Genomic DNA, 72,089 nt, shown 5'->3' on the forward strand with positions numbered 1-72,089 from the left:
TCAGACATACATACAGGCAAGGCATCCATACATACCCATAAACAAAAATAATCTTTTTTAAGTTGAGGATCGAACCCAGGGCCTTGTGCTTGCTACAAGCGCTCTTCCACTGAGCTAAATCCCCAACCCCCAAAAAATGATTTTTAAGGCCTATGGAACTGAACAGAAATTTCTCAAAATAAATACAAGTGGCCAGTAAGCATCATCATTAGACATCAGGGAAATGCTATTAAAAATAAACTATTTTGAGCTGGGCAGTGGTAGCACATGACTTTAATCCCAGTATTTGGGAGGCAGAGGAAGGAGGATCTCTATGAATTCGAGGACATCCTGTCTACAAAGTGAGTTCCAGGATAGCCAAGGCTACATACACAGAGAAACCCTGTCTCAACAAAACAACAAAACAAAACAAAACAAAAACTAATTTGAAATTTCACCTCACCTCAATCAGAGCCAGTATCAAGAAAATAAATGCAAATTCACAGCTGGTGGGGATGTAAATTTGTGCAGCCACTATGGAAATCAACATGGAAGGTCCTAAAATACTAGAAATTGATCTGTCACATTATCCAGCTGTACCACTCCTGGACACGTATCCAAAGGACTTTTGTTTTGTTTTGTTTTGGTTTGTTTTTCGAGACAGGGTTTCTCTGTGTAGTTTTGGTGCCTGTCCTGGACTAGCTCTGTAGACCAAGCTGGCCTCAAATTCACAGAGATCCACCTGGCTCTGCCTTCCGAGTGCATGCAACACCACTGCCCGACCCAAAGGACTTCATATCCACTAGAGCAGTAGTTTGCACCTAGGAGTCACAACACCTTTGGGGGTAAATGACCCTTTCACAGGGGTTACCTAAGAGTATTCTACATATCAGATATTTATAATATGATTCATGCAATGTAAAATTAGTTATGAAGTAGCAAAATTACAGTTATGAAGTAACAACAAAAATAATTTTATGGTTGGGTGCCACCACAACGTAAGGAACTATATTAAAGATTGCAGCATTAGAAAGGCTGAGAACCACTGTACTAGAAACATTTGCACATCTCTGGTCGTTGTGCTCTATTCACAATAGTCAGGAAATGTAAGCCTAGATATAACTAATCTGAGTGGGTAATGAAAATACGCTACATCTACTTATTTACTTTTACTGAGTCATAAAGTAAAATAAAACTATGAAATTTGCAGGCAAATGGACATAAACAAAAGAAATTATACTGAGATATCCCAGGCTCCAAAGAACAAATGCCCTCAAGTTCTCTCTCATATGTGGACCCGCCTGAGCATCAAATTTTTAGATTTGTGTGTTTAGCTTTGAATGTCTGCACAAGTCAGGAAGACAGGAAGGGGCCATGAAAGGGCAGAGTAGGGAGCTTTAACTGGGGGCTGGAATACATATTCAGATGATGTTAAAGTAGAGGGAGGTATAATGGTGGTTAATGGCTTAAGTGAGAATGGGGGTAGCATGAGAGGGTTAGCTGAAGACGAAAGGAGGAGGCTTGTGGAGACCCATCACTTTGCAAACTGACTTAGAGATTTCTAATTTTATATATATATATATATATGTGTGTGTGTGTACATATATAATTAAATATATTGACATAATATATATATGTATATATATACATATATATATATATATAATTTTAAAAAGGAACCTCAAGTGGCACCTTGCATGTGTAAACAATGCTATTCCCAAAAGACATGATTATTACATGAAAATCTCAGTGCCAGACATGCAATGCTTCCCTACAAGTTATTTGTCGGGGGCCCGAGGCACCCCAAACAACACAGGCTATCGCCACTGCTCTCACCCATCACAGCTGGATGATAAGACCCTACTGATGAATAAATACACAACACACTTTGTTTCCAAGGTAGAATAATCAAGCTGGAACTGACCTGAAAATTTCTTCCTTAGTGGCTAGCTTCTACAATGCTGGAGTGCTTGCCCCTGGGGGAAGGCAAGGGCTGTTTAAAGAAATGGACTGACCCAGCAATGGACCCTGAATGCTACAATACCACCCTGCCAGGCAAGGTGTGCCTACTTTGCAATAATGGCATGACTGTTAAGGTGTTGCCATTTTCAGATCAGATTTCAGGCTTGCTACTATAAGCCTTGCTAGAAGCTCATGGCTATGAAAATTTAAGTCCTAGGGGTAAAACTACTACTGTTGTTTTGCTAAATGACACACTAGCAACTGCCTTCCAAATATTTGTGTTTACACCCAAAGTAGCATTGCACAGAAGATTTTTTTTTTTTTTTTTTTGGTTTTTTGAGACAGGGTTTCTCCATGTAGTTTTGGTGCCTGTCCTGGAACTCACTCTGTAGACCAGGCTGGTCTCGAACTCAGAGATCTGCCTGCCTCTGCCTCCCGAGTGCTGGGATTAAAGGCATGTGCTAACACCGCCTGGCCAGAAGCTTCTTTTTATGGTGGAAAAAAAATAATGCAAATTTGTAAGTGCTCAAAGTGCTAAGACATGTCTATCAACTTCCCACCTCATCCCCCTCACCCCAAGGCTCAGGGAACATTGCAAAAAAAGGGGGCCAGGAGAATACAGGAGTTGGAGGATGTGAAGCACTGTCTTCTGAATGTGACTGGGAATTGCACTCATGAACTCACAACTGCTACTGCATAAGATGATTAAGCCAGTCAGCATTCCAGCATGGTGCAGGTCTCATGAGGTCTGCTCCTAGCTGAAGAGCTGTTGGCAGTTGATGGCCACTAGGGAATGGGAATGTATCTTCTAGGGTGTCGGCACTAGTAAGTCACCCTTGCTCTAGTGGATTGTTCCATACCCATAAACACGCAGGCAGCACTTACCACTCAGTGGGTTAATGCGGAAAAAAAGAGGACATGAAGAAGAGGAAGTGGATTATCTGTGTGTGCTTAAGATATACTGTATACTTGTATGAAATCCCCAAAGCATAATTTTAAAAAAATTCTTAAAAATAAAATCAGAGAGGCACATGGTGGAAGAGGCCTGTAACCCTAACACTGAGGAGGAAGATGCAGAAGGTCACAAGATTGAAGCCAGCTTGTGCTATAGAAGGAAAACCTATCTAAAGAAAGACAAAAGTTGGAGCATAATTCTTTTTAGTATGGGAAATTTAGATTTCCAAGATCAGGTAATCAAAAGGTACTGTGGCTCCTATTATTTCTGGGGTTTGTCCTGGAGAGGCCAGCTGCCATGTTAAAAGGATTCTTAACGCCTGTGGAAAGGGACATGGGACAGGAACTAAAACCTCCCGCTAACAGTCATGTGAGTGCACTCAGAAGTCAGTCATAAGCAAATCTTTGGATGACAGACAGCTGCCAAAAATGTGGTAAAACATGCCTACCTAGAACCCAAGCTAAGCTGTTTCCAAATTTCTAATCCAGGCTACCATGACCCACCAGCAAAGGTCATGACAAGGGGAGGCAAGGAAATGAAGGAAGGCCAGACAGAAACAGGTACAAGAAAGTTAGCAGCCCAAGCAACTCCCAGCCTCATAGTCATGACTAGGTGAGGTATGGGGAGAGGGAAGCAGTCTCTGCAGGTGAGAGACAGACACCAAGGAGGAAGATGCTGCAGGCAGGCAACTGTCCACACACACTCAGATTCTAAGGGAAAGCTTTGCTAGTCCTTGTGAGCCTTGCCCAGGTAAGGTTTACCGCGCTTGTGGGGATGGGGCACTGCCATCCTCATCATTGGAGTCCCTATGTAAGCAATCCATATTCACTCAGGACTTTACTCACTCAGGCCTTCCTCCACTCCCTACACTGGACAACAGTGACGAGGGTGTTTTTAGGCAGTTTCAGGAGTATCTTTTAAGATACAGGGTAAGAGCCTTTAGAGATGTTATGGTAACTCATCATGCCCTAAAAAAAGCAGGTGTGCTTGAAAAAGGTGATTAGCTGTAAATGTCTGAAATAATAGATGGTACCTCATTCACTAAGTGCTTAAAACTAGAGTTAAATAAGAGAATTCCATAAGTATACATGGCACCTCACAAGTAATCTACTAGAGTTCCCTTCATCAATTGTACAAAAAGCAAGAAAGATCCAAAATTGTTAACAGCAACTTTATTATTTCACTGATGAAAAAGTTGTAATTGTGATGCATTTCACATAAATTTACAATAGTGGAGGTTATACATAAATTACATTAAGTCACAAAATTTCTATTTTATAGAATCAAATTACTTTGATGTGTCCAGTTGACGACATAGTTTTTAATGGATAGCTGAGTCCAAATATGCAAAATATAGCTTCTGCTTTTGACCATGGTGCTTTAAAATTCTTCAACATGCATTAATATATTCTAGTTGTAGGGATATATTACACATAGGCTTTATCTTGCATTCAGGGGAAAGCCCAAGCTGAATTTCACACACAGTACTCCTGTCCTTTAAAGTAATCTCAAATAGGACCAGAGAACAAATAAACAAGTATGTTTGGGTTAGTTAATTAATTAACTCCCATTAATAAAGAAAATACACAATCAACAATGCAACAAAATAAAATAAGGAAAGAGAGCTCCATTAGTAGCCAGGTTAAGTGGGTTTTGTTTTTCAATTTTCACAGATCACAATAAGTTTAAAGAGCAGATCAGTCATGCTACTTGGGGTGATCAGACAGACTTAAACAATTATGAAGTGAGTTAAGGTCCTCAAGGTGTCTGGAGGTGCTGGGTAAACACATCACAGGTAAGGAATGGGAAACCTACCTCAGCATTTCTGAAAGGCACAATCTATGGAAGGGAGACCTAGTAAAGCCCTTTCTGGTGGGTAGAAAGGAGTTGCTGAGCTGTCTTCTTTTAAAGGATGAGACCTTCATAGATTGGCCCCTCAGACTCTGGTGATTCCCGCCTTGAGCGCAAATGCTCCAACGTGTTATGAAAATGCTTGTTAATTTGCTCTGTTTCTTCACTGGACTCAAGATTTGGGAGATCTTCTCGAATCTTTTGAATAAGTTGGTTCAAGACCTGAATTGTTACCTACAAAAAGAATAATTATGTAGTCAGCATGTATCACAAAAGACAACTTAGGAGTACTCTTGTGAGAAACTTGTATTACTTTCATCAAATACCTGAATAATTATGAAAAGATATGAGGATATGATTCCAAGTTTAAGCAACAACTATTAGTTATTCATTCAGGACAGAATAAGAATTTAAAAAATTCAAAATACAGAGTAACATCAACTGGCAAAAGAACAGAAATCAAAATTGTATTTAACCTAAAAATCTTAATGAATGCTATAATGTTACAATAGACAATGCCTTTAGGACTGACGTTGAACTGCTATATGATGACAAATCAAGCCTACTTGGTATTTTTTTTACTTGCACAGCCTGTGCAGACAGAAAAAGGTTCTGGAGAATGGAAGAAGGCCACAGGTAGACTAAGCAAAGCCAACTTCCCATGACTTAAACGAAGTGTCAAATCTGCAGAAAGAGCGCTATGTCACTCACCGCATCATTTTCTTTCTCATAGAAGTAGATGTACCTGTTCAGAACCTCTATGAAGAGCTGAACTTGCAGCGAGGGGTCCATGCACTGATTTGCTATTTTTAGAGCCTTCTTCAGGCACTCCATGACCCTTTTGCCTCCATGAAGCTAAAATAAAGGGCAGGAAAATATGGAATGGATGAATAAGGAGAACTGTCCCATTTTCTCACCATCAAAGAAACACAATGCTGTAAGACTCTTGTATGCTGTAATTGGACACAACAAAATGAAATCCTAAAACAAAGCAGACAACTGTATACTTAAAAACAAAACTGGTGCCAGGTATGATGGCACATACCTAACTTTAACCCCAGCATTCAGGAGGCAAAGGCAGGTAGATGGGTCTCTGAGTTCAAGACCTGCCTGTCTACAGAGTGAGCTCCAGAACAGCCAAAGCTATATACGAAGATCCCCATCTCAAAACAAACAAACAAACAAAGAAATGGTAACTAATGGTAAATAAGTTGTTATAACCATACCTTAAAGTAGACTCTACCACAGGTGAGATGCTGACATTACTACCCATTCATTTCCTCTATACAACAATTGTCAATGCCAGATTTCCAAGCACCCAATGTTTCACTTCCAAAGCACAAGGCCAAGCGACCAATCCCTGTTACCAGTTCTGTCTTGTAATGGCCAAGAGAAACCTTACCTCCTCCCCGTTTTTGTCTGTGTTTCGGCCAGACCAAAAGAGATGTGCACATGTGCTCACAGCTCGGCCTTGATCAGGTTTCTTCAGAAGTTTCGATGCAGCAAGTGCACACTGAGTTCTCAAGGGCTCATGATTCTCTTCACTGAAGCACTTCATCCTCTCAAAAGTACCAATGATCAAGGTGATAGCAGCCAGCTGTGCTTTAGAATCGCTGATTTCATCCTCATATAGAGAAAATGCCTGACCACATGGAACAAAGAATATTCAGGGAACATTTTCCAAAGTTCTTCAGAACAAACCCACTCTGTGAGAATGTGCCTACGGACATTCACACCAGGGCATGCTTTACCTTCCGGTGAAGAGGCATAAGCTGCAGCCAAGATGGAAGACAGCTAACAAGTTACAATTAAGAAGCCTATCCCAACTTTGTTGAGCTCGGACTTGCCAACTGAACTAACCACAAGAACTTCTGTCCATGAAACATTTTCTACAGGGACAATGTAACTCCCATAAGAAAAGACTTTCACATGGTCAGATAATGTTAATTACATATTAAAAGGTAAGAGTGCCAGGCATGGTGGAGCATGCCTTTAATCCCAGCAGTCAGGAGGCAGAGGCAGGTGGGTTTCTCTGAGTTCCAAATCAGCCTGGTCTACAGAGTGAGACCCTATGCAACAACAACAACAACAAAACAAAAAAAAAAAAAAAAAAAAAAAAAAAAAAAAAAAAAAAAAGAAAGAAAGAAAGAAAGAAAGAAAGAAAGAAAGAAAGAAAGAAAACCAGGAACATCAAGTACATTACCTCAAAAATAAAAGGCAATGACTGAACCCAACCAACTGGACCAAACAAGCCATGAAGGAAGCCAGCTCACCTGGGACATGAATTCATATGCCACTGTTTCATGATTTTCAAAGCCAATTTCCCCAGCAGCTAGGGCTCCTTGAAGAAAAAGTCTGAGTGGTAATTCAGCCAGCTCTGCTTTGATCAAAGCACTAATGGTCTGGTGAGCAAATGAAAAAATCTTCTGGCATTTCTTTTCCCACTTGTCATCCTAAAACAGGAAAAACAATCACATCAAGTTCAAGATTAAGTTGTTCATTATACTGAAAAATTCTAATGGAGCCTCTGAGCAAAAGCACTGAAGTTAAGTCCAGTTTTATGTCCTTTTTCTTCTCTCTCATTTATGGAACACACAAGTAAACCAAGCAGGAAGTCTCCTTAAAAACTAAACCCATCTAAAGCTGCTGCTTCTCTAATTTATAGAGATCTAACATTTATTTTCTGATCAGAAAAGAAACACATCCCTAAGTTGAGGAACATACGCAAAAGAAGCTGGAAAATAAAATCCTCCCTGGTAACAGTTGCTAATGTCTTCCTGTCCATTTTTCTGTGTAAATATAACGGAGATATCTGTGTAGTTTTATGTTGTTTGCTTTAAAGCAGATCACTGAAAAAGTTAAAATTCGGTTCATACTACAAACAATTTGTATATGACTTCTTGTCAAAACAAGTTTCCTCATAATACTAAGTTATTTAATAATATTTTAACAAATTATTCTATCAACTCATTTATAGTTCTAATTGGTTATACTGATCCCCTTTAAAAGCATCTTTAAAAACATAATGAATGGTCATTATACACAAAGCTTTCAGACCCTAATTATGTGCCCACTGCTATAAAGAAAGGTACAAACACTTGCCACACAAGCCAGACAGCCTGAGCTCAACCATGGAATTCCTGTAAGGTATACACTCATCCTTCACCCCTTGACATGCATACCATGCATGAGGGTTCCCCAACCCATCATACACACACTAATAAAAAAATGTAACTAAGTTTAAAAAAATTCCCTGATTATTTCCTTAGTGTAAAATCTTATATGAGGAATTACTGTATTTTAACACTATAGTTACACATTGCCAATTTACTAAAAAATATTTTATCACTATTTCATTCTCAATGTAACATTGCCATTGCTGAAAATTATTTTTCTTTTCCCTTTGCTACTCTAATTTCTAAAAAGTTCTAAATAGCAGTGTTACACCATCCAAACTTCTGTAAAACCATTAAGTTCCTTTACTTTTAAAAGATGACAGACTTGTTACAAGGATCAAATGTATAATCGAAGAACATAGTCCTTGTTATAATATAAATACTAGCTACTATTTCGGGAGTGTGTCTCAAATCCTTGTTTCCCTCTTTTCTTTTTTGCTGGTCTCCCAATTTTTTTCATCTGATAACACTCAGTAGAATTTGTCAGCCACTGGTCTACTATTAACAGTTTTGATTAGACATGTGAAGTCGTAAGTATGTATCTTTTGATAATGGGTTTATTTTACTCAGCATACTGTCTTCCGGGACCACCTATGTTGTCACAAATGGCAGGGTTTCTTTTATTTTAGGGCTAAATAATGTTCCAGTATATTTATTCACACATATGTATGTATGTATGTACACATACATTGTATTTTCATTATTCATCATTGATGTGTTTTGGCCATTTATGGCCACTGTAAATAATGCTACAATGAACATGGGAGTGTAGATTTCTCTTCAACAAAAACTAATTTCATCTCCTTTGAATATTTATCCAATAATGATACTTTGGACTTGTATGAAAGTTCCATTAGAGGGGATGAGTTGCTGGGAAGCAAACTGAGACCTGGAACATGCTAAGTATGCCCTCTACCACTGAGCTTTACACTTCAGCCCTACTGTTAATTTTTGGAGAAGTCCCATACTGTTTTCTACAGTGGCCGTACTACCTTATATTCTCACCAACTGTGTTCCCTTTTCACCATACCATGAGTTTTTTTGCTTGTTTGTTTGTTTGTTTGTCTATGATGCCAAAGACTAATCCTAAGGCCTTGTACATGGAGAGCAGATAATCTACCAATGGGGCTACACTGCCAGCCATTCTCCTTTTCTCTCTGATGATAGCCCACTACAGATGAGTCATATATCACTGTACTTTTCATTTGCACTTCCTTCATGATTAATAATATTCAGCATTTCAGTGACCCATCGGCCATCTGTATGTTCTCCTTGAAAAAAAATTGTACTCAGATTGTTTGTCCATTTTTGTTTATTTGTTGTTTTGGAGACAGGGTTCCATTCTACAGCCCAGGCTGGCATCCTTCCCATTTTTAAATCAAGTTATTTATTTTCTTACTGTTGAACTAGTTCCTCATTCTTTTTTAATGGGGTGCTTTAAAGATTTATTTTGATTTTATGTGTGTGAGTGCTTTGCTTATATGAATGTTAAGTATACTATGTGTATGCTTGGTGCTCAGAGCGGTCAAAAGAGGGAGCTAGATATCTCAAAACTGGAGTTAAAGATAGCTGTAATCCCCCACGTGGGGGCTAGGCGTCAAATCCAGTTCCTCTGCAAGAGCAACAAACACTCTTAACCACTGAGCTGTCTCTCCAGCTCAGGGTTCCTTATTTTGGATCTAGCCCCCATCAAATGTATGGCTTACAAATTTTTGTTACCACTCTGTATACTATCTCATTACACTGTTTTTTCTTTGCTGTGCAAACTTTTTAGTTCTATATAACCCATTTGTTTATTTTTGCTTTTGTTGCCTATGCTTTTAGTACTCTCACCTGAAAAAACAAAGAAATCAATGACAAGACCAAGGTTTGGTTTCTTAATCCATTTTGAGTTCTTTTTTTTTTTTTTTTTTTTTTGGTCATTATGTAAGATAAAGATCTAATTCTATTCCATTAAGAGTAGACATCCAATTTTCCTATCCCATTTATTAAAGACAGTCCTTTTTGTTGGAGCCCACTGGGTTTCCTGGTGGCTTGTACCCAGCAGAACTGCATAAGAGGTTGATTGGACCACTGCCCTGGGTACCAGGTGTTTGTAAGGGTCTAACTAGCAAGGGGAAGGTCTTTTGCTCCACCCTTTGGCATTGTTATAAATAGACCTTCGGACTAAAGCTCTGGGCCCATTTGGATAAGGATCCAGGCCCACCTGAGTCTATCCTGTTTTCTCTATATATATATTTCTAACTAAGTCTCTTATCCCTCAATCCTCAAGAAAGAGTTCCTGGGTAAATAAGAATGTGGGCTGGTCTCCCACAGATGGTGCCTCGAACAGGAATCAGGTACTTGGGGAAAAGATTGTAGGGGGCGTTGTGAGTGTAGGCATGCCAATAAGGAACTGAAAAATGAAGGCAACGGTATTTTATTCTCGGGTGTATAGGCTAGGGAGTGAAGGAAATCCTGCAACGCTGCAGCGTTAGGATCTCTCTCTCTCTCTCTCTCTCTCTCTCTCCTATTTATAAAAAGTAAGGAAGGTAGAATGTAGTAATACAGTAATACAGTGCAGGAAGAAATTTAGAGTTAGGTAGGAAACAGAAATATAATTGCAGGAATATAGAAAGAAAAAGCTTAGGGTAAAGTAGGATAAGATAGGCCTAACTATGGGGCTAGGAACATGAGATCCTGGAGAAAAATCTATCTTCTCTGAGCTTCTTGGGTAGAAAAAAGATTCCAGCCTGGAGAGATGGCTCAGAGGTTAAGAGCACTGACTGCTCTTCCAGAGGTCCTGAGTTCAATTCCCAGCACCCACATGGTGGCTCACAACCATCTGTAATGAGATTTGGTGCCCTCTTCTATATACATAATAAATCAATCTTTAAAAAAAAAAAAGAAAAGAAAAAAGATTCCTATGGAAGCTTTTGGCCTGGGGACAGTTAAAATGCTAAAAAAAAAACAAAGGCAGAGCAAAAAGATTTCCCCTGCAGCGCGTGCAGAAGGAAACAAAAGTCCTCTCTCCGTCAGTGGTGCAACACTTTACCCCCAGAATTAGTTTCCTCTGGGCCATGAAGTGTAGAGAATGGGGTTTTGGGAAAGCTTAGTAATCTTTCTTTTGGGAAAAACTTACTCTAAAAGGCCTTTCAGAGAGTTTCACCTGGATGGAAAAAAATCCCGAGGCAACGGCCTGATGAGGCAGGGGAGCCAAGCGTCAGAGACACTATCTGGGGAAGGAGCCAGACAGGACAGGACAGGGAGCTAGCTATCTAGGAGAGAAGTTTTCTATCAGAAAAAAGTATCTTTTTGAGGAAAAGCTTTGTTTAGATGACTCCCTGTGAGATGAGGGAGTGTAGCCCTAAGGGGTAGTTGCCTCTGGCGATAAACTCTGCTGAACTCGTGGACAAATGGAGGCAAAACCACACAGGAACTGGGTCAGATAAAAGATCCAATTAGAGAGATATATACCTGTTAAACGGTAGCCCTATAGAGTTTGCTAAGAGATTCTTCCTAATTCACATTAGTTAAGAGTAAGAAGTAATATACCTCTTTTAGATGTTTGTTAAGTTAGACATTTGAAAAGTAAGTCAGAGAAATATAGGTTTAGAATATATAGGCCTGCGGTGGTGGCGCATGCCTTTAATCCCAGCACTCGAAAGGCAGAGCCAGGTGGATCTCTGTGAGTTTGAGGCTAGCCTGGTCTACAAAGTGAGTTCCAGGAAAGGCGCAAAGCTACAGAGAGACCCTGTCTCGAAAAACCAAAACACACACACACACACACACACACACACACACACACACACACACACACAGAGGCCTTAGGGTAAAGGATATGGTGAAAAAAAGTAATTTAGACTAGGTTTTCCCAACCTGGGACTTGGAGAACAATGTCCATGGCGGATTGCAGACTTGGCAGAGATCCAGAAACCACCAATAATAGCAAGCAGCAGCTCCAGAAACTGCTAGCTTCAGAAAAGAGCAGCAGAAAGGTCTGTCCACTGCTGAGACCCGTGGGGCTGTCATTGCTTCTCAAGCAGCAGACACCAAGAGCAAGCGAAAGCAGAGCCAGTAACTAGCTACGAGGGTCCCAGGCTTTCAGCAGTGAAGCTAAGCACGAGAGAGGCAAACGACAAGCAGTAATTTAGAAAACTGCAGAGATGCCGCGCTGCAGGAAAGGTGAACAGCAAGATTCTGCAACCTTTGAGAGGCTACATCATGGGAAAGGCGAATGGTGGAGAGGGCCCAGCAGTTTACATCACCTTGGGAAAGTGAACAGCGGAGATGGCTGAGACCAGACTGCTTCCAGGACTGGAGAATGGCGTCAGTGCGGGACAAACAGCTCAGACACACCGGAACTGCCGAGTGCTCCAGGCTCAACAGCCAGCCTTGAGACTCTGCGGGAACTGCTGAGACTGACTGCAGCCTGAGCTCCCAGTAGCGAGGCAGCCGTACAACATAACAGCCTATGGAGGAGGATTCCTGGCTTGCTGAGCACTTGGACTGTCAGTGGTGCAGGTAATGGGTTTTCCTCCCAAAGCCAGGGTTGCTGTGGGAAGGCCACAGTTTCAGCTCATGGCAGCTGAAGAAGGAACCGTGAGCTCGTGTGGCTATGAGGTGAAGCTCTCTAGCCTGGTCTGGGACTGGTTAAGGAAGGCTACAGGGTGCAAAGAACAGCGGTAGCTGAAAGCAAAAATTTCAAAGAGATTTGCTTGAACTGAAAAGTCTTGGTTATGGAACTTTTCATATTTGGAACTGTTTGCTTCAGAGTCATTACGATTCTGACAGCTACACACAGACTTAAGGGCAGCTGACAAGCCAGGCCCTGTCTCGAGGCTCAAAGGAACTCTTAGGAATGGTATCAGAACTCTTTTTGAACTTAAGAAATAAAACAGCGGGTGGTGGTGGCGGCGTCGGCGTCAGCGCACGCCTTTTAATCCCAGCACTCGGGAGGCAGAGCCAGTGGATCTCTGTGAGGCCAGCCTGGGCTACAGAGCAAGATCTAGGACAGCCTGCAAAGCTACACAGAGAAACCTTGTCTTGAAAAACAAAAAAAATTAAAATTATTTTTTTTAAAAAATAATGATTTCATTATAAGACAGTTTGAACTTACTTATGCATATAGAATCTATCAATAGTGATGACTTATGAACTGCTTATGGAACTGTTTATGTAAAAATGGAACTGTTTAAATAGAGAAGTTTGGTTGTTTTTTAAAGAAAAGGGGGAGTATTAATATTCCTCAGTATATCTCATTTAAAAAATATTTTCGTGTTACTTGAGTGAATTAATGTTATGTTTGTATACATTGTAGGTTGAGAGTAGGCTTATAGGTTGAGAGTAGGGTTGTAAAAATAATTATGTTAACCTATTGATATTGATACACCAAAGTTTGGATAAGAAAGTACTGTTTAAGATGTATACATCAGAAGTTTATTCTATGTTAGCAAGAAATATTAAGAGTTTAAGATGTAAGATTGAGAAAATCTTAACTATGCATAGCAATATTTATATCAGAATTATGTTAACCTGTTTGTCTTTAAGATTGATGCAATTGTATCAGGAGTTTTTTCTATAAAACATAAAGAAGAGGGACCTGTTGGAGCCCACTAGTTTCTTAGTGGCTGTATCCAGCAGACCTGTATAAAAGGTTGATTGGGCCCCCGGCCTGGTACCAGGTGACTGTAACTAGCAAGGGGGAGGTCTTTTGCTTCACCCCTGGCCATTGTTATAAAAAGACCATTGGAATAAAGTTCTGGACCCATTTGAATAAGGATCCAGGCCCACCTGAGTCTATCTTGTTTTCTCTCTCTATATATATTTCTAACTAAGTTTCTTATCCCTCAATCCTTAAAAGTTCCTGGGGTAAATAATAGTGGGAGCTGGTCTCCCACACTTTTCCCCTTACATTTCTGGCATGGTGATCAGGATTAATAGAAGCTGATCCACTAGCTGGACCATGGTGGCGCACGCCTTTAATTCTAGGACTCCAGAGGCAAAGGTAGGCAGATCTCTGAGTTCGAGGCCAGCCTGGTCTACAGAGAGAAACCTTGTTTTGAAAAAGCCAAAAACAAACAAACAAACAAAAAAACAATAAGCTGATCACACACACTTGGTTTTCTGGATCACTCCTCAGTTCCACTGTTCTATTTGGATGTATTTCTATTTGTATTATATCATTTTGATCATTATTGCTTCATAATACGACCACTTTTATTGTTAATAATGATAAATACCTAGTTATAAGTGCAGAAAAATAGAATAGAAACTATCCTAACAAAAACCTAGTATGCAAGCTGGTAAGGGGAAAAAACTTGTTTTAGAAATTATTAGAAAATTAATTTTACTGAGTTTTAATCCTTAACATAAACTTGGATGTTCCAACTTTCATGTATAGGAGACTGAGGTATTTTCTTTAAAATTATACCATTGAAGACAAGCCACGACTCTGCTTTAGAAAAAAATGAACTCACAGGGAAGCTGCACACAATTCGTACTATTATTCAGTTGCAGGCTCTTTGAAAAGTGATTATGCAACACTAGACCTCTCACTGGACAAAGGGAACCTGGGCTAGAACCTAAGAAGTTGTTTCAGCGCCAGTCTGGACTGCCTGAGTCACATAACTGCTGTTATGTGATTCCTCACCAGTGTCTGGTTCACCAGTGTCAGTTAGGACAGCAAAGGTGAGTGATGAATAAAGCGTATTACTCACAAATTCCTAAAATGAGATGATGTCATTATCACTTACTTCTGTGTATGCTTGCGCTTTCTACAACTTAGAAAATACAGGAAGGAAAAAGCACAAATGTAGTGATATATATATTTCAAAGAAAACCCACCACTTGAGAATTCTCTTTGTATCGAAAAGCCAGTTGGTAAGCTGCAAACACCAAAGGTGGCAGTGTGAAGCGAATCCGTTGATTTCCACCAGCTCCAAAATGTTTTCGTGCTGTATTCAAAATCTGACAAAGAAAAAAATTTATTACAAAATTACATGGGAGCTCTAAACCTTGCTGTTACTGTTTTGTGCCAGACCAGCCTTTATAGAGATACACACTTCCTGCATTAACCACTCTAAAATACTAACCCATTTTATATATGGGTAAGCTGGAAGCTTACACAGGTTGTATAACTAGCTTAGGTAACTAGTCAATGCAGACATACGTTGTTCTCATACACATGTGTACCAACTACACTGTGTTAAGAGGAACGCAGGCTGATGAAGCATATCAGACTTACATGTAAAATAGATCATAGTACTCTCTACTCTGTTGCAGCTGTGCAGCAATCTGTTGAAACATTCCATTCTGGAGTGAAGTTCCTATGATTTAGGAAGTAAATAATTTTACAAGTCCCAGATAACTGCAACTTACAAGACTAACAAAAAGGCCCTCCCAAAGGTTGTGGAAGTGTAAACCATGCTGGTGGAGGAGACTGGTGAGCTTCTCCAACCTGCAAGCCACCTGCAAGCCACGCAGAGCTCCAGGACTGCAGCTTTAGTAAGCTGTCATCAGCACTGGAGTGGGATTTTCAGTTATGCCTTTGAGACAGCCTATTCCTGTGAGAACCCCAACCTCCCACTGCCCATACGCCTGTATGTAATCCCAATAAACTCACTGGTTGGCCAAACTGGACAATGGTAGAATCATTATTTGGGTTTCTCATTTGTTCCCTAGAGGAGTGAACAGATGTCTCCCAGGGGGATGTATCATACAACTGCCCTCCTCTTAGCACACTTGAAAAATGAGGTAGCATACTCCTGTAACTGTTGAAAAGATTAAATGACACATCATTTCAACTGTGTCATCACTACCTTGCACAAGGTATGTGCCAAAAAAATATTGGCCACCATGGGAATAAAGCAGCTGTGGGGTGTGTGGGGATGTGTATGTGTTTGTGTGTGAATTACCAGTAGAAGAATAATCACTCCCAAAAGCCAAGGCCCTAAACTGGCTCAAAGCTCTAGGAAGCCAGCTATTTGGGGACTGCAGAAGCAAAGCAGCTGCCTCAGACACCCTGTGGTTGCAGGAAGAGATAACAGAACCTAGAGCCTAAAAAAACACAGGTTATCTAAGGAAAACAGCTAACTTCCCCATTCTGCCTTCCCTATCTTGAGCTTCAAAAACCCCAGCCCCAGCTTAAGGCATGTAATCTGCACTCTCTTGAACTCTGATCACTAAGTGACTGGGTCCTATGCCCCATTTATGGCCAGAATTAGAGAAACCACCTTTCTGGCATTAAATAAAGCCTGTTCTACCTGTTGGAGGTTGTCTAAATTCTGATCTTTTAGTTTTTCCTATAAACTTAATTCTTATTTATCTTTACAGGTAGATCAAACTTTCCAATACCAATATACTTTAAAAACGCCTGGTACAGGCAGGTCCAGTCCCCTCCTTCCAGGCAGGTTTAAATGAATCCCCAGGGGAGTCTTGGCCCTGGAGGAGATGGGAATGGAGGGAGGGGATGGGGGAGGGTGGGGGCGGGAGGGGGGAGGACAGGGGAACCCATGGCTGATATGTAAAATTAAAACACAAATATAATAATAAAAAAATGCAGATAAAAAAAAAAAAACGCAACTTGTGAAACAGATGGCTCAGAAAAAATTGAAAGCCAAAGGACAGGGCAGATGGTTCAGTCAGTAAAATGCTTCCTGCGTAAGCTTGACCTGAGTTCAGATCCCAACATCTAAGGTTAAAGGCCAGGTGTGCCCATGAAACTACAATCCCAGCACTGGGAAGGCAGAAGTAGCTCCATGGAGTTCATTAGCTGGTCAACATAACCAAATAGGTGAGCTCTAAGTTCAGTGAGGAACCTAGCCTAGAAAAATAAAGTGGAGAGCACCTGAGGAAGACACCTGATGCTGACCTCTGACCCCAGATGCACCTACACGCACAAACATAAACACATAAATACACACACTGAAGACAACCAAAGAATTCATGAGATAAACATCTAAATATGTAAAACACAATATGTAATATACTTGGGTCTTTCTTTGATATGGAAAGACACAAGCATTAACATTCACAAATCCTAACTATCACATGTGACAGCAATAGAAAAAGCAATCCCCCCCCCTCTCTCCACCCCCACACACAGAGGAAAGGGGAACCACTTAAAATACTTCAGCATTCACATACTATACTAATCACAGTGCTCAGAGTGTAACACGGTGCTTAGAACATCTGTCCCTAAGCCAAATTAAAAACTACTATGCTACTAACAGAAATCACCCTCTTACTTCACATCAATCATCCACTATCAGATGCCAACATACCTACTTAGGTCACATTTAATCTTCATTTCATAAAGTTTAACTGAGGACTATGACAAAAAAAGTTTCTTCTAATTATAAAGAAATAATATTAAGGGGAAAGCATACTTTTTAAAATCGTAATTTTAAAAGCTGTCATACATTTTCATCTGACAAATACATCTATCAGACTTTGTCTCATGAAGTATATTACCAAGAGCAACTAAACATTCTAGAAGCAACACGCAGTTGAAAAGGAAACAGAACACAGAATAATTATGGGATATCCAACTAAACGAAGGCAAACTTTTCTGCAATTCTCAGGATTTCAAAAGAAGCCAGAATGGCTTGTTCCTCAAGAGCTCCAACAGTTTAGTTACTCATTTACATAGAAATAAAATCCCAGCTGGGCATGGTGGTACATAACTAAAATCCCAGCACTTAGGAGGCTAAGGCAGAAGGATCATGATTTAGAGGCCAAGTTGGCTACATTAAGATACAAATAGAACTAAATAAGTAATTTTTTTCTAATTCCATGGAAGCCATGAATTTTAACTTAGTAGCAAGTTTTTCAACTGTGGAGACCCAAAAAGGTTTCCTAAGAAGAACTTAGTCAGAGTCAGAGAATCTGGGCTTGCTTTACCCAGCAGGGCTGCATAAGGGGATGATTTGACCACAGGCGTGGTTACCAGGTGTTTGGAAGGGTCTACCCTTGGCTGTGCGGTGTGCTTTGCTCTAGCAAGGCAGAGGTCTTTTGCCCCACCCCTTGGCATTGTTATAAAAAAGCCCTTTTGAATAAACAGAAAAGGCTGCTGGGTATTGACCCAGGTCCTCCCAAAGCTATCCCGTGTTTCTGTCTTTCTCCTCTTCACTATCTTTCTATCTAATATTTTCTTATTCCTCTCTCCTCCTCTAAGAACCCTGGAAAAGGTGGGAGCTGGCCTCCCACATTCAACACCTTAAACTAAGACCAAAAAGGGCATTAAAGCATTTTAAACACTTCTCCATTCATTATGAAAGGTTATAGTAAGAGATGACCATACCAAGTACTGCTGATCGGGATCATCAGAACGTAGAAGATGAATGAATCGGCCAACAAGGCTCTGTTCATCAGCAAAATCTTCTGGATCAGGGTCTTCCACAGGTTGATCTGGTTGATCCTGAATCAACGTTGACACCAAATTCATTATGGAATCTACCTGCAACATGGGAAAGAAAATATTAGTGTGAAACCATGAACAAAAAAGGTAACAGTTTCTAAGTGTATACACTGAAATAATACAGTAAAATAATTCAGTTGTTTGTAAGAAGTTGTTCTGAATAGTCTCAGCCAGCTGTGAACCCTTGAAGCTACAATAACAACCAGTCTGTTGGCAAGGTTAGCCCATTGGTACAACATTGGAATAAATGTTATGGGAACAACCAAGGGCTTGCTACTTGGACTTAAAGTTTGTTCCACAGAGAGGAATTCATGCCTGGTACTGTAAACCTGGCAAAGGATTAGGAAGTAAGAAGCCTAGGGAAGAACCTATTACTACTATTTTGCTAAATAGATGTAGTATCAAACTGCCTTCTAAACACTTATCTTTATTATAGCTCTTACTCTCTCATTAAAGACATTTCTTTTGCAGTGGTTAACAGTTAATACAAACTCAACGGGTAGAAAATAAATGACTATGGATTATTAAGCCCTAAACAGGACATCTCTATCACACCTCCTCCCCTACAAGGCTCAGGGAGCACTGAAGAAAGGACAAAAGACTGTAAGAAGCAGAGGCCAAGGAAAGACTGCTACAAAATAGCATCTTCTCACAGCAGCTGTGACTGCCCACTCAAGATCAAGCTAGTCAGCATTCATCCTGGATAGGAAGGAGGCTCCCAAGGATCCATCCCTAGTTGAGGAGCTATTGGCAAATGCTGGCTGCTGAAGGAGGGAAAGTCACTTTCTTGGGGTATGGTCACTGGGAGGTTGCTCATACTCTAGCAGATGACCCTCCACCTGTGCACATGCAGGCAGCAGTAATTGAACTCAGTGAGTTTAAAAAAAAAAGAGAGAACATAAAATTGGGAGGAGGTAAAGGGGTTGTTCCAGAAGCATTGAAAAGAAACAGGTCAATGTATACATTTATGGATGAAAGTCTGAAAAGAGATATGCCAAATGCTAATCAACTGTAGTTATTTTAGTGAAATCAGAGGTGTTTAATAATTCTATTATTAATTCTATGTACATTTCTAGTTTTTTAACTTCTATAACAAATAAGCTATTTATGGTTTTTATTAAAACATTACCTCCCCCATTTAGTGTCTAGCACTCACTGTCTAAACCCTAAAAACCATATCCTCTATTTCCCTAAAATATTGTGTCTGTATTCTTACCTGGTCCTGAGAGACGATTTCTGTATTATAATCCAGAACATTACTAAGCACATAACAGCTCATGCTCTTTCTGGACTCGTAGTCAAAGTATTCAAAGAGTGGGTGGAAATGTTTTAGCTTTAAGACTGTTAAGATATTGTTATAAGTATCAACAGGTATCTTCAGAAGTCTCGTAAGCTCCTTTGAAACTGCACTACTGGTAGCAATACTATGAAGAGAAAACAGCAACCCTTCCATGAATAATATTGACCTTGTATACAGACACATAGCACTTGTTTCACATATTTTTTAAAAAATCTTCATTTAGTCAGGCGGTGATGGCTCACACCTTTAATCCCAGCACTCCAGAGGCAGAGGCAGGCAGATCTCTGTGAGTTTGAGGCCAGCCTGGTCTACAGAGCAAGTTCTAGGACAGCTAAGGCTACAAAGTAAAACCCTGTCTCAAAAAAACTACAACCAACCAACGAAACAAACAGACAAACAAAAATTTCATTTATACATTAAAAGAAATAGGTCGGGGCTGGGGATTTAGCTCAGTGGTGGAGTGCTTGCCTAGCAAGCACAAAGCCCTGGGTTCGATCCCCAGCTCCAAAAAAAAAAAAAAAAAGAAAGAAGTTAAGTGAATTGAGAAAATGAGCAATACATTCAATCTCTTCTATTTCAAAATTACCTCCTCTCAAGATAAATACAGCCAGGACTGGTGGCCCACTCCTGTAATTCTAGCACTCAGGAGGATAATGGAAGTTCTAAGGTAGCCTGAACTACACAGCAAGATTGCATCTTAAAACAAAAAAATAAAAACAAAACAAATCAAAAAGAGGATAAGGATGCCTATTTAAAGATACTACACTTCTTTATTCACTGTAGTTCTATTAATAATAGTTTCCAATTCACAAACAGGAGTTCATAAAAGGACAATTAAGGCAACTGTCTACAATTTGGTGTTTCTCAGAAAATTGTTTTAAGGGTGGCAGTGGCACAAACCTTTAATCCCAGGACTCGGGAGGCAGAGGCAGGCGGATCTCTGTGAGTTTGAGGCCAGCCTGGTCTACAGAGTGAGTTCCAGGACAGACACCAAAACTACACAGAGAAATTCTGTCTAAAAAAAAAAAAAAAAAAACAAAGAAGAAAGAAAACTGTTTTAAGTGATACTGTGGTCCCTCAGATAGCCAAGTATTTTGTATTTATGAGTAAAGCAAGTAGGAAAAAAAACCCATGCAAAAACCATTCAAAAGAAAGATTTGTATGTGGTGACTCCAGGAGAATTAGTTGAATTTAAGGTAGCATCTTATAAAGAAGCATTCTCTGGAGGCTGAAACATATTTTAACATTTACAAGACCTTTAGACAGTGGGATTTCCAGTTACTTTATTAACTTTTTTGTTTTGTTTTGTTTTGAGACAGGGTTTCTTTGTGTAGCTTTGCGCCTTTCCTGGAACTCGCTTTGTAGCCCAGGCTGGCCTCGAACTCACAGAGATCCGCCTGCCTCTGCCTCCCGAGTGCTGGGATTACAGGCATGCGCCACCACCGCCCGGCCCTACTTTATTAACTTTTACTTTAAAGCTCATTTTCTAGGGGTAGTGGGAATAAAGACACATCATTTAATTTTCTCTCATACTTATTGATAAAGATCTGTACTGTTTTTCAGTTCGCAAGAATATGGGAATGACTAAAAACCAAAACATAATAAACAGGAGTAAAAGGGAAAGAAAATTTCCTTATGTAGCTATTTTCCCAATGGGTAGGAAATAGAAAAGAAAAAACTGTACATTAGCACCCCAAAATACAAATACCTTACAGAAAGGAAGGAAGCCTAACTAAGGAGCTCAGGAGACAGCTGTTGGGGAAAAGGGAACAGCATCAAACTTGCCCAAAGTGGTCCCTGTAGGGTGCCACAGCTAGGGCAGTAAGAATGAGGATGCATCCAGCAGGAAACATTATTCTTTCCCAAACAGTCAAAACCAAAGCTCAAATAAGAAAACTATTTCAATTTGTTACACTTCAAATATATACTTATGTTTCTAATTTTTCAGCCTAAATTTACATATGCCCTTGTTTTTCAGTTTTTCACAACTTACTCAACTGCAGAAAACCTTTTTCTTTGGGGGTGGGGGGTGGGGGGGAATACTGTTTGATACTGTTTCCCTGCTAGTTTAAAAACTGGCTCATTCCTGAGGCTGAACAGAGCTTGACAGGTAAGACCACTGGCTGTTCTTAAAGAAGACCCAGGTTCAGTTCCCAACATCCACATGGTGGCTCATAACTGTCTGTAACTTCAGTTTCAGAGGGATCCAACCCTCCTTCTGGCCTCTACAGGCACCAGGTACACACATAGAACACATACATTTATACACATAGAATAAAACAGTAAAGACAAAACAAAACAAAAACTAGTTCATTCATATATAGGAAGGATCTGAATGGGAGACACTGAACTTCAAAGTTCAGTGACTGCCTACAAACCATATGGGCCACTACTTCACTACAGTATAAAACCTAGTAAGTAGCTAACAAAACTCCCTATCCTGTTTAGCACCACACAGGACAATCTCAGCACATACTTCAAACAAGACAAATGCTAACATTTCAAAGAAGAACTGAGAAAGAAAAACAAATTCAAGACAAAAATAGTGCCAAGAATTTTTTCAAAGTTGTAACGCTGGGGTAGACAAGAGGGCTTAGCAGGTACATGCACTTGGCCACCAAGGCTACCAACCCAAGTTCTACCTACAGAACTGGCCTGAAAGAAGAAACAACCGCACGGGTTTGCCTCTGACCTCCACAAGTGGCATTTTCCACCCTTCCCCCAAAAGAAATGTAGTTTAATTTCGACTTACTGTTCAAGGTTAAGCTTATTGAATATCTCCACAGTTGTTTCTAGAACTTTATCAACATAGTCCACACGATCAGGGTAACATTTCATAGCAAGATTAATGAGAGAGACTTGCAAAGATACAACATCTTCTGATGGCATGTCTTGTCTGGACTGCAATGTTTAGAAAATCATATAATTTACAATTACAAAAAGATATACCAAGAGAGTCTCAAAGTTGAGAACTTAGAGAAAATGCTATACAAACCTGTATTACTGTGGCCACCTGTTGTGAAAATATGTCAAAAAGTTTAATCTCAGCTGGAATTCCAGGTCCATCTTCACGATGAGCAAATAAAGCTAATCTAAAAAACAACAACAAAACCCACCTTAATTTTGAGCAGTGGGATCATTTTTTCTTTATTGCTTTTCTGTATTTTCTGGGTCTATTACTCTTAAAACATATATAAGAATGGTTTTTAAAACAAGAGCTACAATATATGAATCATTTTTTTCTATCCCTTCTTTACTAAAGTTTTGTTAATGATGCCTTATTCCACTGGCAGTCTTCTTATGTTTACGCGTTTATCCACTTTATGTAGTACAGCCTAGCCTAGAATTCATGGTACTCCTGCCTCTAATTCCTAAGTGCTAGGGTTACAGGCATGTGCTACCACACCCTGATTAAATAAATGATTTAAGGGCTGTAGAGACAGCTCAGTGGTAAGAGTGCTTACTTACTATTCTTGTAGAGAACTCAAGTTCAGTTCCCAGCACCTACACAGAACCACTAGAAATAATGAAATTGATGTTCATAGCCTACATCATAAGATATTCAAAATTATATCTATTCCATTATCTGTCAAAGTCAGAACTGCATCTACATTTTGTTATGCAGAAAAAAAACAGACTGGGATTGCTAAATGATATTACTCCTACAAAGGAAAATATTGCTAACCAGCTTTAAGAGTGGGCACAATAAGCATGCAATGTATGCTATTCAGGACAATCTGGAGACCTCTGCTATATTACTTCTTAGACCTTAATTAGATGGCTTAAAAGCAACAAAAAATGAAAATGCTTGCTGAAATGTTTGGTGTTATTTTTAGTGTTATAATATATGCCCACAAGCAGGATAAATTATGTATTATTGCTAGGCAGTGGTGGTGCATGCCATTAATCCCAGCACTTGGGAGGCAGAGCCAGGCAGATCTCTGTGAGGCCAGCCAGGTCTACAGAGTGAGTTCCAGGACAGCCAAGACTGTTACACAGAGAAACTTTGTCTTGGGATTAAAAAAAAGTTATTATTTATGTGGCAGGGCTAACAAGCAGTCATTAATTACAGACAGTATCAAAAGCCAAGTTATACATACATACACATTTTAAAAAAGATTTTACTTTTAAAATCTGGGTATAGATGTGTTTCTGTGTGGGGGAAACATGTACTTGTAAATGCAAGTGTCTATGGAATCCAAAAGTGAGTGTCAGGTATCCTAGAACTGGAGTCACAGGCAATTGTGAGCCACCCAATGTGGGTGCTGGGAACTGAACTCAGGTCATCTTCAAGAGTAATATGCACTCTTAACTGCTCATCTATCTTCAATTTTTATATCTTTTTATGAACAAGACCACCAATTGCTAAAATACTCAAAGGCGGTTTACTAAAATGTGATTCTTAAAAATTCTTCCTTATAAAAATGTGATAGCAGAATGATTATTTGAGCATTCTTAATCATTCATATGTTGTTGCTACTTTAAAAAACAAAATCAAATAAGTTACTACTGAAAGATAATTTTAAAATTATGTTCTTCAATGGACATTGGATTCATAAGATTCAAGGGAAGGTCTGTACAATAATGTCTACATATCAGTTAAACAGATTAAAGATACTCATTGTAAACCAGGTATGGTGGCTCTTGTCTAATCCTAGCACTTGAATTAAGACAAGAGAATCAGAAATTCAAGGTCATCCTCAAGTACACAGTAAGTATGAGGCAGCCTGGGCTACATCAAAAAACTTTAAAAAACAGCACCTCCATACACCTTCAAACAAAAAGTTATATCTGCACGCCTAAGTCAGGCAAACACTAAAAGCTAAATTACTTATAGCCAAATCACATTAAAGTAACAAAAAGCACAAGAAAAAATAATTCATGAAAATGCTGTAAATTACATATTTCCATTTCAGAGCATTTACCTTCCAGTGCTCAAGAGTCTTACCTGTCAATTAAAGCAATGATTATGTTCTTCACATTTACATTTTGGTGTAACTCAGCACAAGCTCTAAGAAAAGGATTCAAAGTCTGGAGATGGAACTCATCAGGAAAAACCTAAAAAAAATTAAATAATGCTTTATCAATACAGGGAAAAAAATACTTCACAAAATATTCTGATCTTGTGAATGGTATATAGTCATTATTTATAGAAAAAATAATCCAATCTTAGATAAAATGAAATCCAGAAATATTCCATTACCAACATACAACTAAAATTAAATCTAAATGAGACCTGGAAAACTCAAGATTATTTTCCTACATTTTTGAGAAACAAAACAAATTGTTAGTACAAAGACCAAGTTTGAAAATGGAAATTTCTGAAGGAAATTTTTTTATTCAGGAGAAGTTTCTTTTAAGTTTTCTGAGACATGGACTGGGAACACTGTCAAGCTGGCCTTGAACTCAGGGCTCCATCCCTGTAAGCAGCTAACATTACAGGCGTGGGCCTCCACTTGGGCCTACAATTCCCTGCCCCCCCCCATGAAAATGAATAACCCTTTTAAGAAATAAATGTTCTCACTTACCTGAATAATACACTCCATGAGATATTCTTGAGCCAAAGCATCTCTACAATTCACAACTTGCTCTAAAATGCCTGTTAAAACAATCTGAAAATCACACAAAAACCCCACGTAAGTTAAAAAAACATTTTGAAAATCCCAAACTACTCTTCAAGTAACACACTGAACTTGCAGATTGTATTTTACATTGCTCTCATCCATACTTTAATGCTCAACTTTAAAAACTAGCTTATTTTGCCGGGCGGTGGTGGCGCACGCCTTTAATCCCAACTCTCGGGAGGCAGAACCAGGCGGATCTCTGTGAGTTCAAGGCCAGCCTAGTCTACAAAGCAAGTTCCAGAAAAGGCGCAAAACTACACAGAGAAACCCTGTCTCAAAAAACAAAAACAAACAAACAAACAAACAAAACCTAGCTTATTTTTAAATATAAAAAATTGGTTATATAAAAGTTTTTTTTTTTTTTAAATAATTTGTGCTTTTTGTGTATGTCCTAACAAGTCTTCATGCAATCCCAGATGATGAAGATTTCCCTTGTGCTCTCTTCAAGGACTTTTAGATTGTATAAACGTCTCTGATCAACTTTTCTAGAGTATCTATAGTGTGAGCAAATGTCTCAAGACTTAAGTTTCTTTGTTTACACATATTAAGTGGATATTCAATTGTTCCGGAATCATTTATCTTTTGGGTTTTTTTGTTTTTGTTTTTGTTTTGAGACAAGGTTTCTCTGTGTAGTTTTGGTGCCTGTCCAGGAACTCGATCTGTAGACCAGGCTAGCCTCGAACTCAGAGATCCTCCTGGCTCTGCCTCCTGAGTGCTGGGATTAAAGGTGTGCACCTCCACTGCCCAGCCCAGAGTCATTTATTAAGAAAGTTGTCCTGGCAGTCATAGCAGCCTATGCCTTTAATCCCAACACTGGGGAGGCAGATCTCTTTTGAGTTTAAAGCCATCCTGGTCTATGCAGTAAGCTCCAGGACAGCCAGGGCTACAGAGAGACCAACCCTGCCTCAAAAAAACAGTACGTAAATAATAAATATAAATAAATAAATAGATAGATGATAGATAGATAGATAGATAGATAGGAGGCTGCTGTTGAATCTTCATAAAAGTTAACTGGAGTGCAGGACTAAAGATGTAGCTCAGTTGGCAGAGTGAATTTCTAGCATGCATAAATCCCTGGATTTGATATTACAGCACCACAGGGACTAGATGTGATGGTAATTCCAACACTCAAGTACACTTAGGAGGGGCAGAAGTTCAAGGCCATCCTTGACCACAGGAGGACAGTCTGGACTACTTAAGATTGTCAGGGGACAGGGAGAGGAAAAAAGAAAAGAGGTCAATATATGATATCTATAAGGGACTATCTAATCCGGGACTGGCAAATCTAACTCTCTGCCTATATTCTGGGGGTTTTGTTTCTATTTTTGGTGCTATGGCTCCAAATCCAGAACCTTAAGCATGTTAAACAACAGCCACACCACTGAGCTATACTCTAAAATTTCAATTGGACCAAGCCCTGCCCTCTCATTTTCTTAAATGTTTTGGCTGCTCTTGGCCTATAGCCATCCAGTTTACTAGTTATAACTTTCACAGCTCAAAAGTACTTACTATCTAACCTTTTACAGGAAAAGCTTCTGGGAGCTGTTAAAATCACTGACTGCTCTTCCAGAGAACCTGGGTTTGATCCCCAGCACCCACACGGTGGCTCACAACCACCTCTAACTCCAGTTCTGGAGGTTTTGACATCCTCTTTTGGCTTCCTTGGGCACAGGCACACATGAAGCACACAGACACACATGCAGGTCAAAACCCACACACAAAACTTTTTTAACGACGTCTTTATAAAAGTTTGCTGATCCCCACTTTATTGCCCTTCAGTGACTGTGTCTGTCCCTTCTCTCACTTCCCTTCTATGCATCTTTTCACTGGAATGTGTCAATACCACAAACTACCTCCACACTTCAGTCAAAATGCATTTAGGTCCTTTGTCCTATGCTTTCAAAACTGCTGTAGGTCTTAGAGGTTCTCTGCTCTTTCTCACATATTTTAAAATTAGTTTGTTGACTTTTAAAACAAATAAAAAGAGAGGTAAGTATAACTGAGCTTGTATTAAATCTATAGTTGGATTTAAGAAAAACTGCTACCTTGACAATACTGAATCTCCAACCCATACATGTAGTACTTTTAAGTAGGTCTTTCTAAGTAAAACAGTTAAAAATATTCAATTTAACATTTAACAAAAATATTCTTAAGATAAGATTTCAGTTTATGTTGCTGCACACTGTAAGAAAAGGTGACAAGAAGAAAGGTAAGGACCTGTTTGTAACGTTCCACATTTACACCTTCCAACTGACTGAGGCGCACCAAATTTGTCCCCACTAAAATCCTCAGTTCCTGTCGCTCTCGTTCTCTTTTTTCTCTGTCTCGACTATGTCCTTGATGCTGCATTCGCACCCAGAGTTTGTTCATCTCTGCAAAGTTGAGCAGTACAAAATCCATGGAATCACTGATATCACCAGTCGTTTCTTCACTGCCAAGAAAAAGTGAGAAAAATCGTTATACATGACAGACTCGATTTACTACTCTTCCCTTCATCTCCTCATTCCTGCAAATACTCCTGCTTCAAAAGCCAATTTCAACTTCACTTCACTGGCTTAGTATTAAATTTCAAGAACAGATTCTAGCATAAAAAATAAATACTAGGAAGGGAACACAATACATTTTAAGAGCCCAAATTACTTTCCATGACTCCCTATTCTGAGCTTGTTGAACTTGATCTTACAGCAACTCACTCACTAAAGTACAAAAAGATGTACTCAGTTTGGCAGTGCACACTCTAAAAGTGGAATAGTACAGAGGTTAGCATGGCCCCTGCAAAGACAAGCAAATCTGTGGAGCATCCCTTATTTTTAGGGAGCATTACAGGGCTTAACTTGGTGCTGGTAGCTTATGTTACTCTTTAGCTACTGCATTTCTTAGAAAGAACTCAAACATGAGTGGTGACGTAAATACCACTGAAGAGGGGTTAGTCTGGAGGGCACTGCACTTCTGAACATGACTGCTTCTCAGCTCCCACCATAAAGAATTCAACTACAGCTAGTGGCGGTGGTGGTGGCGCACACCTTTAATCCTAGCACTTAGAAGGCAGAGGCAGGTGGATCTCCTTGAGTTAGAAGCCACCCTGGTCCACAAAGTTCCAGGACACCCAAGGTTACACAGCAAAACTATTGGGAAAAAAAACAACAAAAGAATTCAACTACAGCTGAATATTTTCATATCCAGACAGAAACCCATGTCCAATAAGAGCAAACTGGTTAAAAATATAATAAAAATAAATAAAACAAAAAAAGACCCCAAAATTTGACACTTAGGTATACTAACTGCTATTTAATTGTTGAATATTTTGGCTTCAAATGAAATACAAGCTTTATGAAGAAAGACACCATAGCCTTATTTTTCTACATTTTCCAAGATAGGGAACTTTGTTTTTAAATAGTTACTGACTGCCTAATGTTTAAAATTCAATGTATTTATTTATTTTTGGTTTTTTGAGACAGGGTTTCTCTGTGTAGCTTTGCGCCTTTCCTGGAACTCACTCTGTAGCCCAGGCTGGCCTTGAACTCACAGAGATTCGCCAGCCTCTGCCTCCTGAGTGCTGGGATTAAAGGTGTGCGCCACCACCGCCTGGCCAGAGTCAATTTATAATAACGCAAAAATAGCAGCGTCCTCTCTGTATACCAATAAATCTTTTCTGTAGTTTTACTTTGCTGTCACACATTGCTTTTATTATTATTATTATTATAAGTAAATGATCCTTGGCATGGCGACACACACCTGTAACATGGGCATTTGGGAGGCAAAGGCAAGAAGACTACAAGCTCCAGCAAGCATGTGTTATATGGTGAGAGTCTGTTTCCAAATAAAGAATGGAAAGGTGTAAGGTGGTCCAGAGGGTAGAGGCACTTGTTATGCAAGCCTAGTGGTTTGAATTGGGTTCCCAGAACCCATGTTAAAGGTAGAAGAACCAACCCCATAAAGTTATTCTCTGACCTCCATACGCACACCATGGCACACATTCCCACACATACACATCATTACACACAAAATAATGTATTGTTAAAGGGCCGGAGGCAGATACTAAAAACTACTGATTTGTCTTAGAAATTTAAAAAAACAGATATAGTGTAAATAAAAGGAACTTATTGGTTCTTCAATCCAGGGACCCATCACATAAAAAGTTCACTACACCTAGCTGACTATCTGCCATTGCTGTGAAAAAAAAAGTGTCATGGATTTTAATGCTAGAATAGAGACCACAAAAGAAACAGAAGTCTCCATAAATTATTATTATTTTTAAATAATTAACACCTTTAAAAGTCATACTTACAAAGATTATATAATGTAATGGGTAAACGTTATAAACTATGTTAGATGCCTGTAATCCCACCACTTTAAAAGGCCAGCCTGGGCTACACAGTGAGAACCAGCTACTCAAGGATACAAAGCAAAATCCTGTCTCAAGACAAAACAAGTATTAAATTTTAAAAAGCAGATTCTAGCCACATGGTGGTGGCTCATGCCTTTAATCCCAGCACTCAGGAGGCAGAGCCAGGTGGATCCCTGTGAGTTCAAGGCCAACTGAAGAGTAAGATCCAGGACAGGCACCAAAACTACACAGAGAAACCCTGTCTTGAAAAAACAAAAAAACAAAAAGCAGATTCTAACCCAAAGATTTTTTTCCAAATATATATTTGAATATGAATACATTTTGCCTCATACCATACATACTGAATTAGTTCTATATCTCAATGAAAATCTAGATACAAAATGCTACATTCTTACTTCTGTATACTTCTCTACAATTTTTGGATACTTTATTATGGGGGAAAGAAAAAACAACAACACTACAACTAAACCAAGATTACTTACTCTGTTGGCTCTCCTTCATCAGGTAAAATGTTCCTAGTACACTGAAGAAGATAATTTCGAAGAAACAAACCCCTCAGTGGATGCTGAACACCACGGCACATTTCTACCAAATCTTTCAAAATATCTTTCCTGGACTGAGGAAATGACTTGACATATACAACTCCAACTGTGATCAGCAGATAACTAGGAGAGGTAAGAAAACATTGATCAGAGATATGTGAAAACTTGATTGTCCAAATATACTACACATGTGTTAAATAATCAAGACAGAACCTATGTTATCTTCAACAGTATTGGTTTTGTTGGTTTTTTTCTGTTTGTTTGTTTGTTTGTTTTTCCGAGACAGGGTTTCTCTGTGTAGCTTTGTGCCTTTCCTGGAACTCACTTGGTAGCCCAGGCTGGCCTCAAACTCACAGAGATCCGCCTGGCTCTGCCTCCCGAGTGCTGGGATTAAAGGCGTGTGCCACCACCGCCCAGCAACAGTATTGTTTATGGAAAGAAAATCATCTGACTTTTAATGTAACTACTAAAAATATTTGACAAAAAAACAGTATCACTGACTGATCCCAGTGGTCAGTCCATGAAGACTATGACCTAAGATACCTAGCTGACAACTGAACTTGAAGCTAATATGTATCATTATTTTCCCCTGTACATACACACTTATGGCTGTATTAGTCACAGTGACAAAGCAGTGACCAACTGGACAGCTCTGTGTTTGTTATTTGTTCATTACAAAAGGTAGCTTTATCTTACTCTGCTGCACACACCATTCTGGCAATGATGCGAGCTAACATGACTGTGTCATGAGAGCAGAGTAGAGAGTGAAGCTGAGGTAGCACTGGCCGTCTCAGCAGCACACCTGTTCCAACAAGAGGGCTGCTAAGTGACTAAAGGGTGGATAACATAACACTGTGCTCAACAAAGGACGATTCACACCCCAAGGGAACAATAAGTTTTAGCACGCTACTTAGAACAGTGCACAATTTGAAACTAAATTACTTCTAGGATTTTGCTATTTGATATTCTTAGACTATGGTAACCATGGTTGCTTGTGAGAACAACTACTGATTTTCTTTTTCTTTTTGATTCTCCCATACACACATCCACTCTTTCCCACTATGTAGCTCCAGCAGACTTGGTTACTTGCTATGTAAACCAGGCTGCCCTTCAACTTGCAACAATGCCTCTACCTCCAAGCACTGGATTACAGGCATATGCCACCATGTCTGTCTTTTTAATAAAGCCAATGTTAGCTAGTCATGGTATCTCACACCTATATTCCCAGCATCTGGGAGACTGAGCCAGAAGGGTCGTGAATTCAAGGTAATGAGATGCTGTCTAAAAAAAGAGACAGATTTCCAAAAAGAAAAAAAAAGATACTACTTTAGGCAAGAAATGCAAAGATGAGTAACAACAGTAACTGTTCATCAGGTAAGACTTCACTGACCACTATAATGCCCAACACAAAGCCTCAAAAGTGTAGACATGAAAGGCTTGGATTACTTACAGCCTGGGAATAATGTTTCCAGCATACTGTACAAGTTCATAGAGGTCTGCCACTTTTCTTCCTTTAGCAAACTCGTCAGTCAGATAGACCTCCAAGTAGTGCAGTTCATCAGAAATAGCCATATCTTTTAATTATGATTAAGGATGAAGAATAAAGGTAAATCAATAAAAAAACAAAAACTCCACAACTACTTGTCAGAATTATTAAAACTATTGGGCAGGGCTAATGATATAGCTCAGCAGTGCCAACATTTATGTCTCACAAGGAAGACCTTGTGTTCAATTTCCCCCACCATCAAAACCAACAGTAAAATGCACACACTTCTAGACTCCTGGCATCGAGGTACATGCCTATAACCCCAGCTACTCATGAAGTTACAGCTACAGGATCATGAGTTCAAAAGAAAACCCACTGGAAGGCATTTAAAGTTCTGGCTTCTAATAATAAATGTTTAAAAGGAAGACAGAATTTCAGTTGGCTTTTATTACTTTAAAATAAAGATTTGTGTGGGTTGGGGATTTAGCTCAGTGGTAGAGCGTTTGCCTAGCAAGAGCAAGGTCCTGGGTTTGATCCTCAGCGCAAAAAAATAAAACAGTAAAATAAAGATTTGCTGGGCTGTAGAGATGGTTCAGCAGCTTAAAACACCTGCTGCTCTTGCAGAGGACTTGGGTTCAATTCCCAGTATCCACATGATGGCTCACAACCATACCTAACCATACCATTCCAGGAAATGAAATACCCTCTTCTGACCACCCTGGACACTAGTGTGCATTTGATGCACATACATACATATTGGCAAATAGTCATACACATAAAAAATAAATTTAAAAAATGTTCAGGCTGGTGTAGTAGCACATGTTGAAACTAGCACTCAAGCAGGACAGAGAGTTCAAAGCCAGTCTGAGCTATACTATAATACACTGTCTCTACATAAATAAATGCATAAATAAAAAATAAATGAATGAATGAATAAATAAATAAATAAATAGAATCTCCCAGCTACTTGGGAAGCTGAAGACAGGATCAGTTGAACCTAAGAATTCAAGACCAGTCTCATCACTTAAAGGGGGCGGCAGGGGCACTGCCAGGCATGGTGGCATGCATCCATAATCCCAGCACACAACAGGCAGATGCAGTAGGATTACTGTGATTTAAGAGACCAAGCAAGGCTACACAGCAAGAGCTTGCCTCAAAACTAACAACCAACAACAAAATCCAGAAAACAATTAATAGCCTCAATATTTTTCAAAAGTTGAGATATAAGAGCAATCTATTTAGAGAAACTTAAGCATATAGGGATGGGTTTAGTTCAACTGGAAGACTGCCTGCCTAATATTAAGGTCAATAGCCAACGCTGAAAAAAAAAGTTGGGGAGGAATTAATGCTTATTTTAAAAGAAGGGTACTCTGAAAGCAACTTTTTCTTTTCTTGTTTAGAGTATCTGCCTAGAGGAGGACTATTTTGTCTAAAAAATTAATAGAATAATTGACTCCAGCAGGTTGAGGCAGGAGGACTGCTTTGGGTTTGAGGTTAGGCTGGGCTAAGAAATAAGAAACCGTTTTTAAAAAGAGGAGGAGGAGGAGCAGCAACAGCAGCCCTGGTTGCTCTTCTAGAGGTCCTGGGTTCAAGTTCCGTATCCACACAGTGGTTTACAACCATCTGTGACTCCAGTTCCAGGGGATCTGATGTTTGTTCTGGCCTTTGCAGGCACTAGTCACGAGTGTGGTGCACATACATACACATATGCAGTCAAAACACTCACACATAAAAAAGGAAAATAAATCTTAAAAAATAAATTAAAACTATGGGGTATTCTTCCTTGGAGGCCTTCCCACTCTCAAGAGTTCTTCTCTCACTTTTCCTTAATAAATCTGCATTGGTTCTACTTTAAAAAAAAAAAAAAAAAATCCAGCAACTACAACAGAACTGGCCTATCAAGAAACAAATATGACCCAAATGTTTACCCGTCAACATTCAAAAGATACAAAGTTCATAGTAGCTCTTTGGTGACAACATAGAAGTCCGGAGTTCTCCAAGCATATTAGAGGCATGTTTCAGAGCATCCATCAGCTTGTTTTTGTCCTACAGAAATAGCAAGAGAATTGATGAGAATGCTTAATTGCTTAATTTAGCTAAACATTTATCTTGGTTCTATTTAGCCAAAGATCTGTTACATAGTTTTAAGAGTCTATAGCACTTATTTTAGTTACATAAAAATCAACTTCACAAGTCTCTCAAGAAAAAAAAAAGCCTAATTCCTCACCAGGGCCTCAAAGCTTACAAGGCCTCCATAACTAAGACTGTATGTTTCATAGAGTTGCTAAGTTTCTTCAGCAAGATAAGTATCTTTGCAGCTTCTGTAGTGACTATTCATGTAAGTCTTTCTTTGTTTTCTTCAAAGCTTTATAACCACCATACGCTGCCCCACTCCACTCACAGATACAGTTTTTGAAACACAGTAAGAAACATTATCCATGCTCAGAAAGAGAAACAAGCAAGAAAAAAACCCATTTTCTATTCCAAAACATTTACTTTTCTTTCTGAATTTATCCATAAGAAAGCCAAAACAGTAAGACACGTGAGACTATTAAGGTTTAGAACACATAAGGAACAGGGCCAGAGAGATAGCTCAGAGCGTAAAGTGCTTCCTGTGCAAGTATAGGGCTGCATTTGGGTCCCCACCACCAGGTAAAAGCTGGGTGTAGCAGCACACATCCGTAATCCACCTTAAGGAGGAAGGCACAGCAGATCTCTGGAGCTCACAGGCAGTCTAGCCTAATGAAGTGAGCTCCAGCATCTCAAAAAGATGGAAAGAGAGGTGAGAAAGGGCCACTGGTACTTAGGACCCTGCTGCTGTCAGTCACACTCTGAGATCAGAGAGGAAAATCAGGACGTAGGGTCCCAGAAGCTGTCATGATCTGAAGCCAGGTAGTGTGCAAAGACTTAGGAACTCACTGCCAGTCATGATCTAAGGACACAGATGGTGCCAGGACTTAGGTTCCCGTTACTGGTTGTATTCTGAGATCAGAAAAAGTATGGAGACTTGGAATCCCACCGCCAGTGGCATACTCTGAGGTCAAGAAGAAAACAAAGGGCTAGAGGGATGGCACAGAAGTTAAGAACACTTGCTGCTCTTCCAAGGTTCAATTCCCAGTATCCACATGACAGCTCACAAATGTCTGTAATTCCAGTTCTAAGGACTCCAACATCCTCTTCTGGCCTCCGAGGGAACCAGGTACACATGTTGCACACAAATATACATGCAGGCAAAATAACACACACACACACACACACACACACACACACACACACACACACACAACATATAGATAGGCCCTAGAACTTCAGCCCCTACACCAGATCACCATGTAAGTTCATAAAGCTTGTTGAGACTCCTGCCAAAGCTGGTCTCCACTTAGCTCTATTTCCTTTCTGATGAGTGAATAATGAAAATGTGGCACATATATGCAGAGTGGAATTTTATTCAGCTTATGTAAAGAAGAATGAAGTTTGCAGGTAAATAGATGGATCTGGGAAAAAAAAAATCATGCCGAGAAAGGTAACAACACCCAGAAAGACAAAAATATTGCCTATTATTTCTCATATATGGATTCTAGATCTGAATCTTTAGATTTAAGTGTTAACCAGGAATACCTATAGAAGCTAAGAAACTAGAAAGGGGCTTTATGGTGGTGGTAAGGGTGAAGGGAGTAGAAGGCAGAAAAGCCTTAAGGGAAGGGAACAGTAGAACAACGAGATATGACAGTATAAAGAGAATAATGGGGGTAGGGAAGATTTACATAAATAAGGCAGTGGTTCTCAACCTTCCTAATGTTGTAACCTTTTAAAACAGTTCCTCATGTTGTGACCCCCCAACCATAAAATTTTTTTTGTTGCTACTACATAACTGTAATTTTGCTACTGTTATGAATCATAATGTAAATATCTGTGTTTTCTGATGGTCTTTGGAAACCCCCATGAAAGGGTTGTTCAATTCCCAAAGAGTTGTGACCCACAGGTTGAGAACCACTGAGGAAAGGGACGAGACAGGAGGGAAGGATGAAGAAGGAAGTAATAAGGAATAGCTAACAAAAAGGATGTATGGAGAAGCCACATGGTAACCTATTATTTATAAGCTTATTTAAGAATATGTAGGAGTTTTGTTTGTTTTTTGTTTTTTTCCAGACAGGGTAGTTTTGGTGCCTGTTCTGGATCTCATTCTGTAGACCAGGCTGGCCTTGAACCCACAGAGCTCTGCCCGGCGCTGCCTCCTGAGTGCTGGGATTAAAGGCGTGAGCCACCACTGCCCAGCTAAGGGTATGTAGTTTTTATGAAGAGTTTAACTGGGGTACACTACACGGGGAAATAATGCTCCTCCCAGAAGCCACAGATGACTAAACAAAAATCCTAAGCCAGGTTTAGGAGATCTTCCTATGAATGTTGGTCAGGGAGGTCCCAGATGCCTCCCAAACAATATAAGCTATTATCATTGTTTATGTTTTTCCCACCAGAACTTGACAATAAGACCCTACTGCTAAAGAGACCACACACTCCCACTGCAGTACTTGGGAAAACCAAGCTATAACTGAACAGAAAGCTTCCTCTCAACTGGCTACCTTTCCTAGTACCAGAGGGTGTGATACTAGGAGAAGAAAGTCATCAACAATCTTATCCAGATGGAAATCTTTCAAGCTATGACAATAACTATTCTGGCAAGATGTACCCATTGGTATAAGAGAAACCATGCTATAAGTGTAACTAACTACTTCTTAATTGAATTTAAGGTCCTCTCCACAGTACTATAACCTTGAGAACTCATGACTGTAGCTATTAAGAGCACTGTGCTTGTACAGAACCTGGGTTCAGTCCCTAGCACCTATATGGCAGCTCACAATCATCTGTAACTCCAGTTTCAGGGGATCAGATATCCTCTTGTCATCTCTACAAGCACCAGGTACACACAAAGGTACATATACATACAAGCAGATAAAGCACTCATACACATAAAAAAAAAAAATCTTAAAAGAAATAAGCCAGCTGGAAGGGCACAGGTTCTTAAGGAAAACCTACTACTACTATTTTGCTTAACATAATCAAACCGCCTTCTATATATTTATAATCATACTTAACAGATTAGTACAGCTCTCTACCTTCATCAGAGAAACTTCATTTAATGGTAAGGGAGGTTAATACAGAGACTCACACCGGCCAAAGTGACTATGGAATGCTCCATCCTGTCCCCAAGTCTCACAGAACATCTCAAAAGAGGGTGAAAAGAATGTAAGAGTCAGAAGTTGGGCAGGAGTGCTGAAATTGGTGTCTTGTGACCCTAATATGGCCATTACATTCACTGCAGTTCTGAGTACCTGTGAGATATTAGATCTGTCTGTTTCACCCCACACGGGGGAAGGGCTCATAATGTTCCAATGCTCACTGAGGGACCATGGGTTTTAATGGGTCCTGGGAGAGAGTATACCATTTTCTTCAGTAGTGTAGCTGACAAGTTGCTCATGTTCTGGGATGCAACTCCACACTCAGTCAGGTAAATCTACATAATTAAACTCAGTGGGTCAAAAAAAAGGGGGGGCACCAAAATAGAAGAGAAAGAAGGAATTCAGTGGGATAAGAATGGGTAATGGGTCACACAAAAATCAAAAATAACCAAAATTAAGTTTAGTGTATATATATGTGTGAAATTGAAATTATCAATGAGATGGAAAGCAACTGAAGAAAACAGCTGGCATCAACCTCTGGACTGCATACACACATACCACATACCACATACATCCATGGAAATATAAGACACTTTAAAATATCACTCTAACAATTTATAGCTGAAAGTACCTGCCTATTTGGTTCAATTCTTTGTTTTGTTTTGTCTTGTCTTGTTTTGTTTTTTTATGTGGAGCTGAGGATTGAACCCAGGGCCTTGTGCTTGCTAGGTAAGCGCTCTACCACTGAGCTAAATCCCAACCCCTTGGTTCAATTCTTTAATCGTTAACACAGGATCTATACAGAGTATTCCCATCTTTAGACTATAAAAACCTATAAACAGGGTGTGTAATTTCTGTCTTCATGTTTTAAGGATCTCATATGTAAACCAGAAGTGGCTTCAAGTTCTTGTTCCTCTTCTGCCTCCAGAATCAACACCACCACATGTATCTTTAAGTATAGTTTTTAAGCTAGTTCCTTCAATAAAAGTACATATTCAAAAGTTCTCAGGATACTCAGGCAAAAAAAACCATAATGGAATAATTCAAATTGAGGCATTCAAATACATTCACTCATGAAGTATTTACTGACCCCCATAATATGTTAAATTTTCCAAGTCTAAGGTACAAAACCAAAGAGGGTCAGATATTTGGATTAGATGCTAATGTGGCAAGGTGTAACTAAAAGTCAGGATCTCTCTTTCCCCTGAGTTTACAGTCACTAGGCATACACACTATTTGGAGAAGCAGGGCTTTCTGTTCAAAAGTATGTACAGTGCTAAGCACAGATGAATTGAGACAGTTACTGGTGATGAGATGGACCAAAAAGCAGTAGTGATACTTAATTTTAGAAATGGAGATGCTTGCTTAGGAATCTGCAGTATACCACTGTATCTCTCCCATTCCCCCTCTTACCAGGCATCTTTTCATCTGGAATGATTGAACTTTCACAGCCTGGATGGCTTCATCCAAGAGTTTTTCCTGCTCATCCTGGGGTGACTGCTGTGTTGTAGGCTGAAATGAACATTTAAAAATACTTTCATTAGTGGCTCATAAGCACTTTCTCCTAGTCGGAAAAAAAAGTTATTTCTGTAGTTCTAGTCAAAACTCTTTTCCAAATCTTTATATAAGGTTCATTCCAGCTCTATATCTAATTTGTCAGTTGAACTGACTCAAAATTCTGGCCTCAGGCCAGTATGGTGGCGCACGCCTTTAACCCCAGCACTCGGGAGGCAGAGGCAGGTGGATCTCTGTGAGTTCGAGGACAGCCTGGGCTACAGAGTGAGTTCCAGGACAGCAGCAAGTGACGCATGGTGAGACCCTGTCCCAAAATGACCAAAAAAAAAAAAAAAAACCAACAACAACAACAACAAAAAAAAAAAACCCAAAATAAAAATTATCTGGCATCAAAAAAAAACTCGTGGTGGTAATTTATGGCTATGTTCTGCTAATGGTGCTCTACATTCACTGGAGCATAGCTGTTTACCCAAGCTATTTCTTATGGTAAGTCTAGTACAATCCAAAATTTTAAGAACTTCTCTTTCCCTCTCAACTACTTTCATCTACATTTTAACTACTTTTACACCAAGAAATAAGTTTATAAGAACACATCCCCCTCCCTCATAACAAAAACCAAACAACTTGGAATAAAATAGCTGGAATTGTTAGTGACTTACAATAGAAAATGGTAAAGATAGTCTCCTCAAATACCTACTTCAAAAATACAGATAAACAGCAAAAGAACAAAGTAAATCTATTCCTCTATGCCATCAGCAAAACTGCTTGCAAAATGAACTCATTCTCCCTGTCAAGTAGAATTAACCAATATTTCATGTTAAATAACACCATATTTACATTACCACCACAGCATGCCTAACATGTAATTATATATAATCATGTGTTTGAGATCCAGTACACACAATGTGTTTCATAAATGTTCACTACACAGATTAGCTGATTCTAGACCTTTCTGATCATATATATGATTTAAAATATAACTAACCAGATTAATGGATAAGCAGTAAATATGCACAATAGGCTATTGTTAAGCCATAGAAAGATCTCTAGTATTGAAACATGCATATTATATAAAAAAAACCTAGAAAACATTACACTAAATGAAAGAAGTCTGACATAAATGCATGCTGTAAGACTCCATTTATATGAAATACCTTAAACAGATCTACTAATTTAAAGGAGAAAAGGTAAGCAAATCACCAATTAATGAGTACAAAACTTTCTTTTGAGGTAAAGAAAATATTTTGGAACAGAAGGGAATGTATCAAAAACCACTGACTTGTTTACTTTATATAAATTTCATTTAAAAATTTTAAGACTGACTAGAGGAAAAGAATCTCTCTACATAATGAATTAGAAAAGGTGGAAGGATTTATACATAAACATGAAAGTAAAATTTCATGTTTCAAATCTAAGACAATCAAAAAAAAACACTTCAGATTAAACAGCAAAAAAAAAAAAAAAAAAAATCCACTTCTGAAATACATTGGTTTATAAAACCTAAAAGCTTTGTTTTAGTTTAATTTTGGATTAAAAACGTTGTCTTGGTTTGATTTTTAATAAAGAAAAAACTGAGTAATGAGCAATGTCATCCACCTCTTCATACTGTTTTTGCTAATAAACTAGTAAAATGAGTTTTCCCCACAACTGTCTCTTTTCCAAAATCATAAATAAGGGGCTAAAGGGATAGCCCAGTAGTTAAGAGTGCTCAGTGCTCCTGCAGAAGACCTGAGTTCAATTCTTAGTCCCCACATACTAGGTAACTCACAAACAATTATAACCGGCTCCAGGGAACCCAACACCTCTGGCCTCCACAGGCATTAACATGCACATAATAACACACATACACATCATTAATTTTCTAATCAAAATACTTATTTTAATTATAAATGAATTTCAAAAGAAAACAAGTGTCTTAACTTTAAAGAAACACTAATATAGGAGAAATATTAGCATAAAATGCTTTTTCCAGAAGTAAAAAGGAAAGTAGCATTTAAGGATTTAGACTTAAACTAGGCATGACAGCTCATGCCTATAACCATGCCTATAATCCAGGAGGTTGAAGATTACAGGTTCAAGGCCAGCCCCAGCTACAGAGTAAAACCCTGTTAAAAAGAAAAAGAAAAGAAAGACCAAAAAACAAAACAAGGCTAAAAAAGATTCCAAATGAATGAAAAATGTTTTTTCTTGTGTCAGAGTCTGATGTAGCCTCGGCTAGCCTTGAACTCACTTTGTAGCTGAGGATGGCCCTGAACTTCTGATCTTCCCATCTCTATTTCCCTAGTGCTGGGATTACAAGCACATGCTACTCTGTCCGGGTTTATATGATGCTGTGGCTACAACCTGAAGGCTTCACACATGCTAGGCAGAACTGAGCCACATCCCTAGACTCAAACTCAATAAAATTTACTACACATTGGCTAGTCCTCCAAGTAAATCAGTCTCCATATATGTATGTTGTATGAGTGTTGTTAGTTAGCAACACTCCCATATATTCCAATGTCCCTCAGATAAGCAATTTTACTATTATAGGTACCTTATATACATGGGATTACACAGTATTTTTCCTATTGTGTCTGGCTTACTTCATTTAGAGTTATGTCCAAAGTTCATCTATATGAAAGCATTTGTCAGAATTTCCCTCTTTTTAAAGACTGTATGTGTGTATATGTATATGCATGCATGTGTATATGTGTATATATATTTACATATACATGTATTGATTCATTCACCTATAGAGATATACTGTTTTTCAGCTTTGATTACTGTGTATAAATAAGCTTTATTATACAGCTATAAAATGGGATATATGAGGTCACACATTTTGGTAAAGACTAGAAAAATAAAATAGCACACATAAAGTTCTGAATGTGTAACTTAGTAATAAAAACTTCATAAGCATTAGTATATTCTTTAGATGAAAGCAATTACCTCTACTGGTTACAGGAACCTATTTGTTGGTCAATTTTCCCACTTACAAGTGCAGATGTAATATGACAATACAACATAAAGCAATAGGAAAATGAAAACTAATCCCTTAAAGACATTGAATTTTATTTTTCTTTTTGGTTTTTCAAGACAGGGTTTCTCTGAGTAGTTTTGGTGCCTGTCCTGGATCTCGCTCTGTAGACCAGGCTGGCCTCGGAACTCACAGAGATCCACCAGGCTCTGCCTCCCAAGTGTTAGGATTAAAGGCATGCACAACCGCCGCCTGGCTAAGACACTGAGTTTGATCATGTTGATGAAAATGGTATTTAAAACTGGTGACAAAAAACAAATTAATACTTTAAAGAGAATTAAGGATGATGAGTGGACAGAACTTTAAAACAATTTGGGCTGGGGAGTTTGTGTTGGAGTTTGTGTCTAGCAGGCTGAGGACTTTGGGTCCAATCCCCAGAACTGCAAAAAGAAAAAAAAGCAAACAACAAAATCTCCTCCACTTTGAATTCCATACATACACTAACTTAGCAATACCCCAAAAGTCTTATGATGGAGCACACTATGAACATTAAATAGCAATATTCTCTTTTCTCCTTGTTGAGAATTCCTGGCTATTCTCCCCAGAATCTGTTCACATCACCTCCCAAGGTCGTCCCCAAGCTCCTGACACAAGTCTTTCCCACCATAACCCCAAAGTACTATACTACAGTATGTTTCAAAAGCATGTCTCCTCCCCCAGATGTGTGGTTAGTTGAACTGGACTCTGGATTTCTAGGAGTAAAGTGCCAACGAGATCAACACTTGTTTCTAGATGCAAAAGTGAGACTGGGAGAGACTAAGTACCTGGTTCAACTCCTAAAAACTGCCTACGACAGAACTGATACCTAGGTTTCGTTGTCCAGTAAAACTGTGCTCCAACCCTGGTTCGCCCGGCACATAAAATGGACTCTGTAGGGTATCCTCAAATGCTTTGTGTAATTAAACACGATGCCAACTAGTAAGTGTTAAAAAAAAGCAAATTCTAAAGTTAAAACGTCACACTGGTTATGTACAAAATCCGGACTGTAAAACTTCTGAGGGAAAAAAAAAATCATCTTGTAAGACAAAGTATTATATTAAATAGTACACATCAAAGATTTAGCAAATTATGGGAGCAAAAGTTCAGAACTCAGCAAGCTAGAACAGAGGACGCTGACCATGAATAGTAGGCTGGTCCGAGACTAGCAAGATCATCTCCAACCCCCACTCCAAAAAATCAACAACAAAAAGATTTAATACTGGTTTTTCCTATTAACACACTTAAAAGTGAAATATAGAATTCTGAATACAAAGAATGGATACTGAAATAATCAAAACGGACGTAAGCATACCAGCATCCAAAAACATTATCTGTTCAGAGCAGATTACACTAAATGCTAGTGACAACATGCCCTGTGGAAAAGAGACAGGATTCTAATTTTGAGGAAGTTCATGTTCATAAGGCTAGTGCCGCACCATGACGTGCCACCATCACGAGAAACCCAAAGGAGAATGATCGCTCCCAGCAATGAGCTAGAGTCCTCGGTGAACAAATGAGAAAGGTAAAGTGGTCTCCTTTCTGGTGGTTGGGTTCAGAGAAAGAAAGCATGAGTCCTTCGGGAAACTCACGCGAACAGGTCCCTAGAATTCGCTGACAGACACAAGATCGGGGGCTATGCGGCCACGGAAGGCCGGGGGCCCACTGCGGCCCCTCTGAAAGACACGTCTAGTAGAGAAACGCCGTGGGGCCCGCGAGCACAGCCGAGCACAAAGGTGGAACTGCACCATCTGGGCGCGTCCCGGCCACAGCGCCAGCCCAAAGCTCAGCCGCTGCTCACATCCTCAACTCCACATTTGGGGCCGCAGACCTGGGACGCCCATACAAGAGGCTGCCGCAGGCCTCCGCCGACACCCACACCCTCCAGCCCAAGACACTCGTCAGAGCGGCCGCCAGGTCTCATCAGGGCAAAGACCAAAGCCAGCGCCACCGCCCACCGCAGCCCACCGCAGCCTACTCGCGGCCTTCCCAGCCCGCGCCCCAGCCCGCAGGCCCAGCCCAGCTGGGACGGGCCTCGATGGGAACGCAGAGGCCCCACTCTGCCCGCCAGGCTCCCGTCCGCTGGGAGAAGCGAGGACTGCGACCCGGGCAACCCACCGGCCCACTGCCTGCTCTCACTCACCATGGTGACTCCGGGGACCCGCAAGCAGCAGAGCCTACTCTGCCGGAGCCGCCCGCCGTCAGGTGACGCGGCCTCCCGAGCCCCGCCCTCTCTAGCCCCGCCCTCAGCTGGTAGCGGCTTTTCGATTGGTCCACTTCAAGTCTCGCGTGGTTTGGGAAGAGAGGCAGAGGGCGGTGTGTAGTGGACGGGGCGGGGCGCTAGGGACGGCAGGGAGGGAGGCCGTAGTTACCGGGTTCGCGGCAGGAGAAGGAGTACTGCGCTAAAGCCCTGGGCTCGTTCTCGTCTCCCGCACCAGCGCACCCTCGAGTGCACTTGCGCAGAAGGAAGTCCAGGATTGGTTGTGGGACGGTCTCATTTTTCTTGTGGCCAATCTGGACGCGCCGGGGGTGGTCTCAGCGCTCTGACCGTCTGCGTTTCGCGCGCGTTTCTTCGAGCTATGGAGTCGGAGCTGGTGCGGCGCCTCGCCCCGCGCCTCGGCCTTGCGGAGCCGGGTGTCCTGAGGTGAGTGCGGCCGTGCGTGCTGGGATACGTCCCTGACTCGGGCGGCCCTTCAGGCTGTTGGCTTGTGGGAGATGACTTCAGAGGGCGTTTGCAGTCGGCTAGCTCTGCGGGATGCACTGGTCGGAAAAGGAAGCAGTCGGGGTGAACCGCTGGTCATTTCTCAGGTTCCAGAACCTGTTGAGAGCGGTGAGCCAGACACGCAGGACGGACCCCGAGGAAATGACTGTAAATGGCAAGGGTAAGGTAGAGTACAGTACAGAGTGGGGAAATGTGGCAGGAGTGGCCCAGACAGCCTCGGTTTTCAGAAGCCTTTGGGATTGGGAGGACATTTGTGTGATCTGTCGATGGAGTGACGTCATTGCAGGCAAGCGAACAGAGCGGAACTGGTCCGCGAGTCTCAGCACCCGGTGAGGTGAGGGAAGGGAAGGAAAGGCGCTCTAAATAGGTTTGAAGATAGGACTCGTGATTAATAAAATAGCGGTTCGTAAATGTGGACCTGAATCCGCCACAGCAACAGCATCATCTTGTTAGAAATAAAAAGTCCGTAAGCTTCCTCCCAGGGCTACTGACCAGAAATGGGATGGGACTCAGAACTGTTTTCACACGCCTCCAAAACTGAGAACCACTCATTCAAGGAAGAGAAAGAAAGGATTTGATTTGCTCAAACCTGCCTGCCTTCAGCTCTTTACACTTCTTCAAGTAATGTTGGAAGGAGAAGAATTGTTTGAGGAGACTTGAATTCACTTTTCTTTAAAAGCGCTTGGACACGGCGCTTAAGAACTTTAAAGAACTTTAAAGAACTTTACCTCCCCAAAGGATGTGAATTCTAGGCCCCATATGAACTTGCACAAAAGTTAAGTGGGGTAGGAAGGAGTCCATCTGCTGCTTTCAGTTCTTTGCCTAAGTGTTGGGACAAAGGTCTGGAACAATTTTAGTGAATGTATTGCCTTTATATCCAGGAAAGCAGAGGAGTACCTACGACTGTCTAAGGTGAGGTGTACCGGTCTGTCTGCACACAGCTCAGAAACCAGCAGTGCTGTCATATGCCTGGACCTTGCAGCTTCCTGCATGAAGTGCCCCTTGGATAGAGTAAGTAGGTTCCATCATCTGAATGACCTGATATGACACTCACTCTTCTTTGTTTCATTTTAATCTTCTTGTGGTCGGCTCCGTTTCTTTTCATGATTAAAGCAGCTCACAGGAGAAGGTTTCTAGCTGACAATTCAAGGGTACAATCTATCCTGGCACAGAAATCAAAGCAACTTGAAGACTCTACATGGCAGCTACAGTTAGGAAGTCATTGTTTTGTACTCAGTTCACTTTCTCCTTTTCAGACAGTCCAGGATCCTGTGGCAGGAAAGTATGCCACCCACAGTGAGCAAGTCTGTCTTCCCACCCCTACTAATCCAATCGACATAATCCCCCATAGGCATGCCCAGAGGCTCTTCTTCCAAGTGAATCTAGACCTCAAATTGATAGTTGAAATTAATTCTCACAGTTGGACCAGGCCTTCTCAAAATCCTTAATGTTTTAGAATTTTAGAGTCAGAAAGAGTCACACATTTGAAACCAAATGTTAGTACTATTCATTAACTCTGTGAGCTACCAGTTTCTTCATCCATGAAACGAGGATAAAAAATGTCTTTTACTGGATTATTATGACTAGAGTCACTATCTATCTCTATGTATTGTATCTAACAGTACTTGTGTCATAATTGATGTATTCATTAAAGCTCTATTAACTTTCTGTTGTTGTCCATCTCTTTGGTTTCTTTTACCCTGACCTCAAGCTAAAGTCACTTAGTGACTTGTAATTTTGTGACTACAACACTCCCCTCCTCGATTCTCCTCTGCCAAGTTCCCTTTTGTCTTAGTGTGACTCTACTTTGCTGTCATATCTTTTATGACGCCCCAGCTTCCCCCAGATGGAGTTGGATCCCTACTGTGGTGGAGTGTCCTACTCTTCTCCCCTTTCTTCCAGACACACACCTTCCTCACACTACTCTCAATACTTCCCTTATTTTTCCAGTAATTTGCACATTGCCTCCGTAATCACATATATGTGTCTCCCTCTGGATATTTGCAAAGCTGAGACAAGCAATACTGTTTAAACATTTTTAAAGTTCTTGGAAATAGTAGACTGCTTGGTGTGATTGATGATTTTTAATACCACTTAATATTTAAGGATAATAATATATTGAACTTAAAATTTGTATGTTTTTCCTTTCAAAGGCTTATTTAATTAAGCTCTCTGGCTTGAACAAGAAGATGTATCAGAGCTGTCTTAAATCTTTTGAGTGTTTACTGGGATTAAATTCAAATATTGGAATAAGAGACCTAGCTGTACAGTTCAGCTGTACAGAAGCAGTGACCATGGCTTCAAAGATACTGCAAAGGTATGTATAATTTTTAAAGATTTATTTATTTTATGTGTATAAGTGTTTGCCTGCATGTATGTCTGCACCACATGCATGCCTGGTGCTCTCAGGTCAGAAGAGAACATCAGGTGGACTGGAGTTAGGGATGGTTGTGAGCCACCATGTGAACGCTGGGAACTGAACCCAGGTGCCCTGTAAGAGCAACAAGTGCTCTTAGCCACTGAACTGTTTTTCTAGCTCCTAAATCAATATTTTAAAAAAAAAAAAAAAAAAAATCAGTCTGAGTCCATTGTTCCAGCTCAGTCAAAAAACAAAGCTATTGCTCAGGACAATTCAAGTTGGAAGCCAGAGGAGACTACAAGTAAGTTTTGTGTTTGCTAAATTGTTTCATTGCATTTTCAGCCCCTTTGAAATAATACTTTATGACAAATAATTCCACAAACATTGCTGTCTCCTAGCTATGAGTCTAGTCTTACTGAAACACAGCGAACAGATCTGGACTTGTCCAGGCCACTTTTCACCACAGCTGCACTACTTTCAGCATGCAAGTAAGTGTTGCTTTGTTTTGTTTTGTTTGTTTTGTTTTTCCAGGGGCAGAGGGTAGGGGGAGTATTGTGGTTTTTTTAAGACAGAATTTTGCTGTGTAGTCTATGCTGGACTGAAAGTCACTGTGTATCTTAGGATAGCCTTAAACTCATGGTAATCCTTGTGTCTCAGACTCCCAAATTCTGAGATTTCAAGTGTGTGTGCACCGCAACACATGGATCTAGTCTAGTGTTCTTTTACCATAGGAAAATTTTGCCCATATGTGAGTTTTCATGCCCTAAAGAATACTTCTGAGCTGGGCGGTTGTGGTGCACACCTTTAATCCCAGCACTTGGGAGGCAGAGACAGGTAGATCTCTATGAGGTCAAGGCCAGCCTGGGCTGCAGAGTGAGTTCCAGGAAAGGCGCAAAGCTACAGAGAAACCCTGTCTCGAATGGGCGGGGGGAACGACACGACACCCCTTCTGATTTCACTGACTTCAGCTCAGCACATTTTCTACTCCAAACCTGTAACACTATGGTTTGTGGCCTGGTGATCAGATTCTTAGATTAGCTGATAATATAGCTGCCAGCTTAAAACTAGTGTTTCAAGAAGTTTTCCTGCCAAGGGGCAACCATGTATATAAGCAAGGTATTATCATTTCAGACCCTGCTTTTTGTAAGTGATAAAATCTGTCAAGACAGTAGTCATGTTTGATTTTCAAGTACAACTGTTCATTTGAGTATAAAACATTTCTGAAATAAATTCTTACGTTTAAATCATCAAAATATTTAGTTGTCAGCATACATATTGAATTATTACCATGAAATACTAATAATTTCTTAGATCTTTGAAGTTGTGTTATTTCACCTTTTGAGAGAACTTTCTACAGAAAAAAATATGTAATGGTCTATTAAAGAATGTATTTCTCGGGCTGGAGAGATGGTTCAGTGGTTAAGAGCACCGACTGCCCTTCCAGAGGTCCTGAGTTCAATTTCCAGCAACTACATGGTGGCTCACAACCGCCTGTAATGAGATCTGGTGCCCTCTTCTGGCATGCAGGGACACATGTAAGCAGAATACTGTATACATAGCAAATAAATCTTAAATAAATAAAGACTTTGTTTTTTAAAAAAAAAAGAATGTATTTCTCACTATCTGGTCCCTTTTTTGGGGGGGGGGTTATATTTGGCTTGATTAGCAACATAACTAAGAGTGGTTGCCATTCATAGATAATATCCTTTTAATTCAACCAGGGAATGTGAGTGTACAAAGAAGGAGTGTAGTTGATGTTACAGGAACTGAAAATAGTCAAATAACTCCGTTCTTGAAATTATATTAAATTGAGCAAGAAATGGTCAATTGTCTTGGTGGAGGGGTGTGTGTGTGTATGTGTGTGCCACAAATGTGCTGCCTGTGGAGGGCATTAGAGTTACAGGTGGTTGTGAGCTACAATGTGGGTGTTGGAATTGAACCCAGGCCCTCTTAAAGAATAGCTAGTGCTCTTAACCACTGAGCCATCTCTCCAGCCTCAGTTGGTTTGTTTTATTTTTAATTGATTGCTCTAGAGGAATATGAGCAGTTTTGGGCTTTGAGAGTGGGGCAAAGAGAGATGACTCTCCTTTATAAGTAGAATCATTCTCAAAGGAAGTTCTGCAAATTGGTATTGTCTAAGAGGCATGACACTCTACAACAGATGGCTTTAGTTGCCCCATTTTATTGCAGAACAGATGCATTTTAGCTCCCAGTTCAATAAGAGCAAATTTACAAGCTTCTAGCTAATGACCTTGAGAATAAAAGGAAATCTAGATAGCTGGAGAATCTTAGTAAAGTGTGGGCAAAAAGTAAGTTTATAATCTGGTTGATTTGCTGAGAAACTTGGTGATATTGAAAAAAGCAAATTTATGAAATTGTTTTTTAGAATTCTGAAGCTAAAAGTGGATAAAACCAAAATGATAACTACATCTGGTGTGAAAAAAGCAATATTTGATCGGCTATGTAAGCAGTTAGAGAAGATTGGGCAGCAGATTAACAGTAAGTATTCTGTAGTTGAAAATGCTGATTTATGAATTCTTTCATGAGAAAATTGACAGGTCAGTTCTTCAAACATGGTGGTTTAGTACCTTAGAAAGTACAGATCCATGACTAGAAAATATATTCTTTAAGAAACATCATTGTCAGGTTGGGGATTTAGCTCAGTAGTAGAGCACTTGCCTAGCAAGCGCAAGGCCCTGCATTCGATTCTCAACTAAAAAAAAAAAGAAAGAAAGAAAGAAAGAAAGAAACATCAGTGTCAGCCAGGCAGTTATCCTAGCATTCAGGATGCAGAGGCAGACAAAACTCTGTGTTTGATGCCAGCCTGGTCTACAGATTGAGTTCCAGGTCAGCCAGCACTACATAATGAAACCCTGTCTCAAAACAAAGAGACTCCAATGTTAAATGCCAGCTTCTGTGTACATAAGCTGGGGTGGAAGTGATTCTCATGTCTAACAAAAGAAACACCCAGAAAAGAGAGCAGCAAGATTATCTGCTTTTTCTTCATCTCAATTTGCTCCCCTGGGTTTTGAATTTCTATGATCCCCCTAAGGACCTATATGACTAAATAATAAAATTGAATAAAAATTAACCTTGAAACCACGTTTTCCTTTTCTGAAAGGAGACTCTCGAGATTTAGCTAGTCCAGCACTGAAGAAAAAGAAGTCCATGGTTGAACCACCAGCAAAAGGTAGGTAGGGCATCCTAGCTGGCTGGTGTTGAAATTGGTGCGGTATAATTTATGCAGCCAGCAATACTGTGGTACTCCTAACAGTTTGCATGACAAGAGCCAGCACTAGAGAAAAATCTGACCACTAACTCTTGATAAGACCTGTTTTTCAAGCCAGGTGTGGTTGTACACACCTGTAATCCTAGCACTCAAAGGATTGACACAAGGGGCTTGCTGTAAATTCAAGGTCAGCTTGTCTGTATAGTGAATTCCACCATGAGCTACACATTGATATCATCTCACAACAACAAAAAAAAAACAGCCTTTTAAGGATGATTAAATGGAAGTAACAGAAGTGTAAGTAAAAATATATCTAAAGTGGCCAAAAATAAAAATATTCCTAATTTTTGAAAGTATATGCAGTACAAGCATGGTGATAAACATCTTTAATCTCAGCACTCTGTTACTCCTTTAATACCAGCACTCAAGAGTTCAAGGCCAGTCTGGTCTACAAAGCAAGTTCTAGACCAGCCAGGTCCACACAGTGAGACCTTGTCAAAGCAGTGTGTGTGAGTGTGGGTAGCTGAGCTGCCAGGATTCATATCCTGCTTTGTCACTGTTAACTTTCTTAGGCAAATCAAAGAGAATTCAAACAGAGACCGATTCATAAATTGGGCAAACTCAAAACTGGTTCAGAGAACTCTACCTAGTATATGAACAGCAAGTCCTAACAGATTGAAATTAAAAGAATAGAAAAGATCTGAACGAGTCAAACTACTCGTTTGCTTTAAGTATGGTCTAGTGTGAGGTCCCTATTTGGGTAACCAGAAAAGTAACTTGTGATTGACTACTTTTTTTTTCCCCTAAAAATATTTTTTCAAATTAAGTTCTAGTTACTTACATAGGAACTCTAACTATAAAGATAATCTGATGCTAACAGCTTCAGTTTTCTAATCTGTAAGACCTGATTAATGTTAGCACCTACTTCATAATGTTTGTGATGGGATTACTTGAGATACAAACTGTTGTTCAGTGTCTTAGAACACTTAGCATGTAAGAGAAAGAAAAGCAAAATTTGTCATGTTACATTTCACTTAGTCTTATTCTTTTACCTTAATTGAAGTAGATACTTTTAATTTATACTTTTATGCCATTTGTAAACATAAGTTTGAAATTACTTTTGATAACTTTCCCTTATAGAAATAGAAGAAGTAATAGAAACCCCACATAAAGCAATGAAAGATGAAGGTCTGACACAGGATTATGAAGAATGGAAAAGGAAGATTTTGGAAAATGCTGCCAAAGCTCAAACAGCCACCGCAGAGTCTCGAAGATGAAGGGCGTGAGGATTCATCTAAACTTGTATACCAGGCATGCTAAGGATTGTCTCAATATGAAAGACACTAGTACTGGGCACTTCATGTGGAAATAGATCAACCATAGCACCTCCGTAGACTCTGGATGGAAATGGGACCATTTTGCTTCTCTGTGTTAAGCTTAAGGAAGTCTCCTGACTTAACCTAGAACACACATTTCAAGCTGAAAGGCATCTCAGACATTTTACTTGTTTTTTGTGTTTTTATTTTATTTCACTAAATCAGTGTTATAGAGCCTAAGTTAATAAATGTTTATTTTTTTAAGATTCACTTGTTTTGTGTTTATGAGTGTTTTCCCTGCATGTAGTTTGTACCACATGTGTGTCTGGTGCCAGTGGAGGCCAGAAAAGGGTGCTGGGTCCACTTAGACTAGAGTTACAGACAGTCTGAGCTGTCAGTTGGTGCTGTGACTCAAACCCTGGTGCTTTTAAGCACTGAAATATCTCTCCAACCCAGTAAATGTGATTTTTATATGCATTTGAGTTGCAGTTCTCAACATTGAGTAATCTTTATTAGGCCGAAATCTGTATCTACTCAAATGAAGAAAAATCCCATGTGTACTGAGCCCTACTACTACCTGGAACCCAGACTCAGACTTCCTGGGTTTAAAACCCACTCTACTTTGCCACTTGAACAAATACAATTAACTTCTGTTTGCTCTATCTATAAAGTGGATATTAAAAGGTACTGCTTTGGCTATGGATGTGGCTCAGTTGCTAGAATGACTGTCGTGCTCAAAGGCCTGAATTTGGTTACCAGTGCTGCATAACACCAGGCATAGTGCACCCCAGTAATCACAGCGCTTAGGAACAGAAGGCAGAATCAGAAGTTCACAGTCATCCTCAACTACATAATGGGTTTAAAGCCAGTGTAGGATACATGAAGACCTGTCTCAATGCTGCCTAGAATAGCTGGGAGGTATATCAGACCCCAGTGCATTTTCATGCATGTAGTACAATATCTGCTGTGAAGAAATAATGAATAAATTTAAACTTTACAGAGGCCTGACATAATTACATATTAGCACCATGTTATGCATTAGACAATGCACCAAAGTTTATTTCTTTGATATCCATACACTTAAAAATTTAACCTTAGTAAACCCTTTAACACTATGAAAGAAGCTATGTAAATGTATTCCTTTTATTGAATATAACTTCATACAATATATTCTGATCACACATTTCCCCTTCTTCATCTCCCAGATCTCCATCTTCCCACCCATCCAGATCCACACCTTTCTACAGAAAACAAAAAGCACAAGAAATAAAGACATACACAAAGCCCATAAAAACACAAAGTCAGAAGCCGGAATATACAAGCAAAATATCAGCAAGATAAAAAAAAAAATAAAAAAAAAAAAAGTCCAAACAAAGCATTATATGAGACAAAAGAAAATGTATAAAAATAACATGGTGTTAGATTTGTGTTGGCCATCTCCTGGGCATGGGGTCCACCTTTATGTGCAGATAGTGAGACTCATTGGAGGAAGAAATTCTTCCTTTGCAATTGTCAAATTGAAATAGTTTTTTGTTGTTATGAATGGGAGCTTATGCCCACCTTTCCCTCTCATCAAGGACCCCATCTGGCTTAGACCTGCAGGTCCTGTGCATGTTGCCATAGTCTCTGTGAGTTCATATTTTATCAGTCCTGTTGTGTCTGTAAGACACCATTCCTTGGTGTCATCCATTTCTGGCACTTAAAATCTCTGCCTCCTTTTTCTCATAGCTCCCTGAGACCTGAGGGGAGGGGTTGAATAAAGACAACCCATTTAGGACAGTGTTCCAAGGTCTCTCTGCACATTGTCTAGTTGTGGTTCTCTATTAATTCCCTTATACTGCAGGAGGAAGCTTCTCTGATGATGGCTGGATGAGATATTGATCTATGGGTGTAGCAGAATACCGTTAGGAATCATTTTATTGCTCTGTTCCTTTAGCAGAGCAATAAATAGTATTTGGTTTTCCCCTAGGCCCATGGTCTATCTGGTCTCAGATTCTTGCCCACCTGGACAGTGTGAGGCATGGGTTCTATGTCATGGAGTGGGCCTTAAATTCAATCAGATAGTGGTTGGTTACTCCCACAACATTTCTGCCACTATTGCATCAGTGTATCATGCAGGCAGGTCAACACTGTAGAAGGAGGAGTATAGCTGGGTTGGTATTCACCTTTCTCCTGTGGTAGTGTGCAGAGTCAGAAGTGAAGGCACCAGTTTGACTTCTACATAATGAGATATGAGTTGTCTTCAGAAATAAAGCCTTACCATCAGTTTGTGGAGAACAACCAATAGCATTGGCAATAGCCCAGGTTGTATAGGGGTTCCCATGGGGCACCTTTGGCCAATAACTCAATTAGATGTAGCTCATTCTTGGTACTAGAGGTTTCACTTGGTGAGGAAAGATGTCTAGTTGGGGCATTGTCTTTCCCATTATTTGGTGACTCCATTTAGATTTCTTTTTTATATGTATATATTTTAAGAAGCTTTTACTGTAGTAGATTTCCATATGACCCCTCAAAAGACCCTTAGTGTTAGTTGTTCCTCCTTTTACCCGCTCCCTAGCCTCTCTTCACCATTTCCCTCCCCCATTTAATCGTCCCACTGTAATCTCTCCCATCTCTCCATAACTATATATTCTATTTCCCCTTTGTTGGGAAATACTCTCCTCCTCCCTAGTCCCTTACTCTATATCTAACCCCTCTGATTATAAGGATTGTAGTGTGCTTATGAAAGGCTTAAGCACTAACATCAACATATAAAAGAAAACATATTGCCTTTTTCAGTCTGGCTACCTCACTCAGGGTGATTTTTCCCCCTTAGTCCATCCATCTACCTGTGAATTTCACAATTTTGGTTATTTGGTTTTAATAGCTGAATAATATTCCATTGTGCAAATGTATCATGTTTTTATCATCTGTTGATGGACATTAGGCTGTTTCTAATTTCTGGCTATTATGAACAGAGCAGCAATGAATATGGATGAATAAATGTCTCTGTAGTGGGAGGTAGAGTCCTTTGCATATATGCCAAGAGTGGTAGAGCTGAATCTTGAGCTAGATCTATTCCCAGCTTCCTGAGAAACTGCCACACTGATTTCCATAGTGGGTGTACAAATTTGCACTACCACCAGCGGTGGATGAGTGTTCCCCTTACCACACATCTTTACCAGCATGAGTTGTTATTTGTTTTATTGATCTTAGCCATTCTGACTGGTGTAAAGTAAAATCTCAAAGTAGTTTTGATTTGCATTTCCCTATAATTAAGAATGTTGAACATTTCTTTCAGTGTTTCTCAGCCGTTCGTTTTTCATCTTTTGAGGAACTTTCGGTTTAATATCCCTTTTTTAATTGGGTTCTTTTTTCTTGATGCCCAATTTTTTTTTTAGTTCTTTATATATTTTAAATATTAACTCTGGTGGTTTGAAAGAAAATGGCCCCCAAAAGGAATGGCACTGTTAGGGAGTATGGCCTTGTTGGAGGAAGTGTGTTACTGAAGGAGTGGGCTTTGAGGTCTCCTATGCTCAAGCTTTGCCCAGTGAGACAAAAGATTACTTACTGTTTCTTGCGACTGCCTCGACCAGCAAGGATGACGCAACACCGGAGCTCTTCTTTAAGCAGTTTATTCAAGACCTTGTTAGTAGCGATGTCTCCCCACCCCCCTCCACCCCCCCCCCCCCAGGCAAGCCTCTCCCAGCCCTTAAGTAGGTCTGGGCTACCAAACCCAGACAGCCACATGGGCACTATCCATAGGTCCACACATATGCAAGCGGCACACAAATCCAGCCATAGCCAAATAAGGAGCTGTTTACCACAAACAGTACTTGCCGTCGGGAAGGCAGAGGGTAGAAGCCAGCGCCATCTTTAAGGTGTGGCTACATGCAGCTCTCTACAACTGTTGCCTTCAGATCAAGCTGTAGAACTCTCAGCTTCTTCTCCAGTATCCTGTCTGCCTACACACTGCTATGCTCCCTGCAATGATAATGAACTAAACCTCTGAACTGTAAGCAGCCACCCCAATTAAATGTTTTCCTTTATAAGAGTTGTGCTCCATATGAACACCTGATTTTTGACAAAGCCAAAACTATACAATGGAGAAAAGAAAGTATCTTCAACAAATCGTGCTGGCATAACTGGATATCAATATGTAAAAGATTACAAATAGATCCATATCTGTCACCATGCACAAAACTCAAGTCCAAGTGGATCAAAGACCTCAACATAAATCCAGTTATACTAAACTTAATAGAAGAGAAAGTAGGAAGTACTCTTGAATGCATTGGCCCCAGAGATCACTTCCTAAATATAACACCAACAGCACAGACACTGAGCACAACAATTAATAAATGGGACCTCTTGAAACTAAGAAGCTTTTGCAGGGCAAAAGACACATTCAATAAGACAAAAAGACAGCCTACAGAATGGGAAAAGATCTTCACCAATCCCACACCTGACAGAGGGCTGATCTCCACAGTATATAAAGAACTCAAGAAACTAGACATCAAAATACTGAACAATCCAATTAAAAAATGGGCTAAAGAGTTAAACAGAGAATTCACAAAAGAAGAATCACAAATGGCTGAAAGACATTTAAAGAAATGCTCAACATTCTTAATCATCAGAGAAATGCAAATCAAAACGACTCTGAGATACCACCTTACACCTGTCAGAATGGCTATGATCAAAAACACTAATGACAGTCAATGTTGGAGAGGATGCGGAGCAAAGGGAACATCCCTGATATGAATTCACAATATGCCCCCACGGTTGGGCATGCCCGGCAGACCTAGACACTTCCACCTAGCTATTTCCTGCTCAAAATAGCCATTTCCGAGTCAAAACGTCTGGCGTGACCAGGACCCTGTGGCTTTGCATGGTTGTGTAAAGCACGTAGCGCAACCATGTGATCTACGCGCATGCATGGAGTAGTCACATGGGTCCATGTACACAAGCACAGCCCACCCTTTATAAGCTGGCGCCATTTTTCCCCACTCCACTTTCTCTCTTGACCATGAATGTTTCCACAGGCCTGTTCATGTCTGTCCCTTTCTTTCCTATCCTAATAAAACTCTTGTTAGCGGATCTGTCAAGTTTTGTGACATGTCCTCTCAGCGTAAGAGCACCAACAAATAACTAACAATTCCTCCACTGTTGATGGGAATGCAAACTTGTACAACCACTGTGGAAATCAGTATGGCGGTTTCTCAGAAAATTGGGAATCAAACTACCTCAAGACCCAGCCATACTACTCTTGGGCATATACCCAAGAAATGCTCAACCATACCACAAAGATACATGCTCAACTATGTTCATAACAGCACTATTTGTAATAGCCAGAACCTGGAAACAACCTAGATGCCCATCAACTGAAGAATGGATTAATGGATTAATGTGGTACATATACACAATGGAGTACTACTCAGCAGAGAAAAACAATGACAGCATGAAATTTGCAGGCAAATGGATGGAACTGGAAAAAATCATCCTGAGTGAGGTAACCCAGACTCAGAAGGACAAACATGGTATGTACTCACTCAAAAGTGGATTCTAGATATAAAGCAAAGAACAATCAGACTGCAACCCACAGAACCATGGAGGCTATACATATAGCAGGGGGAACCCTGAGGGAGAGTACAGTGAGAACTAGTGGGTGTGCACATCCGCTTTTAGGCTGGGATGCAGTTGCCTGCTGATGAAGTAATAAGGCGACAGATGAGACTCCCAAGCAGCTGAGCTACTGTGTGTATACAGAATTCTTACACTTTGGACTCTGAAACAAGTTTAGACTGTTATAGACTATGGGGATTTTTTTATATAAGATCTTTATTGACAGATAATTCACATAGTATACAATTTGATAGACTTTAGTCCAGCATCCTCATAGGCCCATGACACCATCACCACTTCCTGTTTTAGAACATTGCTGTCTTCAATTTCTTTCCTTTTTTTTTAATTTTTTTTTTTTGAATGCCAAATGCCTTTTATTGAAGGAGGGAGGTCTTAAATACAAGCTTACAGTACAATGGTAGAACCCTGGAGGGCAGAAGTTTGCTTCTGATGTTTTACAATCTAGCATCTAAGTTGTTAACACCCAATATGCAGGATACACAGACAAGGAACATCCCTTAAACATTCAGGAGGGTGGAATCTCTCAGGGAATTAGCATAGGGAGGATATCAAGGTCAAGGTCGGCAAGCAAGGCAACAGTTACCCAAAACGGGAGCCAGGACCCTACAGGTTTCCCCCTTTTACTAAAAAATGAGCTTCTGACTTAGGTTGCATGGGACGTCAGCAGGTCACCTTACCTGTCATGGAGACACCTTCCAGGCCACACAGGCGCTCTGTCTTAGGTTGGTGAGCGCCCGAATATGGGGATTTTTGAAGTTGAACTAAATGCATTTTTGTGTTAGGTATGGCTATAAGCCTTTGGGGGCCAGGGAGTGGAATGTGGTGGTTTGAAAGAAAATGGCCTCCAAAGAGAGAGGCACTATTAGGAGGTGTGACTTTGTTGGAGTAGGTATGGCCTTGTTGTAGGAAGTGTGTCGCTGTGGAAGCAGGCTTTGAGGTCTCATTCGCTTAACTTTTGATCCGTGTTATAGTCCACTTCCGGTTGCCGCAAGATGTAAGACTCTCAGCTACTTCCCCAGCACCATGTCCACCTGCAGGCCATGCTCTCTGTGATGATGATAATGGACTGAACCTCTGAAACTATAAGCAGCCACCGCAATTAAATGTTTTCCTTTATAAGAGTTGTGCTCATGGTGTCTCTTCCCTGCAATAGAAACCCTAACTAAAAGAGTTAATGTCTTACTTAGGAGCTCTATTGCAGGGAAGAGACACCATGAGCACAACTCCTTTTTTTATTTATTTTAATTAATTAATTTATTTATTTTTCTATTATCAGCTTGATACAGTATAAATTCTTATCTTAATAGTGAAATGTTTCATTGAGGCTTGCTCAGTAATTGAGTAAAACCAAAACTTATTGTAAGCCACAGTCATCCTAGCGTGGTCTCTACAGAGACCATGCTCTCTCTGTGTGTCTCTCTCTCTCTTCTAATAAAGCTCTAAAAGGTACCATGGCTTGTGATTCCTCCACTCTCTTCTCCGTACACCAATGCTGACCATACCTTGGTAGCTGCCGCAGCCAGCCACAAGCACCGCTCCATACCCTTCACAAAGTCTCTTCTGAGACTCATGGCAGTCTCTTAACTGTAATCCCCTGTAAAATGAAGATCAAAAGGCAGATCCCATATTTCCAACATATAATGGCACAGAATATACATTACCATTCCAAAACAGAGAAGGGAGCACAGTGAGGAAATACTGGACCAAAGCAAGACTGAAAAGCAGCTGGGCAAACTCCAAACTCTGCATCTCCATGTCTGATGTCAAGGTACTCTTCAGATCTCCAGCTCCTTTCACCTCTGTTCACTGCAACACACTTCTCTTTCTTGGGCTGTTTCCACTCCCTGTTAGCAGCTTCCTTTGGCAGATATCCCATGACTCTGGCATCTCCAATATCTTAGGTTCACTAAGGCAATTCAGGCTTCAACTTCATAGCTTCGTGCAATGGCCTCTCTAGGCCTCCATTCAGGGACACCCTTGACACATGCCTGGCCTCAATGCCTTTCCTTAGTCTCAGGAGTAAATTCTATATCCCCTTTCTTCTATCCTTAACTCCAGAACCACGTGGCTGAAGCTGCCAAGTTCTGCTGCTTAGTGGAGCTGGCCCATGTTAGGTCCAGATGGTAGGAACCCACAAAAGACCACCATGGAGACCAAATCCTGTATGTAAAAGCAAAGAGCCTTTCTTTATTCAAGCAAGCTCAAGTTTGGACCCTCTGTATGTCAGGCCCAGTAGTATAATCAGAGAGTGCTGAGCCTGGGCAGGGTGGGATTTTTTTATCATAGTAGAGGAGATTTACAGGGTTCGGGACCCTAATTGGATAGGGGCATCTTGGTACAAGGGAAATGGGTGTTTGCTTGAGCTAAAGGACATCTGGTCATATCTTATGATGGTTGGAATGAAATGCTGGAATGTCAGGTATTTCCCATTAGATGCTGGCCCTCCCTTGTGGGATCAGCTTATGACTTTTCCTGGGGACCAGGTGGTACCTGCCTGTAAGCCTGTCACAACAGCTATGTGGGCCCCCACAGTGTTATTTATTATCAATGTTGTTTATTAAGCAGGACTGTTTACCATGTGAGAGAAGCCACAAGGCATAACAAAGCCCACCATAAGAGTTTATGGGGCTGGAGAGATGGCTCAGAGATGCTCTTAACAAGCACTGACTGTTCTTCCAGAGATCCTGAGTTCAATTCCCAGCAACCACATGGTGGCTGACAACCATCTGTAATGAGATCTGGCGCCCTCTTCTGTATACATAATAATAATAATAATAATAAATAAATAAATCTTTTTAAAAAAAGAATTTATTATGGGAAGGGAACAGAAGGGGTGTGCATATGGAATGATCATGTAAAAGGAGAGGGGAGGAATAGGTGGAACCCACTTTTTTAGGTTCCCCCCACACATGCACATATGGGCTTACATAGCTATACCACACATGGTCATAGATTGAGTGACCATGCTGTCCACAGATTACATGATCACACAGCTCAGGGATTACATAGGACGTAAGGCCCTAGGGTGACTAAGCATCTTGCCTGGCTACTGGACAGCACACAAGTGGTCATGTAGCTGAGGGAGTGGCTAGGAATTCTAACACACAGCCCCCTTGTTCAATTATATCTTCACCAGCTTTCTTTCCTTCACTGCCTAAGCTTGGCTGTCCTAAAACTAGATCTCTAGACCAGGCATCCACTAGACTCTGCTTTCCCAGTGCTAGGATTAAAGGTGTGCCTCACCACACCTGGCTCTAAGCTTTTCTTTAATTCCTTTTTACAAGTTGGAAACTTAGCTGGATGGAATCTTGCCCTGAGGTCACCACTTCCTTTATTCTATTTCTTAATCTGTTTTATCTTCTTGAACACAAGACAAGGCTCCATTCCACTTCCTGGTGCTCTTTTTCTCTTCAAAATTTACATTTTGTAATTTACCCTGCTCAGCTTGCTCCTTTTTATTATGAATCTTCACTAGAGTTAACACTAACAACCACACAACAGAATCTATACTATGCTGGGCTGAGGGTGAGAACAGAGAGATCATAATGGAGAATAGGAAGGATGGTGTGACTCATTCACCTGTGTCCCTGTCAGATGTGGCCACTGGGAGTTCCAGGTAGAATGTGTTTTAGGTGTTGTGGGCTGACATAAAGGATGGGAATGAATTAGACGGGAGGCCTGAGAGGGTCCATAGGAAGGAAGGAAGCTGGGTCCACACCAAGGTTTGGTGAAGTCCCCAGGGAATAGAGGTAGGGTGGGAGGAGAGGCACCTACAAGCAGGTTGATACAGGGCTGACAACTCTGGAGAGATTGTGTGTGCTTTGTAGATGTTAAGAAGCTGCTAGGAGCATCATGTCATAGATGATTTTAACTAAAATTAAAAACGGTTGATTGTGTACTACCTATAGCTCTGGGATATAACTAGACTAGCCAATGAGTTCTAGGGATCTTCCTGTTTCAGCCACCTTCACCCCCAACCCTGTAGTTACAGAGGTAGCACCACCATTCCTCAATTCTTGGGTGGGTGCTGGGGATCTCAACTCAGGTTCTCAAGCTTTCCCTGCAGGCACTTTACTAAGTGTAGGCAGAAGTTTCCTGTCCAGACCTCCGGCTCCCAAATAACTGGCAGCCTCTTCCCAAATAACTGACTTAGAGACTTAATATAAATTATAAATGCTCGGCCAATAGCTCAAGCTTATTACTAACTAGCTCTTAAAACTTAACCTATTTCTATTCATTGACATGACCTGAGGCTTGTGGCTTTTGCCTCTATCTTATTTTGTGTGTCCAACTTGTTCTCCATCTGACTGGTGACTTCTCTGACTCTGCCCTTTCTTATCTCATCATTCTGAGTTTGGCTTTCCTGACTAACTTTATCCTGTTCAGCTATTGGCCAGTCAGCTTGTTTATTAAACCAATCATAGTGTACAGAAGGATTATTCCACAGCAACTAAACCATCTTCCCAGCTCCATTTATTGTTAATGAAAATAGTAGGCACTCTGTTTAGTTTGTAGAGAATGTGTGAACTTTTCAAAGACTAATTTCAAAAGGTATTATATGCAAAAGCATATTGCCAAACTCGGTGCCTATCAAGGATTGTGTCCAAGACATACTAGCAGAACTGAGAAAACATCTTCTCAACAACCACAACAACAAATTTTGAATTTCAACTCAAATTGTAGTCTGTGGTAGAGCACTATCTTAGTCAGGGTTACTATTGCTGTGCTGAAACTCTATGACCAAAAGCAAAGTGGGAGAAAAGGGTTTATTTGTCCCACACTTCCATATCATAGTTCATCATTGAAGGCAGTCAGGGCAGGGACTCAAAACAGGGCAGGAACCTGGAGGCAGGAGCTGATGCAGAGGCCATGGAAGAGTTCTGCTTACTGTCTTGCTCCTCATGGATTGCTCAGCCTGCTTTCTTATAGAACCCAGGACCACCAGCCCTGGGATGGCCCAGTTCACAATGAACTGGGTCCTTCCACATCATTCACTAATTAAGAAAATGCCCTACAGGGTTGCCTACAGCGTGATCTTATGGAAGCAGTTTCTGAATTGAGGTCCCTCCTCACAGATGACTTTAGCTTGTGTCATGTTGACATAAAACTAGCCATAACAATTGACCCCTTGTCAACTTGACACACCAATACACTATTTAACAATAACCTTTCCTTTTTGTTGTTTATCCCCAAGATCTCATATTAATATATATCATAATATAAACATGTTACAAACTTAAAAGTACCAGTCTTTACAAATTCAAGCACTTTAAAACTCCAGTTTATAAAGCATACAAAATCTCTTTTAAAATCAAAAGTAAAATCCAAAATCTTTTTAAAAGTTCACAGTTACTCAACTCTTATTGTAGGGGTCTCTGCAAATGCCACAGCCAGCAGAGTAAGAATCTGCATGAGGCAAAAAGGAAATTCGGTTCAATAGGACATAGTTAGCCAGTGTTGGTTCAAACTTCTAGAGTCTGACCCATGGCAGTTTATTTTAGACATATTTAAGTATAGTAAAATTTGGAAAAGTGTTTCCTGGTATAACACACTTCTCTGTGCACAAGGAGGCATAATTACACTGAAATTCCCCTCAAAGTACAAGACTTCTTCCATGAAGATAGATTCTATAGATAGGCTACATGTGTTATCCTAGGGAGGATCTGGTGTGGTCTCGGTCATACAGAGAGCACAAAGGTCCTCTAGACTATTAGCCACCTCAGTCCTGGTTGTGGGACCATGAAGGAGACCCTGGCCATACAGATGGCACAGAGGGTACCTAGACTATTAATTATCTCAGATCCTGCTTGTGAGAGCCTGGGAGAGTCCCTGGCCCTGCAGGTAATACAAGGGTCACCTAAGCTATTAGCTATCTCCATTCCCAGCCTTCTAGGCAGAAAACAGGTTATATGTCTTTTCCCTTAAAAAGACAACTCTGTGTATTTAATATTCCTGGATTTCCTAGTGCTGTCCATGGAAGTAAGGACCTTTGTGTTCCCAACATCCCCTCCTTTCTAATTTTTTTTTTAAGAAAAATAGTGGCTGTTGTAGAGGTCAAGGTTGAACACTTTGCCTGTATTGCTACTCTACTTAATATAGGCAAACATAAGAGAATTACACAGATCATTAATTTGACTATCAATAATATGAGAAAAATCTAACACATTAAAGCAACGCGTACCTGGAAATAGTAGACAATCAAGATTATGTTTAAGTAGGAAATAATCTATAGTAGCTCTATTTTGTAAAACTGTGGCCCTCAGTTCGCCATCTCATGATTAATTTCTGCTAATATTTTTTCCTTACATTGTCAACATGTCTGGTATAACTAAAACAGTGCCCTGTAATGGTAGGTAAAAGAAAGGGCCTTGTAAAATTAGAAAACAATGTAATTTCCAGCCTAAACTCAAGTTTATTAAACACCACTGCATAGCTATCAAGAATACTTAGGTAATATTATCAAAACAGCTAACTGTGCAAATCATTATCAAGACACAGTTTGATAATATATAGCCTTGACTGTTGAGTAACAGAGGGATTAGATCATCTGAGGTCCCAGGAATGCGTCAAAGTGTTGATGCTGACTATGATGATGATGTTTACTCTCTGGAGTAAAATGACTAAACTGAGGCCAAATGTTGAAAAGACTTAATTTTTATGTTATTATTCAGTTATGAAATAATTTGAAACATGATTTCAGGTATTTTGGTACTCCCTACTGACTAGTTTTCACAGTACTAGAAGGTACTCTGCACTCTACCAGAGGAGAAAGGTAACACCAACCCAGCTACAAACACTTTGATCTGCAATGGTGAGCTGCCTTCATGATATGCTGGTGCAATAGTGGCACAAACATTGTAGAGACCACTATCTGATTGGATTTAAGGCCCACTCCTTGAGATGCAGCCCATGCCTGATACTTCCTGGGTGGCCAAAAACCTGAGAGTAGATAGGCCACAGACCTAGGGGAAAACCCAATATTTTTGTTCTGCTAAAGGAACATAGGAATAAAATTACTCCTAAATCTATCCTGCTATACTCATAGACCAGTGTCTCACTCAACCATCATCAGAAAAGCTTCCTCTTGCAGTAGACAAATGGACACTGGAGAGAGAGAGAGAGAGAGAGAGAGAGAGAGAGAGAGAGAGAGAGAGAGAGAGATACACCTTGGAACACTAAGTCCTATATGAGATGTCTCTATCAAATTCCTCCCCTGGAACTATGAGGAAGAGGAAGAAGAAAGATCCTGAGAGACAGTGAGGATGGAAGACACCAAGGCCTTCTAGATGAAACAGGACTGATGCACATATGAACTCACAGAAACTGTGGCAACATGCACAGGGCCTGCACAGGTCCAAGCTGGATAGGGTCCTAGCACTTAGAGGGGAAGGAGACATGAGCACCCATCCCTAACCAAGAAGCTATCTCCAAATTATAGCTGCTTACAAAGGAAAAATTAGTTTTCTCTAATGGTGTCTTACTGGGTTTGCACACCACATTTAAGGGTAGGCCCATGCACAGCAGTAGATGGCCAACACAAAATGAGCTCATTGGTATTTCTGGAGTTTTGTTTCTATTTTGTAAGGCTCTGTCTGGGTCTTTTTTTTTTTTAAACCTTACTAGTCTTTTGCTTATATAATATGGTTTCTGAAGTTTGTTTTCATGGGCTCTCTCTCTCTCTCTTTCTCTCTCTCCCCCGCCCCCCGTGTGTGTTTCTTGTGTTCTTTCTTTGTTACTTGTTATTTCTATTCTGGTTTGTATGTTTATTTTATTTGCCTGTTTGTTTTCAAAAGAGAGAAAGAAAGTATGGAGTGGGGTGGGTGGGGAGATAGGAAGAATCTGGGAGGAGATGGAGGATGGAAACTATGATCAGAATACATTGTTTGAAAAAAATCTATTTTCAATTAAAGAAAAAAAAACAACTTCCTGGTGACATGCCATTCAACATAGAGAAAAATTGGATCGTGTCTCCTTATTAGACTTTGTTTGGTTTGAGATTTTTGTTTGTTTATTGCCATTACTGTTTTTGAGACAGGGTCTTGTAGTGAGCAGCCCCGCCTTGAGACTTCGGTAACGGTCACGTCTACAAGGCGGGGCTGAGAGAGGACATTGAAGACCTGAGTTCTGGATGCCGGGGCTTCTCTTGGTTCCAGGACCCTGGACACTGGAGGTAGATGGAGCAGAGTTCTCCAGAGAACACCGCTGGACTGCGCCATACCTTTGCCAGACCCTACAACCTACCTATCCCTTCATTTGTAAGTTACCGCACAAAATAAACCTCTCTTTTAACTATGTGGAGTGGCCTTAATTTTACCAATAGGGTCTCTCTACATAGCCCTGGCTGTCCTGGAACTCACTCTGTAGAACAAGCTGACTTTGAGCTCACAGAGATCTGCCTGCCTCTGCCTCCCAGTGCTGGGACTAAAGGTGTGCACCACCATGCCCAGCTTCTTTACTACACTATAGAATCCTGTCTTTCAGGGACAAATATCCTTTGGTTCACAACATGACTTATTCATGTCATTACTTTCTGGAGGCACTAATATTTGTGAGCAACTACTTTGAAGAATGAAATTCAGCAAGAGTAAAATTAAAACCAAAATACAGGATAAGCAGCCGCAGCTACAAGCACCGGTGTGTTCACCTTGCAAATACGACATCAATATCCCACTAATTTTGTTATTCTTTTTTAACTTTTATAAGAAAAAAATAAAAATTGATGAAGTTGTGTTACTTAGGTGTAGTCATTTTACTAATGATCTCAAACTTGGGAACTGCTCAGCAATTAAAAAGACTCTCTAAAATTTAGAATCTAAATGGCGTACTGTGTAATTATGACAATTACATGAGGAAACTTTTGCTTATCTATGGAGGTTAATATCATAAAATTATACATGAACTTTTTCTCACCAGCTTTCATTGGTGTTTCTGTGTTTAATATGTGGTCCAAAATAATCCTTTACTCAACATGGTCCATGAGAAGCCGAAAAGTGGAGTACCACTACCTAGCTCTAGATGTCAGTCAGCTGTTTCCTTTGCTGCTAGGACTGTGGGCCAAAGTTTCCCATAGGTCATCTTAACTGCTTTACTTCAAGACATCAATGACCACATCAGGCCAAGAGAAAATAACTATACTCCACTCTACCTTTTCTTCCAGTTTTTACATTTTCCCACTCTTCTGCAGGGGTTTTCTGAACCCTGAGGGTTTGATATGCATGTATGATTATGTTTTTCTCTGACACTGGGATGCTGTGCCAAATCAGTAGTGAAGACCACAGTCGCAGCCGCTGGCTCCTAGTGCTTTGACCAGTTAGACACCAGCTGTAACAAGAACTTCTCAAGGCTGAAAGCAGCAGTGATACATGGGTATGAGCACAAATGTTTCCAGGACAATCTAAGAGGGACCATCATTTCCATCTAACCAAACAACAGACTCCTCCTTGGGCCAGGTCTTCCTGAGACACAGGATTTTGCCATGTTTTACAAGAGGAAGAATGGGGTGCCTCGTGTGAAGGGGGCTTTAATCCTATTGAAAAACTTGGTTGTACCTTCAAGAGTTGTATCACTACAAGGTCACTGGGCACATCTTACCTGGCATGGTGCTAGCCTAACAGGTAGACTCCATAGCTAAGCAAGACTGTCGGTGACAATTCGACAGCTTATATAGCCCTTCCAACACTGGGAAGTAATTCCAGCCAGTCAGTGCTCAGGACCCCCTTGACTTCTCCACTTCCTGCAACTAAAACACGAGGGTCTTCGGTAATAGAGGCTTTTGAAAAATATTGTTCCTTAGGCAAAGACGTAAGGAAAGAATTGCAGAAATAAAAGAGACACAAGACTCTCTGTAGACCTGCCCAGCCCAATACAAAAGCCATTAAAAACAGGCTTAATAAATATTAAATGTAGCTAATCCAGCGACTAGTTTTCTTTTTTAAATTTTTTTTGTTTTTTGTTTTTTTTGTTTTGTTTTGTTTTGTTTTTCAAGACAGGGTTTCTCTGTGTAGCTTTGCGCCTTTCCTGGGACTCACTCTGTAGACCAGGCTGGCCTCGAACTCACAGAGATCCGCCTGGCTCTGCCTCCTGAGTGCTGGGATTAAAGGCATGTGCTACCACTGCCCGTGGATTTTTATTTATTGTGCACTGATATTTTGCCAGGATTTATGTCTGTGTGAGGGTGTTGGATCCCCTGGAACTAGAGTTACAGACAGTTGTGAGCTTCCATGTGGGTGATGGGAACTGAACCTGGATACTCTGGAAGAACAGCCAGTGCTCTTAGCTGCTGAGCCATCTCTCCAGCCCCTAAACTAATTTTCTAATTTTAATTAAGTGTAAAAATGGACACCTCACTTGATTATTATTAAAAGTTTTAAGTATGTTCCAAGGTATTTAACTATATGCATACATTCTCTACAGTATAGTTTATGAACTCCAAGTACAGAGTCTATCTAATACAAGCATAGCATCTAAATTGGCATGTGTTATAAGTCTAAATTATACACGAGATTTTGGAGACTTAATATGAACAGAAACAATACAAATATTCGGCACCTTGTTAGGCTCTAACAATTCGGTTAAATTATTGACGTTAACTTAAATGGATGTTTTAGAGGAGCGATGAGAAGATTCGAACTCTGTGCATGGCTTATTTTGCATTTGGACAAGCTTCTCCAGGCCAGTGCAACAATCTGTGTATGTTTCCAGGAAGATTCCGCATCCACCAAGGGTCCTAAGTCCCAGGAGGATAAGGACCGATCTCCTAGATGGTGCTCCAAAGATAGGTTCTAGTCCTTTCCAGGCTCTGGAGACTGCCCTTACATCCTTCCCTGGGAAGATAACTGGCACTCTGACAGATCACTGACTGTCTCTCTAAGATGTCGTCCACAACCTTGCTTCAGATGTTCATTTGTGGTCATCTTGGAGCAGACTTTTACAAGATGGTTCCAGAAACCTCAGCATCCTGACAAGGGCTATATCATCGCTGAGGAATGTTGCAATTTGAGAGCTATAGCAGCAGAATGAGTCTTTATCTGTACTCAGGCTCTCTGCCAGAAAGTCGTGTGCGTGTGTGTGTGTGTGTGTGTGTGTGTGTGTGTGTGTGTGTGTGTGTGTGTTGGGGGTGGGTATAAGAAAGCTGTGAAACTGATGCACATCCAACTAAAATCTAAAAGTCACTGCAGTGACTGGAAGTGCTGGATGAAAAGGGATCTGGGGGCTGGAGAGGATGGCTCAGGGGATAAACTGTTTGTCATACAAGCATTAAGACCTGAACTTAACCCCCAGCACCCATGTCAAAGCCTGTAATCCAGTACTAAGCATCAGAAACAGGAGCACCCCAGGGGCTTGCTGGCTAGCTGATCTAGCCAAAGTAGACACTCAACGCTGACTTCTGGCCCCATGGGAACATGCACATGTGTGTGAATGCACACTGACACACACACACAAAGTATTAGAGGTATTACAAATAAGTAAGAAACAAGGAAATTAGAATGATTTAGTTTTAAATCACTTCACAAGTTGGCAAAATATTCAAATGCACATGAGAAGTTTGCAATGTGTTAGTTGCTCACCACATTGAGAACAGTCATCTCTGTGGACAAAAGGCAGCACATACCACAGTGGCTTTATAGATCAGCATCTAGAAATATCTATTTACACTATGCACAGGCTAGAGGAACGCAATTCCGTTCATTGCTCTGTGATAGGTCATTTCTGCGTTTCCATCAGAAAGCTAGACATTACAGTTACCTTTTTCTTCCATATAGTGTACATTAGTGTCCAGACTTATGAGACTAGAAATTCATAACCAAGAAAGAAGATGTCAGTGTGGGTAAGAATTAGAAGAGAAGCTGGGGGTGCATATCAAGTTTTAAAAGCACATTCAAAATAATCAAATTTGGTCATGAAGGTTGATAGGCTATAAAATTTCAAATAATACTAAAGAAATGTAGGTTGATGTTAGTTCTTTTTGTTTTCTATTTAATTGGAAGGGTTTTTTGAGACAGGGTCTCAGCATGTAGCTCAGCTGACCTCAAACTTGAAATCCTCCTGCCTCAGACTTTTGAGGTTAAGATTACAGGTGTAGTCACTATACCTGGCTGATTTTTTTTTTTCCTTTCCTTTTGTTTTTTTTGAGACAAGGTTTCTCTGTATAGTTAGTCCTGGCTGTCCTGGAACTCACTCTGTAGACCAGCCTGGTCTTAAACCCAGAGATCCTCCAGCCTCTGCCCCGCCCCGCTCCAAGTGCTAGGATTAAAGGAGTGTACCACCACTACCTGGCCAATGTGGATTCTTAAAAGAGATGTTAAAACATTTGTGGGTTCTTCTCAGATATCCTGAGAGCAGAGTGGAGCAGTATGAGACTTGTCCTTAAGTCAGTCATACTCCTAGGAATTCTTGACACTGGAGGTCTTTGCCCTGGGAGAAACATTGACATGCCTTTCTTTGCGAAAGGATCTACTGGGTTCTTTTTAAAATAATATTGTCTATTCTTTGAACACTCCATACAGTAGTACAATGCACATTGACATGGCCATCTAGCTGCCTCTAATTTTCCCAAATGTCCTCCCACCCCATCTCCCTAACTTCACGGCCTCTTTTCATTTATTGTTTGCTATTAGTGACATTCCAAGTCCAACTGGTACTGCTCATATGCACATGGGTATGTAGTACCCACTGGGGCATGAACAACTGCTACTAGAGGCTGAAGGAGAATGATTCTCCCTACATCAGCTGCTGATTGCCAATAGCTCCACCAATAGGGGTGAGCCTCAGGAGTTCCCTCCCATCCATACGTGAATTTTGACTGACTTGATCTTGTAGCTACAAATGCTGTGAGTTGGATGCCTGCAAAGGTCATGGTATGTCTAGAAAACAGCATTTCATAGCACTCACTCATCCTCCTCTCCAACTCTTAGATTCTTTCTGCCATCTCTTCTGGGGCTCTCCCTGAGCCTTGGATGGTGGGAGGTTAATAAGATGACTCACCCAGAGCTGAGCCTCCCAGTCACTTACTCCACACATTGACCAGCTCCAGGTCTTTACACTAATTGCTACCCACTGCAGAAAGGAGCTTCTCTGACGAGTTGCAAGCAGCTCAAATCTACTGATTCCCCTTTTTAAATACATTTTATTAATTCTTTGAGAATTTCATACAATATATTCTGATCATATTCATTCCCCACTCTTGCCCCTCACCCTTTCCAGAGCCATACTTCCCTCCCTACTGAGTTCTTTAATCATGACAAGTTTGGAATTCTAATCTGACAAAAGTCAAGTAGGACTTCCCTTGCCCATCCTGAGCATGTCTTCCCTTATTACCAAAAGTAAGGGTACTGGGGAGGTAGCAGCGTATCAGATCTGTTGATCTTACAAGGCAGAGAAATGTTCCTAAGGCTTAAAAACAAACAAACAAACAAAAAAACAAACAAAAAACACTACTTTTCATCCACAAGGAAGGCAGCAACAATCTTTTTTCCTCCCTTGTTTTCTTCCTTTTCCTTTTCTTTTTTCTTCTTTTCTTTCTCTCTCTTTCTTCCATCATTCTTTGCAAACCAAGAAGAATCAATAATAGCAGAGGGCCAGACTACATAAAATCTTGAATAATCTCTTCATATTACCACCTCGTGTTGCCTCAAGAATTCCTGGGCCCAGTGGAGCAGCAGAGTTGAAGATTAGGGACACGTTGGAAATTTCCTTAACCTGTTGACTGCAGTCACCACGTGGAAATGTTTCTTGAAGTAAAAGGAGGAAGGGGAATAAAAGAAGAGAGGCGTATCTTCAGATGGAGTACTTAAGAGGAAATGATGAAAAACAGACAAGTCTAGGCTCACAGGCATAGTCAAAACCGGTACTCTACTAGTAAGCAAGTGGGGCTCTGACTCTTGTGCCGTCTTCCAGGCTCTTTCCCTTCTGTTTATTCTGTCCAACTCCAATGTGTTAGTCCTTGTTTTGTCTTAATTTTTTAAAGATTTATTTATTTATTATGTATACAATGTTCTGTCTGCATATATCCCTGCACACCAGAAGAGGGCACCAGATCTCATTACAGATGGTTGTGAGCCACCATGTGGGTGCTGGGAATTGAACTCAGGACCTTTGGAAGAGCAAGCAGTGCTCTTAACCTCTGAGCCATCTCTCCAGCCCTTGCCATATTATATTATATTATATTATATTATATTATATTATATTATATTATATTATATTACATTATACTATATTATATTATAATCCTTTAGAAGCCTGTTTGTTTCTAATGAGAGAAAGAAAGGGAGTGGACCCAGAAGGGAGGGGAAGTGAGGAGGGAGAAGTAAAGGGAGGGAAACCATAATCAGAATTTATTATGTGAGGGAAAAAAATCTATTTTCAATGAAAGGAAAAGCAAGCCGGGCGGGCCAGGTGGTGGTGGCACATGCCTGTAATCCCAGCACTCGGGAGGCAGAGGCAGGTGGATCTCTGTGAGTTTAAGGCTAGCCTGGTCTACTGAGCTAGTCCAGGACAGCCTCCAAAGCTACAGAGAAACCCTGCATCAAAAAACAAAAAAAAAAAAAAAAAAAAAAGAAGAGAAAGAAAAAGAAAAAACAAATAAAATTGGTACTCTCGAGGAGGCCAGGTTTTCAGAATAGTCACATTCTGGGCTAGGCCATGATTGAGAAGAAAATTACTCTGCCCTTTCAAGCAGAAAATAGAGCTCTCTGGAACACATTTTCAAAATTGTGACTCCTAAATCACCAACAGGCCATCAAATCCAACCTGTGCAGTTTTTGTTTTGTTTTGTTTTGTTTTGTTTTAAAGCAAATGGTGCAGAACAGAAAACATGCTGTCCTGCCCTGTTGGAGTAGTGTAAAACAAACATTTTACACAAGGTTGTGTGCATATTTATGCTTAGGGACTGATTCCAGGGAAAGGGGTTCTGCTTTCATTGTCTGTTTCTGAGTTGGGGGAGAGAGCTTTGTGGAAGCTTCTTGTTGTTTGTTTGTTTGGTAGATGCTGAGATTTGAACCCAGAGCCTCAGACATGTGGAGCCCAGCACAAAATCCTGTTGTTGTTTTTCCCCATGGGGATCTAAGTCAACAGCAACACTTTGGGAAGCTAGTCCCCTGGAAAACAACTGCTGTTAAGATAGGTTCTGTGTCGATGGTAACAAACAGATCTGTGCTGAATAACACTTAAAATATGGCTTTCCCATCTCACATTTCTGAAATGTGATAGGATCAAGCCTCAAGCTACACACAGCTAAGCTAGGATCCTCCCTACTGTCACCGCTGAGAATATGCACTAAATTTCATCCTGGTACTTCAAGGATTCAGATAACTAAGGGCTAACATTACTTTTATACCAGTGATTTCTGATCTGTGGCATTTTTGTTTGTTTTTTGTTTGTTTGTTTTGGAATCTGGTCTCACTATGTAGCCCTGGCTGTCCTGGAACTTGTCATATAGACTAGGCTAGCCTTGGAGATCTGCCTGCCTCTTGCTCTGCCTCTTAGACCATTGAGATTAAAGGCGTGCGCCATCATGCCCAGCCCTGTGGCATCTTTT

The 72,089-nt window shown here is 40.4% G+C and overlaps 3 protein-coding genes and 1 pseudogene across 4 annotated transcripts in view; 2 read left to right on the forward strand and 2 right to left on the reverse strand.

Moving 5' to 3' along the window:
• Window positions 1-4,048: 4,048 nt before the first annotated feature.
• Window positions 4,049-43,552, reverse strand: Vps35 (VPS35 retromer complex component). Its single transcript, XM_036187834.1, has 17 exons — window positions 43,453-43,552; window positions 38,213-38,311; window positions 33,572-33,668; window positions 31,587-31,710; window positions 30,077-30,259; window positions 27,464-27,677; window positions 25,151-25,234; window positions 24,571-24,680; window positions 22,618-22,714; window positions 22,375-22,523; window positions 19,539-19,746; window positions 18,206-18,361; window positions 14,749-14,871; window positions 7,021-7,200; window positions 6,150-6,389; window positions 5,459-5,602; window positions 4,049-4,981 (listed from the first exon to the last, which is right to left on the reverse strand). The coding sequence occupies exons 1-17, from the start codon at window positions 43,453-43,455 to the stop codon at window positions 4,802-4,804; spliced, it is 2,391 nt and encodes a 796-aa protein (XP_036043727.1). The 5' UTR covers window positions 43,456-43,552; the 3' UTR covers window positions 4,049-4,801.
• Window positions 27,960-28,058, forward strand: LOC118584919 (annotated as a pseudogene).
• Window positions 43,553-43,650: 98 nt separating the features above from the next.
• On the forward strand, window positions 43,651-51,205 carry Orc6 (origin recognition complex subunit 6). Of its 2 annotated transcripts, XM_036187835.1 has the most exons (7): window positions 43,651-43,953; window positions 44,913-45,042; window positions 46,185-46,348; window positions 46,789-46,878; window positions 48,777-48,889; window positions 49,512-49,580; window positions 50,760-51,205. In XM_036187835.1, the coding sequence occupies exons 1-7, from the start codon at window positions 43,889-43,891 to the stop codon at window positions 50,894-50,896; spliced, it is 768 nt and encodes a 255-aa protein (XP_036043728.1). In that variant the 5' UTR covers window positions 43,651-43,888; the 3' UTR covers window positions 50,897-51,205. The 2 variants fall into 2 exon arrangements, with proteins under 2 accessions (XP_036043728.1, XP_036043729.1); XM_036187836.1 differs by lacking the exon at window positions 46,789-46,878.
• A 19,019-nt stretch (window positions 51,206-70,224) lies between these two features.
• Window positions 70,225-72,089, reverse strand: part of Mylk3 (myosin light chain kinase 3) — a 58,698-nt gene continuing 56,833 nt past the window's right edge. The window contains exon 13 of the mRNA XM_036189118.1: window positions 70,225-70,284. Within this exon, the coding sequence (XP_036045011.1) occupies window positions 70,225-70,284 (60 nt within the window). The remainder of the gene's footprint in view (window positions 70,285-72,089) is intronic.

This window comes from Onychomys torridus, chromosome 5 (genome assembly GCF_903995425.1).
Source record: "Onychomys torridus chromosome 5, mOncTor1.1, whole genome shotgun sequence".
In the NCBI taxonomy this organism is placed as follows: Eukaryota; Metazoa; Chordata; class Mammalia; order Rodentia; family Cricetidae; genus Onychomys; species Onychomys torridus.

Excerpts from the sequence above, each read along its gene's own strand:
- Vps35 (XM_036187834.1), bottom strand. Across the intron at positions 22,715-24,570 it reads ATCATTGCTTTAATTGACAG|ATTAGCTTTATTTGCTCATC; the intron begins GTAAGACTCTTG and ends GTTGTTTTTTAG. Across the intron at positions 6,390-7,020 it reads CATATGAATTCATGTCCCAG|GCATTTTCTCTATATGAGGA; the intron begins GTGAGCTGGCTT and ends CCATGTGGTCAG.
- Orc6 (XM_036187835.1), top strand. The coding sequence starts at position 43,889 with ATGGAGTCGGAGCTGGTGCGGCGCCTCGCCCCGCGCCTCGGCCTTGCG. Across the intron at positions 45,043-46,184 it reads TGAAGTGCCCCTTGGATAGA|GCTTATTTAATTAAGCTCTC; the intron begins GTAAGTAGGTTC and ends TTCCTTTCAAAG. Across the intron at positions 48,890-49,511 it reads GATTGGGCAGCAGATTAACA|GAGACTCTCGAGATTTAGCT; the intron begins GTAAGTATTCTG and ends CTTTTCTGAAAG.